Source organism: Podarcis melisellensis (genome assembly GCF_964234715.1).
Source record: "Podarcis melisellensis genome assembly, chromosome: Z".
Taxonomy (NCBI): Eukaryota; Metazoa; Chordata; class Lepidosauria; order Squamata; family Lacertidae; genus Podarcis; species Podarcis melisellensis.
Window position 1 is genome coordinate 42,595,797 of NC_138547.1, and position 71,573 is coordinate 42,667,369.

Consider the following 71,573-nt stretch of genomic DNA (forward strand, 5'->3'; position numbering starts at 1 on the left):
TATTCATTGTGGTTGTAGGCCTCAAATTTATGAACTTGAGAAACATATTTAAATAGCAGAGAGCAGTCTTGCTAAATACAGCTGCAATCACAATAACACAGAAGACAACTACAAACCAAAAGCCTGCTCATTGATCTCAGGAACTATCATGGAAAACTTCAAGAAGAAGAGAATGTATGGCTCCAACCCTATCTACCAATTGATCTGTTTAGACTCTTTCTTATGTATGTGCAAACCATAAATGGTTATATGCGACTACTTTCAACTCAGAGTAGTTGCACTGAAACGGATCTAACTTGGTGATGTCCATTAATTCCAATGGGCCCAATCTAGGTATTACTAACATTGTTTATAACCCCTGGTACAGTGATAGCTGGTGCCTACTAGGGCAGAAGGCAGAAGAGGCAACAGTTGGGAGAGCCAGAAACAATGATAGGCAGATCTAACCAATTCTGATTTTGCCCCATTACCCTCCCTGCTGAGTTCTACGGAAGACACTACGATTAAAGAGGGGAGAGCAGGTAGCCGGTGCCAGCACCTGAACTGGATGAGGAGCAGCGTCCCATTTGCCCTACTGGACCATCCTCTACTGCCATAGTCTTTTATGGTTCTCTGCATTTGCTGTTGATATTTACATATCATGAAATACTGTTTTAAAAAATTCAAAACCTTTCCCTTATTCCTTGACCGTTTTAATTTGGGAGCTTGGTTGAGAAAACAAGGACCTTCTCTGACCTCATAGGGAGGGGTCTTGAAATGAAGTGGATTCCCAAAAGATAAGAGCATTCCAGGAAATGTTCCATTCCACCAGGACATCATGGCCTTGCCCTTCACCATTGAGTATATGTCTTGGAGAAATGCCATAGCTCAGTGGCAGACCATCTGCCTTGCATGTGGAGGTTCCCAATCTTACTTCCTTGCCTCTCCAAGTAGAGCTGGGAGCAAAGCCTGCCCAAAACCCTGGAGAGCCACTGCCAGTCAGTGTAGGCAGTACTAAACTAGATGGTCTGATGCCCTAACACAGTATAAGGCAACTTCCTGTGTTCCTTTGTTCTCAAACCTGAAACCTCATATAGTTTTAAATCACACCAACCATTCTCATCTATCATCCAACCTTTCTGGATGGGAAAGCAGGACAAACACATCCTGCACACAAACACACCCCACCCCCGAACTCCTCACTCTTTCTCCCACCATCCCACTCCATTCATAGTCACACTATTTCTTGTCTCCACCCACCCGATCTTCATGCTGCAGCTACCTTGCCTTTGCCGGTTGTCTCTCCTCCTCTGCCGCTGTGGCTAGGCCTTGCCCATGGCCTTTTCTTCCTAGGTGCAGTGGTGTGTCCGCTTCTGGAAGTGTGCTTCCGGATGTGCTGCACCCACTTCTGGGTGTGCTACCGCAGAGGCCGTGGCAGCAGTGGTGGAGGCCATGGCGGAGGCAGAGGCAAGGCGGCAGAAACAGGACACTCCGGAATTCAAACAGAAGCATTTGCAGTTATGGTGAATCCATAATGTCCCGCTCAGTTCGGGACAGTTGAGTGGTATGTTCTCACTATGGCACTGTAAAGAGGTCAGAAAGATGAAGCTCACACTCGGTTAGCTGGTTAACTACATAACCAGCATTGACTGAGCACTCTCCAGAGATTCAAGAAATGTCTCTTGGAATTCAACAGGGTAGCTTTAAGGATATGTTTTAACTTTTCTGCTGTGTTAAACTGGACTCCATTATGCTCAACATTGGTGGGATGATGCCCCCTTATTTTTAGGGACTTTACATCATATTCACTTAGTAGTGCACATATTATAATGCAGCCTAGGGACCACTTTAGCAGACAGGCAGTATAGAAATTCTCCAATAAAACCAACCAATAAAATATGTCCTACCTAAGCCACAAATCCAGGTCTATACTTCCATAGTTTCTTAGAATTGTAGAGTTCAAAGGGACCCCTGAGGATCATCTATTCCAACCCCCTGCAGTGCAAGAATATGCAGCTGCCCCATACAAGGATCAAACCTGGAACCTTGGCATAATCATCACCATGCTCTAGCCAACTGAGCTATCCAAGGAATAATGCTATATAGTAGAGGCAATGAACATGGAGCCTCCCAGGCAGTGCCAGATTTATGTATAAGCTAAACAAGCTATAGCTTTGGGGCCCACTCTCTTGGGGTCCTCAAAAAAATTTAAAGGGGGGGGAGTGAATGTACATTTCCAAAATATAAGTTTTAAAAAAACAAATAAAAAAACCTACATACAGCAACAGTGTTTTGTGTTGTGTAGGCTCCTATTTGTTATGTGCAAATGGCTTTCGATATATATTAGGTCTATAAATTACCATATAGCATACATTCAACACAAAAAGCCGCAACAATTTGTTGTTGACAAAGGACAGCTGGACATATAAAGGGCCCCATTACCTTCAGTAGCTTAGGGCCTCATCAAACCTAAATCCGGCTCTGCTCCTAGGTGTTGTTCGTCTACGGCTCCAAAAATGCTGGACCCTCGGCCATCCTGGCTGGGATTGATGGGAGTTTGAGTCCAGAAACATGTGCCCTTGCAAATCTGAGTAAGCCTTGCCACCATACCCTCATCTAATACAGAGCCTTTATTACTGAGTGGTTTGAGTGGCTTTGCATCCTAGTATCTGCCTTCTTGGGAAGTGATAAACCATGCTAATTTTAAAAGAATGAAACAAAAACCAGTTCATGTTTCTAAGACGCTTCTTCATTTTAAATGGGATCATCACATGCATAGCAACTTCCAGAGGAAAATGAAAAGCAATGGGAAATTGTTTGCTTATACCACCATCTTGTGGCTGCTTGTTTAAAAGACTGTCTAAGGCATTCTTGTAAAAGGTCCTCATCTCTGATTAAAGTACAAAACACCATCAGAAACACATGCACCTGGGTGACCAGTGTGGGAACAAGATGCTGGAGGCCTCATCCACTAAGGCTCTTCTTACGTTCTTGCTCCTGGGACACCTCAATGTCTGCCGTTGATCATAGGAAGCTGCCTTCAACTGAGTCAGACTATGCCTCCCATCCAATCCAATACAATACTGCCTTCTCTGACTGGCAGTAATCTCTCTGGAATCTTTAGTAATCATCTTTTCCCATCTCCACTGAGATCCTTTTGAACTGGCTTGAACTTGGGACCCTTCGGCATGCAGAGTCCATGCTCCCACTTCCCACCCCATGCAACTACACGGCTTGACAACCAGCATTTGGGTAATTTGACTGTGGCCCTTGGCTGGGGCTGATGGGAGCTGTTTTAGGGGAGGACTGTTTAGAGGGAGCTGCCCTAAAATGGTGTGGGACCAGCTTATCCAAAGGACTGTCTTCTCTCATATGAACTTGCCCATTCACTGAGTCCATCATTACAGGCTTGGCTCCATATATCCTCTCCTATAGGTGGGAGGCTGGTAGTTACATTAAGGTTACCAGATTTTTTTCCATGAATCCAGGGACACTTTTCAACTTCAATGGATTTTGTCCAGGGACTGATTTGTAAATTCGGGGACTGTCCCTGGGAAACGGGGACGTCTGGTAACATTAAGTTACATGAGCAGGGCCTTTTCGACCATGACCCACTCTGGCCCGCAGAATTTGGTAAACTTTACTCCTGTTTCCTTTTAGTTTTCAAGACTCAAACTTATATGTCCTCTCGCACTTGTCCTCCTTGAGGGAGCCTGCCTAATTATTGTTTTGCTTTTTTCTTTACTTTTGGTGCTGGATTGTATTATAATCTTTTTTAATTCTTTGTGTTATATGTGTGTGTTGTGATTTTATATAAGCTGTCGTGAGCACTGAAAAAATGGAAAGGTTGAGGACATGAATACAAAACACACATACAAAAGTTGGTCAAATAGTGGTGAGTGGTTTATTTGCCCTTTTCCTTCTTGCTCGTTTGTTTCTCAACATCATCTTGGACGGATGATGAAGAATGGCTATCACTGCTTTCATCACTCTCATCATCACTGTCTTCTTCAAAATCATCTCCTTTGGGGCCTCTTCGTACTGCATTAAAACATGGGCTGAAATGCCACCAAAAAAAAACTTCAATGAGAATATTATGCATTTCCTGGCAGATTCCGGATACACTTAATGGTGGGAAGGGTAGTAAACCAGGGCTGCAGCTATGCTGACCTGTTCAATGTTATTTCCCCATATCAAAATGATATTAGATATGTCGTTCTAAAATGTCACTTGCTATTTAACATTTTTATCATGCCCCCCTCCCGCCCGGTCAAATGTAAGTAATACCCAGCCACACCATTTTCCAAAATGCTCTTTCTTTCCATGCTGCTGGTCACTGGTTGCTCTGCTACTCCCTCTGGGGGGACATGTGAGCAGTGTTTCACCAATGTAGCAGCATTAAACGATTAAAAATTAAGCTATAAAAAGGACAAGGTAATAACGCATTATTAACATAAAAAGTAGGAAGTCATGTGTCCATTTATGTTATCAAAACCATTCCTTAACTCTTCCTTAACATTAAAAACCATGAGTATAGATCTGCCCCTGGTCTGGTAGCAGGTAAGACTATTTTCCAGTTTCAGCACTTACTGGCGATAACTGGACAGGGCTCAGGCAGGCATCTTTCCCTTCCCTTCCTATCTGATCTTTTAACAGGGTGATATCAGGGATCAAACCTGGGACATTATGCATTCATGGTAGCAAGTGAAGGGAAGGATCCCTGTCTGAGACCTGAGCTACCGTAGGTCAGAGTAGATGCACTGAATTTAAGAACCAGTAATCTCACTCAAAAGGGACGTGGGTGGCGCTGTGGGTTAAACCACTGAGCCTAGGACTTGTCGATCAGAACGTCGGTGGCTCGAATCCCCGCAACAGGGTGAGCTCCCTTTGCTCGGTCCCAGTTCCTGCCCATCTAGCAGTTCGAAAGCACGTCAAAGTGCAAGTAGATAAATAGGTATCGCTCCAGCACGAAGGTAAACGGTGTTTCCGTGTGCTGCTCTGGTTCGCCAGAAGCGGCTTAGTCATGCTGGCCACATGACCCGGAAGCTGTACGCCGGCTCCCTCGGCCAGTAAAGTGAGATGTTATAGGAAAGTGTGAGAGAGGGGTTTTTCCTGCTTCCTTCCACCCTAGTCTATTTGCTCTGTCCATTTTTCTCCACCCCCAGCTCAGTTCCAGTAAACCAGGAGTGGGTAGCATGTGGACTTCCAGATGTTGTACATCAACCCCCCAATCAGCCCCTGTTAGCATGGCCAATGGTCAGGGATGCTGGAGTCCAACAGCCTCTCGAAGGCTACAAGTCCCCGAACGCTGCAGTAAGCCCTATCCCCCTAAATCTTCTCCTTTATATACGAACAAGGAAGGCACGCCAATCCGTCATGTCCAATTTAGCTTTCAAAAGCCAAATGCAGCAGCAACAGGTGAGAAATTCTTTACTTGTGCAATGCACCTGCAGATGAAAGACCCACATACAGCTTTGGTAATTTCCCAGTATATGTTACACTCTTGCAGATGTGTTGAAATAACTCACTGGAACCCTATGCCAAAAGAGGTGCCATCTTGAAACTAGAAAAGATAATTCTTCCTTACAGTTTTGCTTCTTTTGATGTATTCAAACATTTCAGTGAGGGTGTGCTAGAAATTAAAATGGTTCAACATCTAGTTAATTATGGCCGTTTTTGCTTGCTTTCTTCTTTTTTAAAAAGGCCTTTTTAAGCAACATCCAATAATATTCCTACCAATATTAACAGTCCATCCACTCCACACAGTCCTTCCTGGGCAAATCACTTCAGCATTGATATGAATCCCATCTCTCACACATTCATTTCCCAGGGCTTATCTTAGCAGACCATTCTTTGCTAATTCTAGTCTCTTGTTTGGAGATGTGCCAGTGGCTCTGCTTGGCTATCCGCAGTTTCAGCACTGGGTGCTGAGAGCAGAGGAAATTGTAAATGCAAAGATTCTATGCAGGAGGTCCATGTGTGGAAACTTTCAACAAATAACCATCTGGCGAGGGGAGAGGAATAATGCCTGAGTGTGTGTGGTTCCATATGCACAGGGAGGGCAATTTATTTTTCATGGTAAATAATTTGATAGCTGAGCAACTTTGTGCTATAAGTTTGTGTGGGAACATAGGGAAGCTACGTTACCCCAGATCAGATTGTCGGCCTGCCTAGTTCAGGATTGTCTGCCCTGGACAGTGGCCTCACCCATACCATATGTTTAAAGCACATTCAGCAATCATATAAAGCAGATGGTTGCCCCTGTATTTTGTTCAGGTTGCTAGGAATTGTAGCTCTGTGAGGAAATTCCACAGGGCAGGGCCTGCCACACTAAAGTGAAGGCCAATCTAATTCAGGGGCACGGGGAACCTCCAGAAATGCCCCATCAGGAGGTCACAGTGATCAAGGTGGATCTTCTAGATATGGGGTGGAAATGTCCTCTCATCTCGTGCTTCCTGGTCCTTTTAAAGGAGATGTCAGAGACTGGACTTTTGGATGTGCTCTGCCACTGAGTTAGAGTCCCTCCATCTTAGAGACATCAACTTGCAAGTGTGGTGGGGCAAGTGTGGTGCCACCAGGAGAAGGAGGAGGATGACCCAGCCACTAAGGCCACATTGCCATTGTGTTCCTGGCTCCTCCAAACTGACATGATCTTTTTTTTTTTAACATGGGGGGGGGTGTCCCTCACAAGCAAATGTTGAGGGGATCCAAAAGGGTTTGGCCCCTAGGAGTCGGCGCCTCTGCTCCCTCCACTCCACTGCATTTTACTGTGAGAGTGCTGAAGTGCCCCATAATGCAGCTGTGCTTTTACACAGGAGGAAGTATCTCTTACCTCCTCTCCAGAATAAAACAGCAACATGGAAGACACGCAAGAAGGATCAGTCCTCCTATCCCGGCACCAAGCATCCGCAGGATCTGTTGAGGGCCTGTTACAGTTCAATCAACATCAGCTTGGCTTGTAACTGTCCTACAACCTAGTAATGAGTCAGCTTTGCTTCATGGCCACATCTGCAATAAATAATCTCCAAAGCACGTGGATGTCTATAGTACACTAGGAGCTGTGCTCCTGTTTGCTCCACCACCACCCTTGCCATTTTCCCCACATTAACCCCCTGGAGCTTCCACTTCCCACCCCATGCAACTACTTAAGCTCAACCTGATTTCTGAAGCCACTTCCCTTTTCTACTCTGTAGCTCTGCTTTATACCCCTTTGTACATGCCTTCACTCCCATGCCTCCTTTCCCCTCCTTTTGTGCAACCCCTCTTGCACATAAACCACTCCATGGTAACGTCTTGCATCTCCTCCTCCTACAAACTGCTACACACTTTGTTCACCTTCTACCCAAGTTATGAAGCATATCCTGCAAGTGTCCTGGGACACACATATCCTTTTTTAAAATCACTACAGAATGGTGATGTTTTGGGTGCCATGATCTTTCCCAACTCCTTTCTTGTTGCAGTCAAGTCTCTGCAGCTAGAAAGCTAGCACAGGAGTAAGACAGAATCTCTACCTCTCTGTTTTGTTTTGTTTTTAATGTGGGTTAGATTTAAAACAAATATATGTTCCTTCACAGGCAGTCTGACATGGTAATGTCCACACTCCTGCCTCTGGACTTCTACCACTTCATTCCGCTGCCCCTGTATAGAGGATGTTAAGTTTTGTACTGCAGTTACATGTTTATTGGGAAAAGTTTATTTCTGGGATTCAACTCTGAGTTCAAACTGCTCTGATGTAAACCAACACTCCTGTGCTATCACAGAAACATAGGAGAACCATTGTGGTGTAACAGCTAAAGTGCTCTCATTCCTATCAGCCCCCGAATTCCTGGCCTGGGGTCAAAACTGATGCGAGTTAGAGCTATTGGAGGGCAGCAGGCCAGGGGAAGCTGTGATAAGGCATTCATTTTAAATTGAGTGTTAGATAGGGAAGTGTCTTGGGGGGAGTATTCCCTATAGGAGGGGAATGAACAATTACTTTACAGTTAATATCCCTTTAAAAAATTAGTTTTATTAGAGATTTTTTTGTGTTGCAACACAAGCAAACAAATAATTGGGTGAAAGTACATTCTATTGCACAGCATTCATGCAGGGTATCATGTCAGCATCATGTGGGTAGGTCTTTTTTTTATTAATATGTCCTTTTATGCCTGTATTTTTCATTATTACATTTTTTCAGAGGCGGTCAAGGTGGCATAGGAGCCAACTCCTAGGGGCCGTGGGTGCTCCAGCCCCCGCAATAAAATATTTCAGGGGCTGGTCCACTGGCAGAGGAAGAGTGCGGGGGGAGTGCACTGCCCCCGGCAGCGTGATCCCAGTAGGGAGCCATCGCAGCTGCCCACCCCCCTGCACTGGGTGCCCTGCCCCTGCAGGAGGTGTGCCCCACCCCCAGGATGCGCACCACGCCCCTTCGGGCAGTGTGCCACGCCCCCAGGACGCATGCCATGCCTCTGCAGATGGCGCGCCATGTCCCCAGGATGCGCGGCCCGCCCCTGCAGGTGACGCACCCCACCCCTGATGCATGCCAGCCTGCCCCTGCCTGCTCTCCACCCCCTGGTGCTGGAGCTTGAAGCTCTGCCCCATGGCTGGTCTCCTGCAAAGTTGATGGGCATTGCCATTCAAATGGTGTGTGTGCACCGTGTCATGTGATCGATTATGTAGGGTGGTGCTTACCTGGGCCTCCACAATATTTTATTCAAGTTGGCAGCCCTGCAAGGTGGCATAAACACCCAGTTGGCCCTCATAACTACCCTGTGAGGTATGTTAGGGTAGTAGGGTTAGGGTCAGGGTCAGGGTCAGGGTCAGGGTCAGGGTTTAGGGTTAGCGTTTAGGGTTTAGGGTTTAGGGTTTAGGGTTTAGGGTTTGGGTCAGGGTCAGGGTCAGGTTTAGGGTTAGGGTTTAGGGTTAGGGTCAGGGTTTAGGGTTTAGGGTTAGGGTTAGGGTTAGGGTTAGGGTTTAGGTTTAGGGTTTAGGGTTTAGGGTTAGGGTTAGTGTTTAGGGTTAGGGTTTAGGGCTAAGGGTTAGGGTCAGGGTCAGGGTTAGGGTCAGGGTCAGGGTTTAATGTTAGGGTTTAGGGTTAGGGTCAGGGTTTAGGGGTTAGGGTTAGGGTTAGGGTTAGGGTTAGGGTTTAGGGTTTAGGGTTTAGGGTTTAGGGTTTGGGTCAGAGTCAGGGTCAGGGTTTAGGGTTAGGGTTAGAGTTAGGGTTAGGGTTAGGGTCAGGGTCAGGGTCAGGGTTTAATGTTAGGGTTTAGGGTTAGGGTCAGGGTTTAGGGTTTAGGGTTAGGGTCAGGGTCAGGGTCAGGGTCAGGGTCAGGGTCAGGGTTTAGGTTTAGGTTTAGGGTTTAGGGTTAGGGTTAGGGTTAGTGTTTAGGGTTAGGGTTTAGGGCTAAGGGTCAGGGTCAGGGTTAGGGTTAGGGTTAGGGTCAGGGTTTAGGGTTAGGGTTTAGGTTTAGGTTTAGGGTTTAGGGTTAGGGTTTAGAGCTAAGGGTTAGGGTTAGGGTCAGGGTTTAGGTTTAGGGTTAGGGTTTAGGGTTTAGGGTTTAGGGTTTAGGGTTTAGGGTTTAGGGTTTAGGGTCAGGGTCAGGGTCAGGGTTAGGGTTAGAGCCTAGCAGCATTTTGAGGCCACCCAGTTGGGGAAGGTTGTCTTATCACAATATGAATTTGAACATTCTGGGGTACACTCCTGGCTGAATCTTTGTCATTGGACACACAAGTGACTACAGTGGCTCTGACTGCCTATGGCTGTTAAGGAATATCGGAAGCTGCCTTTGTACTGAATTGGTCCATCTAGCTCAGTATTGTCTGCACTGACTGGCAGAGGCACTCCAGGGAATCTTTCCCAGCCTTACATGGATATCAAACCAGGGACATCCTGCATGCAAAGCAGATGTCCTACACTGAGCTGTAGCCCTTCCTGGCAGCTCTGGATCGGGCTTGTTTAACTGCAGAAGTCCAGGCATCTGTAACCTCCAGAATGTATCACAGCATTGCATTATTTGTGGGGCATCCATTAAAGTTGAGCTGGAGAAGGCTGCTGCCAGGTTTTTGAAGGAGGTACCTCTTTCACAGGGCAAAACATCTGTGCTGAAGGAGTTGCAGAGGCTGCAAATATGATACCGGGCCAAGTTTAAGGTCTTTCTGTGGAACAACTTGAAGACCAGGGTATCTCTGGGAATGCTTTACATTCTGCACCTCTGCTGAGATATTTCAATGCTGTTAGCATTGCCATATGCTCCTGAGGTTCATCTTATGATCACTTTTTATTCCAGCAGGCCTTTTAACAGTCAGATCTGATTTTATAGTTTTAAACTGGTTTTATATATTTATTGCACTGTTGAGTTTGACGTATGCTACTTAGAGACAATTGTGCTTAAGTGGTATATAATTTGTCTGAGTAAAAATAAATTAAATAGAATAAAGCAAGAGCCTTCTCTTTGGAATGCAATTCCAATAAGCACCCACTGTTTAGACACCTGCTTAACATGCACCTGTTTACTCAGGCTTCCCTTGGGCGATCAAGCTATGTTGATTCATTAATCTGCTCTACTGATTTGCAACGAGTTTGGGACTTGCTTTATGAATGCAATTTTATTTCATACAAAGTATCAGAGTGGTTTGCAACAGTTATACGTAAAACCGTACAATAAAAACCACATTAAAATTCTGAAATCAGAAATCAGCTAGCTATTATGGAGACATGCAGCCTTAATTGCCTGCATAAGCCTATTGGAATAGGAAAGTTTTCAGCAGGCATTTAAAACTGGAAACCGAAGGTGCCTGCTGAATCTCTGTTGGCAGACTATTCCATAATGCTGGACCAATGACACTCAGGGCTTAGGTCTTGTTGTTGACAAATAAGCCTTGCCAACTTGGAGAAGCACCACCAACATGCCTGCAGATGATCTCAGTGATTGTCCTGGGATAGAAAGGTTCAGGTGTTCCCTAAGGTCCCTAAAATTTTCAGTGCTTTGTGAATTACCATATATACTTGAGTATAAGCCAACCCTAATATAAGCCGAGGCACCCAATTTTACCACAAAAAACTGGGAAAAGTTGAGTTTACCACACCACAAACCTGGTGGTGGCAGCAGCGGCCAAGGAAGAACAAGCAGCCCAAAAGGGCTGCTTTCAGGCTGCTTGTTCCTTCTCCGCCAACGCCAACAGCGCCAAAGGCGGAGGAGGAGGAAAGAGCAGCCTGAAAGGACCCTCACTTGAGTATAAGCTGAGGGGGGCATTTTCAGCATAAAAAATGTGCTGAAAAAGTCAGCTTATACTTGAGTATATACGGTAAAACTGTATATACTTGAATCTATTTTGGAAGTAGATGGACAGCCAGTGCAGATGCTTTAACAATGGGCTCACATGTTCTCCCATCAGCAGTCTGGCTGTCACATTCTGCACCGACTGTAGCTCCCTAATCAGGCCCAAAGGCAGCCCCACATAGTGTGCACTGCAGTAATCCAGCCTTGAGGTTACCAATTCCTGGACTACGATGGACAAGGCTATCCCTGTACAGGACAGAGCTGTCAACCTTCCCTTTTTTTGCGGGAAATTCCCTTATTCCAGCACTGTTTTCCACTGCTTCCCGCTGCTACCCTGGATTGTCAGATATCCCGTAGACTGTCCCCGGGACAGGTGAGGCTTCTGATCTCTTATTTTCGAGGTTGCTGATTCCTTATTTTCAAATCTGAAAGTTGACAGCTATGGTACAGGAATGGCTGTATTGTTGATTTTATGCAGTTCAGTGCCATAATATTTCCCCCCTATAATGTTGCTGGCATATAAACATTGCAAATAAGTAAAATAAAAATTCCTCCCTTTTAAGTTACAAAAGCAGTTTGTCATGTGGCATCAGAAGAAGAGAGGCTGCCTGTCTGAGAAAACAAACAAACTCAAAGACTCCAAACATGTGAAACTAGCTGCAGAGGGGTTTTTGTTGGCTCCCGATCTACATTTGTTGTAAATATAACTGTGATGGAAATCCTGCTGGATCAGCCCTAAGGTCCACCTAGCCTGGCAGCCTTCTTTCCAACAGGCCACCCAGAAGCCTCCATGAAGACCACATGAAAGCAACAGGCCTTGCCTCCCACTGTTCTCAAAACTGGCAGGGGAAAATAGCAAACATGTTCAGCGAAGTGAAGAATCAGAGGATTGAACAGGGCAATAAAATTGCCAATTACCCATTGCAGGAGGTAACCCAATAATTTGTGAGATGCTGGAGTCTAAGAGGCCTGTGAAGGGTATGTGTTTTGTCAACAGATTGTTAGAATGCACACAGCGTGTGCTTTGTGGACTATAAGCACGTGTTGTTTATTGACATATGCTGCACACCCTGAAGCATTCAAGTACCAAAACCACTCTACAAACAGACAAACTGGATGGAAAATAAACTCTACAGGAGAAGCACATTGAATTTTGAAGAACCATTTGAAGATGCACTCCAAGACACAATGGGAGCCATAATATCTGTGTGCACTGATGTAAAATGAAACAGATCACTACTCTGTGAAGTCAAAGGGTGCAGGACCTGTCGCCTTCTAGTTGTTGTTAGGGATGATGGAATGAAGGAATTGTAGCCCAGCAACAACTAAAGTGGTACAGCACAACACTTAACCTGGTCTAGTCCAACACTGTTTGCTCTGACTGGTATGACTTCTCAGACAGAAATATTTCCCAGATCGGCTGAGATTTTTACTTAGCTGGCAAGGAGAGAGATATAACCTGGGACCTACTGTGTGAAAATCCTGTGTTCCGAGCTATGGCCCCTCATGCTCATTTGAGAGCTTCCTGGTGCATTATGTAAGTCCTCAACACAGACCTGCAAGCAGTGGGGGCTGGTCCATTAAGTAGGGCAAGTGGGGAACCGCCCCATGAAGCTGAGCTGCTCTCAGCCATCCCTCACCTGCCTGCCTCCTTGATTACAACCAATCCAGGGGCTGGCAATGCATTGTCATCTTCCTCCCCACGATTTTCAGTGTTATCCCTTGAATGGAGGAAGGTGGGGTGGGGGAATCAGAGCGAGTTGGCTCTGCCTTTCATTGGCTCTGACTTCACCTACTGCTGGCTTCTGCCCCAACTAATCCCAAGGGTCACCAGCAGCCACTACTGCTTACAAACCTGACCCTGTATCTATACTACTCTGCTGTGCCACCTGGGAAAAGCAGCAACAAGGTCTTGGCAGAAGGTGGCAGTGTAGGCATAAGAAACTATGTGTGTCCAGCTTTGCAGAACAAGTGAAAGAGCCCTGGAGGCAGAATGACACTTACGGTCTTTGAGTGGAGTGTAGCAGTCCAACTGAACATGCTTTTTAGACGAGAAGCAGCACTTGTGTTCCAGACACAACGACTTGTTGCTCTTTTCCCCAGCTTGGCAAGGCACCACTGCCTGATTTGTTTTGGGTCGACACGCTTTGGGAAATGAAGCAGAAATGCAAGATTTCAGTTCCAAGCCCAGTATAAACATGTACACACTGAGGCACGAGGCAAAGTTATTCCAGACCGCTGCTTCCATTTAGGGTGGCCATGTGTTCCACTTTAAAGAGAACAGTCCTTTAAGTCTCTTCAGTCCAAGTCTGGTTTAAAGAGAGAAGACCCTAAGAAGAGAGAGCAAAAGGGTTCTTAGAGTCTCCCGTCAACAGTGAGTGACAACATCTGGGCAGGTGACTGAGCAGGCATGAAGTTCACCTGGTCACCATCTTCCCCAACTACAGGGTATCCAAGAGCATTCTATACAGAGCAGACCTATTGAAATGAGTGGACCTAAATTAGTCATGTCCATTCATTTCAGTGGGTCCAACATTAGAAGTACTATAGCTTGAATCCATGCAGGGCCATCTTTAGCAGATGTGACACTGTGGTGCAAATATCTGCCCAGCACCCCCAAATTACCATGGATAGTGTTGGGGTGGCCATAGCTGCTCACTGTCAGCCATCTGGGGGGAGGGAGCACAACTCTTCCCCATGCTGCTGCAGAAGAGCCATCCCCACAGAGGCTTGAGAGTGACGTTGCGCCCCTCCCAAGCCTCCTCGGGAGGAGAATGATACCCGCAGAGGCTTGGGAGGCTAGCTGTGGGCCTGCCAGCCATATGATTGGTGGGGCACAGCTTCCATCCTAAGCCTCTGCGGGGGTCGTTCTCCTCCCGAGGAGGCTTGGGGGAGAAGCTGCACATCCACCAGCCTTATGGTTGGCAGGGCGCAGATGGCGGGTGTGCAGGGAAAGGGGAGGTCACCAGCAAAGCCACGCAGCTCCTCCACTTGCTGGGGTGCCCCTGAGAGGCCAGTGCCCTGGTGTGACGCACCACTAAACCCTATGGGAAAGATGGCTCTGAATCCATGTTTGTTTCCAGTGGCGTAGCGTGGGTTGTCAGCACCCGGGGCAAGGCAAGTGATTTGCGCCCCCTAACCTGTGGATTTGCGCCCCCTAACCCGTGGATTTGCACCCCCTAACCCTAACCCCCAGATGTTGTGCCCGGTGCGGTCGCCCCCCCGCCCCCCCCACTACGCCACTGTTTGTATCTATATCAGGAGTGAAGAACCTTTCACACACACACACCAGATGTTGCTGGACTACAACTCTGAGCAGCCTTGACTATGCTGGCTGGAACTAATGGGATATGTAGTTTAGCAACGTCCAGAGGGCCAGAGGTTTCTCAGCCCTGATCTATGCATACAAATTAGCTCAGTGTCCTCTTTCTATGAGACATGTTTCCTTTCTCCGGGGGGGGGGGGGATATGCAAATGGCTGCTATTATGTTTTATTGGAAATTTGCTGAGAGTTCCTTCTCACTTATGCATCAACTCCATGCAAGGGAGAAAAGGAATAGTAGCAGAAAAAAAGCACAGAAAGGCTCACAGAGGGGTCAAGCATCAACGTGGTGGTTTTGAAAGTATGTTTTGGATTGAGCCCTTTGCTTTGGAGTATCTGAATAAGATTCAGGAGGGCCTTTTACCTTTGAAGGTTGGAACAAACTGGGCAATCTCCACACACTAATGAGCTGATTATTTCCAAGTGCCACTTTGAAGTCTGTTTCTCCTTTTGGTGGAAACAGCAACACTGCCGCCGAAAAGCAAAAGAGCCATGCAGCAAGATCTGTGCAAGGCCCTTCTTTCATTTATTTAAACAATTTATATACCACTTAACTACAATAGTCTCTAAGCGGCTTGCAAAGATACTTAATGGGGCTTTGCAATTGCTTCGTTTGTAAAAAGCAGCCCCTACAACGCACAGCAAACTGATTCTGAAATCCACTAGTGGGAGAAAAAGAGGGAACCGAAAGCAGGGTCGCCCTTCTTCTCCTTCAACTTCTTCAGCATCCAGCCACTGCAGCAAGTGCTGCTGACCTTTCGGGAGTCTGTGGGCACATTTGTAAGCAAAGAAAAATGGTCATGGGCACGACACACATGCAGCTGCTCTCCTACCCAGCCCCCAGCCGTTACTCACTTGAAATTGCCTCCTTGCCACAATTGAACTGAGGGTGGGTGAAAAGCATTCCATTGGCTAAAGAAGGATTGTTGCAAGATTCATTTTAGAGGGGGGATGGGGCCCTGCGGGGCCCAGGGAAGTCTGCGGTGGACACCTGCAAGCACATGTGCAGCATGCTGGGGATCCATGCACCACAGCTCAGCAGGAGGAAGACCAAGGCTTGCCTTGTGCTCCATTGGCCTGTTTGGCCCAACCCCTATGCTCTTGGAGTATGGCAAGAATGACCGCTCCCTGCTTAAAACGGGGGGCACCCTTTGCGTGGGCGCGCGCAGCCCCTGGATCTGGAGCGGCTCCATCAGCATCAGCTTGGCTTTGCCTTCCCTCAGGTGGGATACCTGGAGGTCTCCGACTACCTCAGTCAGTTGTCCAATCCCACCTGGGGGAAGCGTTGCCAAGGAGACCAGGCCAGGTAGGGGAGGGATTACCTGCCCACACAATACAGGGAGGATCTTACCTGGGAATCCTCACTTGGCTCCAGAGCCAAGAATGGGAGAGAAAGGAAAACCCTGCTTTATTGGCCTGCCCAGCACTGGATTTATGGATTGTATACAAGTCCTACTCAGTGTAAAACCATCAAACATAAAGAGACTAAGTCCTTTAATTTCAATGGTTATACTCTGAGCAGGACCACCATTGGATAACTATGTACATGTCCGTGAATATCCACAATGTATCTCTAAGTCCTTTTGGTTGTTCCACTACCCTCAGGTGGCGGCAGCCTAGGAAAGCTTATTCTCTGTGGCAGCCCTTAAGTTGTGGAATCCCCTCCCGCCAAAAGTGTGTCTGGATTCTTCACTTTGAATCTTTTAGTGAATGCTAAAGATGCCCCTTTTTACCCTGACATTTGACGCTTGAGATGTCTATTTTAAAAATGGTCCCCTCTTCTCTCTTTGCAAGTTGAAAACAAACTGTTTTTATGTTGTGTTTTCAATTTTTGTAACATTCTCTGGGATCTTAGGGCGAAGGGTGGGTAACAAATAACAACAGCAGCTACTGCTGCCTTGACTTTTTTCTTTTGCTGTCAATGCATTGTTGGGTTACTAGATACAGCACTATGCAAACATTTGATACCTACCATTAATTCTGCATTGGGAGCATCTCAGCCCATCCAAAGAACTGCTCAAACTAGTCCTGTGCATCAGGAGGGCTTTGAGGGCTTCTCAAATAAGATGACCCACATGGTCCCTTCCAACTCTACAATTCTATTATTCTAAGATGCTTACAAACCAGTATGGGTGATCCATGTGCAGCTGCAACATGACAGTAAATTGAGGGTTGATTCCTTTGGACAACCCCTTTTTATTTCCTTTTCCAAACATGAAACGTGGCACTCTGCATAGAATAACACCCCTCAATATAGCTCAACAAAGAGACCTTTCACTGAAGGACCACAGTAACAAACATTTCTAATCCTCTCAAGGACTTGAAGAGGGGGCAATGAAAAATGATGCTACAAAAGCACTTACTCACTGGGTTGAAAAAGGTCACCAGCTGTTCAGATACGATCTGTACTTTCGTCCTTGGCTCAGGGGGAGCAACTTCAGTTTCATTTAAATCATCCAAGGTCGGAAATGCAGAACCTGAAAAACACAGAACAAGTCAAACTCCTGCACGGCAACTCAAGGGGAAAACTCATTTAAGTACCATAATACAGTTTTCCCACTTAAACTCTCCCCCTCCCCGCCCCAATCAAAACACTTTCCCCCTCTCAGCCTCTGATCCCCTCTTCTTCAGATAACTGATGGACTGAGTACTATGCCTTCTGTCTTAGTGGTGGTTGGAGAATATCAGGTCAGTTCAAAATAAAATCTCACTCACCCATGCTTTGTAAGTATATGAAGGAGCCAATCTGGCGCATACAGTGGTACCTTGGTTGTCAAACTGAATCCGTTCTGGGAGTCCAGGTTCAACTCCCAGAACTGTTCGAAAACCAAGGTGTGGCTTCCGATTGGCTGCAGGAGCTTCCTGCACTCAAGCGGAAGCCACATCAAATGTTCAGCTTCCAAGAAACGTCTGCAAACCAGAACACTACTTCTGGGTTTGTGGCGTTCGGGAGCCGATTTGTTCGGGAGCCAAGCAGTTTGACAACCAAGGTACCACTGTATTGCCAAGTCCTGAATAGGTTAGCTGGGAACAATCAACCTGACCACCGATGGCTTCCCAGATACTCAGTGCTCCACAAAGGTAGCACTGGTTTTGGGAGGGTAATTGCTGCTATCCCATGAGGATCAGAGACCATCTGGTGCACTCCTAGAGATGTGTGGAAGCTGATGGATTCCTGAATGCTGCAAGAGATTTTCCGGAAGGCAATTCTGCCAAGGTCCTAGTCTCCCTGTGGAATGTTGAGGCATGGTGGGCCATAGACACAACTGCACCCAAATGTCCTCTCTGGTGCTGCGGAAGTTAGGCAACCACCCGATTTACTGAGGAGTTCCAGGCAGGTGGAGACAATTTCAGTACAAGGCGTATAAGTTTTGCTCTGAAGGAGACTGTACACATGGAAGAGCACATAATCGTGCCTGTGTGGTGGTTAACGTGGAGAAAACAGCCTACTTGGCAACCCATGTACCACTTAGAAAAGCTATTATACCCTCATTAACCCAGTCTTGGAGCCATCAGATGCCTACCGTGGAAAATAACAACAACAAAAAACAAAAAACAACCAATTATTATTATTATTTATTTATACGCCACCCTCCCCAGCCAAGACCAGCTCAGGGTGGCTAACAACCAATAATAAAAACGAGTTGAATGAATACAACTTAAAAACAAGATTAAAATACAACATTAAAACAAATAAAATGCAGCCTCATCACAGGAGGAGAAAGGAAAAAGAAAGAGGGGGAGGAAATCAAATCGATTCCAAGCCAAAGGCCAGGTGGAACAACTCTGTCTTACAGGCTCTGTGGAAAGAAATCAGATCCTGCAGGGCCCTGGTCTCATGAGGCAGAGCATTCCACCAGGCCAGAGCCAGTGTTGAAAAGGCCCTGGCTCCGGTTGAAGCTAATCTAACTTCCTTAGGGCCCGGGACCTCTAGGGTGTTGCTATTTATGGACCTTAAGGTCCTCCGTGGGGCATACTGGGAGAGGCGGTCCTGTAGGTACAAGGGTCCTAGGCCGTAAAAGAAAATCTGCAAGGACAAAATTATCTGCTTCATATGGACTTGAGTGCTGCTCTTGCTGGCTGTTGAGGGTAAAGTGGTGTGTCTTCAGTGATGTAGCCAGCCCTGGGGAAAAAACCACCCTGGGGCCTGGACCCAGGAGGTGGTGCTTCCGCTCTTGGTTGAAACTGGTTATCTTGATATACTCCAGTTCAGGTTCAGGGCCAGTTTGGGCATAGAATCAGCCTTGATCACTCTGATGGGTGACATTCGGGTGAAAGACAGAAGCACCATGAACCTGTTGACTCCCCTAGATGACTCAGTGGGTTGAGATACCACAGACCACAGTGTATGTCTGCTCTGAGTGAGTTCGTAGTTTGTTTTGTGGTGGCTTCACTACTACTTACAGGGTCTGTTCCATTGAAAAGTATTGACTGATGGTACCTTGGACCTCTAGGAGTTGTTGGGTACCACAATTTTGTTTCCAACACTATTTAATATCTACATAAAGCTGCTGTGGAGCTTTTCATTAGAAGCTTTCTGGCAAGATGTCACTCAGTTCCATTTCTCTGTAACATCTCAAAACATCTCAAATCTCACTAAACTGGTGCCTGGGTGCATTTGTGAGCTGGATGACAGCAAATAATCCTGACTATTTGCAAAATTGCATTGGACTAATGGAAGCTGAAATCCAACAACTGCCAGAATGAAACATGCTGGCTACTTTTGAGCTAGCTCAGGACTTGCAGCAGCTGTCTACAACTTCAGACAAGTGCTAGGGCTCTCAAATCATTTCTAAGCTTAGGAAAGTTGGGGATTGTTAACTGAAAATGACCCAGTAGGCCAACCTTTTAAGCCTAGTGGTCCTATTTAAGCACAAAGGCAATACGTTCCCTGGGCTATGGATTGAATTGATACCTACTGCATTCAAAGCATGTATACTTCAGCACTGAGTGGTGGCACTTTTCATTATTTTTTAAAAGATATTTATTGAAGTTTTACAAACAAAAGAAAGTTACAGAATAAGAAAAGAAAAAGAAAAAGTACAAAAATACAAAGAAAAATACAAAATGCATGAAAAATAAAAAAACAGTTAAAAACAGATCAATCTTTTCGTATCTTATATTTCATTTACTTGTTTCCTGACCTCCTCACATCTCCCTTTTTTGTATTCCAGTTCACATAGTTAATTCAGCAAATCCTTTCCCTCTTCGTTTTTATCTTAATTCTATGTCTTAACATATTAAAACTTCATATCTTCATCTGATTATCAATCCATTTTTACATATTCTTTTTAGCTTTGTTGCTAATGCCATTTCATTTCAATCCAACATCATTTTAACATTCATTAATTTTACAATATTTCTGTAGATAGTTTTTGAATTTCTTCCAATCTTCTTCCACCAACTCTTCTCCCTGGTCTCGGATTCTGCCAGTCATTTCCGCCAGTTCCATATAGTCCATCACTTTCATCTGCCATTCTTCCAAGGTGGGCAAATCTTGTGTCTTCCAATACTTTGCAATGAGTATTCTTGCTGCTGTTGTAGCGTACATAAAGAAAGTTCTATCCTTCTTTAACACCAATTGGCCGACCATGCCCAGGAGAAAGGCCTCTGGTTTCTTCAGGAAGGTATTTTTAAATACCTTTTTCAATTCATTGCAGATCATCTCCCAGAAGACCTTAATCTTTGGGCACGTCCACCAAAGGTGAAAAAATGTACCTTCGTTTTCTTTACACTTCCAACACTTATTGTCGGGCAAATGATATATTTTTGCAAGCTTGACTGGTGTCACAGACACCAGTGATGGCACTTTTCAAAGCAGTGATGGGAGTAGTAGGGAGAGGGAGAGGAAGAAATTGATTGGGGGATAAGAACTAATCCAGGCTACCAGTTTGCCCACATGCCATTTAGATCAACAGATACACACAACCAGAGTACAGATTGGATATGGTCAACTAGTGCCTAGCCATTCTGTTAACCCCCCCCCCCACACACAACACCTTGAATTTTAAAAGCTGGTGGCCTTATAAGTTTTCCCAAGCAATTCCTCTATTGTCAAACATTGCAAGCTACCTTATGTTTAAGAACTATTCTTTATAATACTCACTTGGGCCAACAGCATGATACAATACACACAAGCATTTTGCTAAAATCTGGGTCACAGAGATCATCATCAGTATTATTTCTGCAATGAAAAACAAATAATGTGAACTCCAGCAAGCCTTCACCTGCTTATTGAGGGAAGAAGACTCAAAAGTCTTGTCTTACTTGGATTACTTTTGCATGGGGCAACACAATCATTTTGCATGGGAACCCCAGATCAATTCCACATGTTAAAAAAAACACTTTGTAGAATCACACTTGATATCAGGGACTGGTTGGGTGCAGAGGATTGGTGGGAGGAACTAGCTGGGAAACCCCCAGGGGAAGAAGGCTGAGAGCTCAGGGATTGGTGATGGGATGATGGAGTGGTCAGAGGGAGAAGAGGGAGTAGACTGGGAAGAGGAGACGTCAGAAGCTGAAGAGGTAACAGGGTTTAGTGAGCTGGGAGAGTCTATGGCAGAGAGAAGTCCAGAATTAGAAACAGAAGTTGAAGTAGGAGAGGAGGGAGGCCAAGAAGCAGAGATGAGTCTGGCTGGTGAAGAGTCAACAGGTGTTTCCCCTTCCTGCTGCAACAAGCTCCCCTCCCTCCTTGTACCGTAGAACCAAGAGAGGCATGTAGAGTGTGGACAAGGTCAGCATCACACAGTTTCAGTCTTGGATTCCTTGGGGAAAATCCTGGAGAGATTGGGACTTAGGCAGCTGTGGGAAGGTGGGGACCTTCAGTCTCTGCAACTGCTTCATGGGGGGCAAGCCATACCAAAAAGGACTTGCTGTGCTCATTAGGCCTGGCACTCCTATGCAGACCCTGTTTTTGCTGATAAAGCATTAACTCCACTTGCTTCGTGTGCTTTACTGCTGACTCACTCCAGGCGCTTGCCAGCTCAGTCCAGCAAACCTCTCAACTCCATAAACTTCATTTCAGACCATGAAAGGGTCATTGGATGAAGGTTGGATGAGGGTGAGTTAGTGTGGCAGTTATGAGTTAAGACCAGGTTTGAGGAACCTGTGGCCCTCCAGTTGCTCTTGAACTCCCATCATTCATGACCATTTGCCATGGTGGCTTGGGGCTGGTGAGAACTTAAAATCGTAGAATTGGAAGGGACCACAAGGGTCATCTAGTCCAACCCTCTGCAATGCAACAACTGGAGCCCAACACCTGGAGGGCCCCAGGCTCCACATCCTTAGTTTAGACTTAGCTGGGGAAGATAACCAAGTTCACAGTGGGTGGCCTTGGCCCAATCTTCCTCTCTCAGGCATTGCACTTAATGGGGGGTTTTGAGAATGTATCGGGGTGCATCTAAGTACAGTGGTCTGAGCTCAATGGAATAAGATAGGCAACAAAGGTGATAATAAAAATCATGCTGCCACCTGATTGAAGAAACCTTAGCGGATTGAACTTTACTCAAGTAGCTAGATTGAATTTGCATAGATTCTCACCTAAGTAAAACAATCAGACTCTCCCCATCCCACATAATTTTGTCTTTAAATAAATAACACGTCACAGCAGATACCCAGAATTCATTACCTCATGTGTCAGGATGGTGAACACTACCTGCAGGTGTTAGGGAGGTAGGTCTGATAATGCTCACCACCTGTAGTTTCTGAAAGTTTCTTTTTTTTAAAAAAATGTTTAATCTGCTGCCCTAGTGGCCTCTCACTTCAAAGTTAGTAATATTTTAATCAAATTAAATTGATGCATCAAATCAGCTCTGGGTTTAACCAGCAAACCCTGATTGACTTTTAGCCAGAAATGGGACATTCCCAATGGTAGAAACCTTTAGTGCAGATCTTAACTTTCCAGAGAACAGTGCAAATCTTGCTTACTTTAAACCGGGGTGCAGGACCTTAATATTACTAAGCAAACTAAGGGCATCCTAATTCATACTAACTGCAGAGACATGGATGGAGAAGAAACAAATCATCTAACCGAATACAGGGTTATGATAAAACTGATAAATAAAACTCACAGTAAGGTTAAAGTAGATTCATTTAACCTTAGATACTGAGAGGTCTCCAGCCACCCTTTCTAGCTTTTAGAAAAGAATCAATTGTCCTATGGCTCAACTGAAGTTACATACATTTCTGTATTTTGAGGTCACTGCACACTTGTAAGCTTGCAGGCTCTTTAAGGAAATGGTTCAGTGTTGTAGCTATGGGGATTTCTATTATGACTTACACGCTTGGTAATGACTTCCAGAGAGGTGGCTATTTTAACCAGTTTGGATATTTTAAAGATCATGATCTGTTGTTGAATGAAATTATGCCACAAGTCTTTAAGGTCTCAAATGACTCTTAAAAGGTTACCAGATTTTTTTCAAAGAATCCGAAAAGAGAAAAAAAAGTTATTAAAAAAAGTTTTGTTTTTTGTTTTGTTTTTTAAAAAGAAGTAATATCTTCTCTTCGGTAGTTTCCTCTGTCACCTGGCCATCCACTGGCCCCCGGCCTGCTCTCTTGGAACACTAGCCGCCATATAGTAGGCTTGGGTCAGGCCTGGGCTCGGCCACATGTCCTCCCAGGGCTCTCCTCCTTAGCAGTGGCGTAGCCAGGTCAGGGCTCTCCCCTTTTTTCTCCTTCCTCTTCCTCTCTCTTCCTTCTTCTCTCCTCCTTCTCCCTGCGTCAGCTCCAGGGTTTCCATGGCCCCAGAGCACTGCTGGGGTCAGCCGGGTGGCTGGGTGCTCTCGCTCCTGGCTCAATTTGGGTTCGGGGGGGGGGGTTCAATGGTTCCCCCAGTTGACGTGCCAGGCATCTCCAGTTCCACCTCAGCAGTGGTGGAGCAGCAGCAGTTTCAGCAGCCCAGAACCAGCCTGGTAGTGCAGTTGGCTCTGGATGGCTTCAGGAGCTGCTCGGTGTAGTGGCACCCACCATTTTGCCTCACCGGAAGTCCCCATATGATGTGTCTTGTGTCATTGAACCAATCACACAACATTCATTCCCTACTAATAAATTTACGACACTTAAAATATACCGTATTGAAGGGGAAATGTGTGTGCATCCTATGGGGCGAATGCAGGCTTTCGCTGAAATCTGGAGAGCAAGAGGGGTCAGTGCGCACCGACCCCTCTCACTCTCCAGGCTTCAGGAAGCGTTCCACAAGCGAGCTCAACACGCCCCAGGCTTCGGGCTTCACGCAGCTCTCCGCTAGCCGTGGGAGAGCTGCACGAAGTCGCGCAGCTCTCCCATGGCTTGCGGATAGCAGCCTGTTCTGGGGGCTGGGGTTGGGGGAAGCTGGGGAGGAAACAATTTTTTTTCGTTATTCCCACCCCCCCAAAAAAAATTAGGTGCGCCCTATGGGGCGAAAAATATGGTAAATCTGGGGACATTAAATGAAATCTGGGGACATTCCGGGGACGGATTTTGTCCGGGGACAGATTTGTAAATCCAGGGACTCTGCCCGAGAAACGAAGACATCTGGTAACCATATCTTAGGCATTTGTCATGTACCACCGTGACTTTGGATCAAGAAAATGTAACATTACATAGCCAGGGATATGAGAGAAATGAAACAGAACAAGCTCCTAGTGATCGCTAGCTAGGAAGGGGCAAAAAGTGCCTAAGGTTGTGTTACTTTCACTGGGAAAAAGTGGAAGAACCTCTTACAGCCAAGAGTTTGAGAGCTTGAGAAGAACTCAAGGTGTTAAGTGGCTGAAGCCGCCACCCCCCCTCCCGCCATCCCAAGCTCAGAATCAGGAGTATTAACGTGGCACTTTTGCTTATGTGTAATTTGGGGATATGTCCTTGGGTTGTGTCTCAATTTACCGTTCTTCTGCATCTGATTATCTGATTTCTGTTCAAGATTAGGATACCAGCTGTGTGATAGGCCTCTTGAAACAGCTCAAGGCTATAGGCTTCTGGCACAACTAATCCAACCCTACGTCCTCAAGATAATGCGTACATGCGTTGGCGGGTGTAAGGCCAAGGCTGCATTTAGCAGCCAGCAAATTGTGGCCTTCGATTTCAGAAGTGAGGACCTTTCTCCAGTTTTGAGTCTCTTTACTAATTTGACTACAACCTCTTTATGATGTACCAGGGTCTCTTAACTACATGCATATAGTGTGAATAATTGTCGGGTTGACTTGAGGCAATAAACAATTTACTTTGAACTGTGTGAGCAAAAGGATTTTTCCACTGTCAACTCTAAAACATCTGAAAACAGAAAAGGGCAAAGATTCTAAAGCTCTGCTGTGTTACTCAGCTAGTGACACTGGTATAGGTGTGATCTTTGCGCAGATAAAAGACAGACACTTTGAGTTTCAGAAGCACTATTGGCCACAAGACTTCATTCCTTTCTTGTTTTGCAGCCTCTCATTTTGGGACAGGCCACACCACTTAAAGCAATTATGAAGATAATTTAAAGGATAAAAAGTGGTTTCTTTTCATCACAACATAAGGAATGGTAGGGAAAGAGACAAGATGAAAAACTTCATCCTGAGGATTAAGCAGGGCTATTGACTGTTTGGCTCCAAAGCGCCCTCTCCGATAGCATGGAGCCCGGACAGCCCCGTGGTTTTCCACTGATCTGAGGGCAATGAAACAATCGTTGAGACGGCTAGAGTGCCGGTGGCAGACACCGTATTTTTCGCTCCATAGGATGCACCTGACCAAAAGACGCACCAAGTTTTTAGAGAAGGAAAACAAGGAGAGAGAAAATCTGACTCAAATGTTGTACTCCTGTCCACTTTGCTGCTTTAAAGCGAGCCACGGTATATAATGAAGAGAATGGGAAAAGGACAGACATTCCATTATAATGTAGCTGTTTTCATTATCACTGGGAAGTCAGTATTGGCAGCAGTCATGAAAACTAAAATTTGAGCATTTTACTGTTATTAATCAAGAATATTAATAGTCAGGGAGAGAAACCAGGGCTGGGCAAATGAGAAGTGCTTGGAGCATGGAGGAACAGCAAAGAGATCAAATGATTGCGCTCCAGTTCCTAAATCTCTGAAGTTTTCTCAAAACAGGCATGGTTGTTTTGAAAGGAAGATTCAAAATGGAGTGACTGAGCAAAGAACAGAGGAGGAAAAGAGGGCAAATAAATAGCTTCCATTCAATAACAAGAGAACACAATGTTTTTGGTTTGGTATAGGTGGACTGTACTTGTAAGAATTTGTATAATGAATTATAGATTTGGAGTGAAATATTAGTGCCTCTTTTCAGCAATAAAGATTAGCTGCTAGGAATATGGTCCACACACAAATACACAGGATGTCTGGTTATAGTTGTGCAGTTTAAACTGTTACTGAGCCAGATGCGGTTTTAGCTGAGCTCACTATTACTGGTTTGTGGAGATGCTTTGAATGTATTTATGACTATTTCTGCAAAACTGCTACTTGAAGAAATCCCCAAACCTAATGTTTTTAAACTTCAAATGGAGCTCAGAATCCAGTTAGGCAATCCTTTGCAGTTGAATTAGGAGGCAGTAAGAGACGGCAATTTGCTGCTCCACACCCCAACCGAGCATCCCAGGAGCACACAGTCTTCCCTCTGCTTGCAGAGCACCGTGGCTCCTCCCCCCACCCCCAAAGAGCACCCCAGGAGCACAAGGCAACAGCGATTTGGCTCCAGGGACCACACATTCGCTCCATAAGACGCACAGACATTTTCCCTTTCTTTTTAGGAGGGAAAAAGTGCGTCCTATGGAGCGAAAAATACGGTAACTCATTCTGAATCTGACCGGACACAGGTTAGAGCTCAATGTTGAGCCTACCAAGTGGCAATTGTGACGGTGAAGATGACTTTCTTCACCGCCTCTATTGCATCTGCAGAAAACAGCAGCAAGAGACTCTTTCGGATGGTGCACAATTTAGCAGAACCACCTGCTCCATCGGGGCCCAGTAAGGGCCACATGATCTCCTGCAATGATTTTGCAAAGTTTTTTTTGCAGATAAAGTCGCTCAGATTCAGAAAGAGGTAGACTCCACCATGAGAGCAGGGCCGAGGTGGGAGAGTGCTAGAGTCCTGTCTAGTCAAGTTGAATGGGATCAATTCCAATCTGTTATTTCTGAGGATGTGGACAGGCTGCTTGGACGCATGAAACCAACCACCTGTCTCCTTGATCCTTGCCCATCCTGGCTTATAAAAGCTAGCCAGAAAGGGCTAGGCGATGGGCTTTGCAGGGTGGTGAATGCTTCTCTCTTTGAGGGAGCGTTCTCAAGCGGCTTTTGATACCATTGACCATAACATCCTTCTGGGCCATTTGGGGGGCTGGGAGCTGGGGGCACTGTCATACAGTGGTTCCACTTCTTCCTCCTGGGCCATGTTCAGAAAGTGGTGGTAGAGGATGAGTGTTCAGACCCCTGGGCTCTCACTTGTGGAGTGCCTCAGGGTTATCACATGCTTTTCAACATTTACATGCAGCCGCTGGGAGAGATAATCAGGGGGGTTTGGGGTGGGTGTTCATCAATATGCGGATGATACCTTTCAAATCAGAACCAGTGAAGGTGGTGAAGGTCCTGTGTGGGTGTCTGAAGGCGGTTGGAGGATGAATGGCAGCTAACGGATTGAGGTTGAATCCTGACAAGACAGAAGTACTGTTTTGTAGGGACAGGAGGTGGGCAGGTGTGGAGGTCTCACTGGTCCTGAATGGGGTAACTGTGCCCCTGAAGGACCAGGGGCGCAGCCTGGGAGTCATTTTGGACTCACAGCTGTCCATGGAGGTACAGGTCAATTCTGTGTCCAGGGCAGCTGTTTACCAGCTCCATCTGGTACGCAGGCTGAGACCCTATCTGCCCGCAGATAGGGTACATACTCTAGTTATCTCACTTGGATTACTGCAATGCGCTCTATGTGGGGCTACCTTTGAAGGTGACCCAGAAACTACAACTAATCCAGAATGCGGCAGCTAGACTGGTGACTGGGAACGGCCACCGAGACCACGTAACACTGGTCTTGAAAGATCTACATTGGCTCCCAGTATATTTCCGAGCACAGTTAAAAGTGTTGGTGGTGACCTTTAAAGCCCTAAACGGCCTCGGTCCAGTATACCTGAAGGAGCGTCTCCACCTCCATCGTTCAGCCTGTACACTGAGGTCCAGCGCCAAGGGCCTTCTGGCAGTTCCCTTGCTGCGAGAAGCCAAGTTACAGGGAACCAGGCAGAGGGCCTTCTCAGTAGTGGAACCCGCCCTGTGCAACACCCTCCCACCAGATGTCAATGAGAACCACCACCAGACTTTTCTGAAGGCAGCCCTGTTTAGGGAAGCTTTTAATGATGGGCGGGGTATAAATAATAAATTATTATTATTATTATTAACTGGAATTCTTGTGAATAGACACAAAACAAAGGAAATAGAAACAAATTACAGGATCCTTGGTGCAACTTATGTTGTTGGGCCTTTTGCATACTTTTAACCCATTCAGCAATTTTGTTATATGAATAAAAAACAGGTCTACACATAACTGTTTATTGATTGGCTTTCTGCAGTCACAGCATGGCAACTGTGCAGGCCAACTACAGAAAGGTCTACAACTAGCAAATATAAAATGCTCTCCTACTTCTCCCGTCAGCTGTTTTATCTCCTACTCCTGACAAGTTTAGAGGCCAAAAAGATACAACTGTTGCTTCATCAGAATGTGCTTATTAACAAAAGCGACCCAACTCTGAGCAGCCTTCTACCCACCAAAGCCTTATGACAAATTGGTTTTCAAGTTCATTTGAAGTCACCTTCCATGTTGTGGTGGATGCAGTTTTGAATAATTTTCAAGAAGTTTCAAATATGGCATGGATGGGGGCCTGTTGTCTCAATTTATCTCATTAAATCTTTTTTTTTTAAGGAACCTAAAGACTTACCAGCTTCTAAGTCATGATTTTGTGGGAAAGCAATTTTGCATCAAGAATATTAACCCTTTTGTAATGAAACTTTTTGCCAGTTCACATAAACATGCTCTGCATATAATAAATTGTTGCTGTTGTAGTGGTGCTGGTAATATAAGAGGTCACAATGTGCCAGGACAGGAACCCTTGGCCTGCTTTCCAGTTGTCCTCTAATTTTTTATTTTTATTTTTTTGCAAAACGCATACCCTGCTAGAAAAGGTAGAGTGCCTAGACTTCATATAAATACAAAGTTTGTTTTTTTAAAGTGACCATGGACTTAAAATGGTCTCTCCTTCATAGCTGCAGAGTGAATTGTGCTTCCCCAGCTCTTTCTAGTTTACATTCTGGTTTTTACAAAACCATCTGAGATTCCCATTTTTGGGAAGTGGAACATGCAACAGCCCTCTCCAAATGGGCCTATAAATGATGGAGGTAATACTTAGCACTCTTCAATTGGTCAAGATAATGAAGACAAGGTTAGGGAGAAAGCAAGTTTGGAGCTTGTTATAGCCTATATCATCTACAGTGATGATTATTTAGACAAAAAACTTTATAATAAATCACCCCTTTCAGAGAAACAGGAGTATTATTGAAATGCAGAAGCATCCATACTGAATTCAGGTGAACTGTCAAAAAGCTTAGGTTGATACCTTGTTGTGTTCTAGATGAAAATTCACAAGGAGCCTGAGCATTTTGTATCTTAGTCTCTCTCCCATGCCCAAGACAAGTGTTTTTAGGAATAAGGTCCTCTCTATTTTACAACAAATGAGCTAGTGTGGGGAATATTTGGCCTCCCAGATGTTGCTGAACTACAACTCCCATAAGCCCCAGCCAGAAATGGGCAATAGTCAAGCCACATTTGAAAAAGCTAGTGTCATGGGTCAATAGAAATAACTTACCCCTAAAAATGCCTGAGTTATTTATTTGTCAAGGCCAATGCCAAAGACAGGCCCCTCCCTACTTAACTTCCAAGAAGACTTTGTAATACCAGCAGGCATTTCAAATTAAGGTTGATTTTATAGGTTGCAGTATATATAGTTTAAATAAAATAAATAATTTGGTCCAAGGCATGAAACTGAATCATTTTGTGGAAGACATTTACTAGTATCAGAAACAACCTTGTTTATGGAAACAAGTCAACATTTTCTCTTCATCCTTGATACAATAGTGTGAGTGAACAAATTTGGTTTTGTGTTTCAAGTTCTTGGGGAGGGCTATCTTATATTGTACTTGAATTTTGTGGTCATTCACAGATACCTTTCACTCTTTAAAAAAACTTTATTTTTCAAAATAATTGTAATTCATTAAACTGTATGTGAAGTTACCAATAAGGAAGTGAACCCAAACATCAGACATTTGCTGCACTTTCAACCTTTTGTAACACGCATGATTTTCAAAATGAGTTTTACATTTTGATTTTACAATTTTTTAAATTGTACGAATACTTATAAACAGTGGATTTTTTGACTTGGAAAGGGATACACATCTAAAGCACAAAAATACTGCAAAAATGTCATTTGAAAATGTGATTAACCTATTACAGTTTTAGTAAGTCAAATCTAGTTAGCACCTTACTGAAGTCAGCCTTGAGTGTAAAATTAGTGCATATAATTGCTAAATATGTACTGTTCAACCAGTAATGGCACATTACCAGCCAAATCCTTGAAACTGAAAATGTTTCAGCTTTCACACATCTGGAGTAAACAATGTTTCCAATTTAACACAGAAATAAAATAGGTTCTTGCTTCTTTTTAAGTTGATTTTTTGAAAGCAATCATTTATAAAGATTGCATCAACATCCATTAGCAGAGGAAGATCCAACTTTATTGAAACTGCTTGCATACAAAATATATTGCACTATAACCAAACAAATGTCAACATAAAATCCAATCTGTTGTAGCTAATATGTACAGAGAATATTGCCCAAGAGCAGTTACATTACAAGGTCATTCTACCTTGGTTAATTATCTACAGTATTTTAAACCAAACAGCTTACAGATGATGTGTGCAAGGTACCAATTTCAGTTTTTTCAAATACTATACATTCCCCCAAAATAAATAACTAGAAATCAACATTTAAAGTTTGGCAATATTTAAGACTTTTTAATATTTGTTAAGTTGTGTGCAGTTTGTTGCCATTTTTATATGCTTGCTTGTATGCAAGGGGGTGGATGGGCGGAGAAAAAGCAGCAGAGAAACAAAAATGCACAACATGCAGATACAAGGGCCAGGTTTGTACAATTCTGTACATAATCACCCAAACTCCTACAGGAGTAATTTAAGAAAAACAGAATAGCTTAAAGTGGAAGTCCTGTTACACTTTTTTTTTCCAAGTACAATTTCATTCATGATCAGAAATAAAAAGCATCCCCCACCCCTATTATGGGCAACTAAACTTAATGCCAACTTCAGTAACATGTTTTGAATCTACTTGTACACGAGACCTTGTAAGACTGTTCTGTTTCCAAGGCTGTTGAACTACACTATCCCTGAATTTTTCTAAGTTTCACATATAGAAATCAACTTCCTTTCTCATCTGAGACAGATTCCAAATTTCAAACAAAAATGTAGGGGAACTAAAAAGAAAGCTATTCTTTAAAACTGGTCCTCTGGCCAACAGCAGGCACAAACTACTAGCTTATGAACAAGTTACAATTTGTTCCCTCAGTAACCATGAATTGTTTTAGTTTATCACAAATGGAAATAGGTTTAAAAAAACAAACAAAAACAAAACAAAAAACTTCTCTTGTCCTGTCTGAAAAGGAAACAAAAACAAAACACACCATCTCAGTAACACAATCTGCCATTATTTCAGTGCAAAATAAATTTTCTATTCTTAAAATTGCCTAACTGGATGTTTATGCAAGGAAAAAAATATGGAAAGCATGCATTCTTCTAATAAAGTACTAATTGTTGGAGAAGTTTTGCTACATATATTGTACATTTAGTGTTTCCAACTCAGCTTCCCTGATTTCTGCATCCAAATATAGTATTCCTACCTGCCAAGATATAAAAAAGGCACAGATCATACAACTTTTTGCTAATGAAAATGACAATTTAGTTACATTACACATATATCGAGAGGTTCACTAAAATACTGAAAAAGTGAACCAAAATGTGAACTGACACAGGACATAAAACAGAACCTTTTAATGTTTAAGGTGAGTAACTCCTAAAAGATTAAAAACAGAAGCCCAATCTGATTACTGCAAACACTATTTATTCTAAAAATTGAAATTTAGCAGTGATTTTGACCAATTCATTGAAATGGTACAACTGAACAGAAATACCTATGCACAGTTTCATTATTTTATAAACAAACAAATGGATTATTTCATCGTTTGAAGTGCAATATGTACTTAAAACCAATTTTTTCCAGAAGTTCAAGGTATTTTTAATGCAAGTAAAACATCTTATTTTGAAAAAACTGCATACTGATGTTTAAAAAAGGCGAAAAGAACTTTTTATATTCATTTCATGCCCTGCGCCATCTTGCCTACTATTTGTCTTTGGCCTAATAAGTTTATCTAATGTGGAATAAGTTTTACTGAAACAGTTTAGGAAATATAACTTCTCAAACTATGCAGTTTAGGGTACTCCATTCACCAATGGTTGCTGACCATCCCCGCTGTCCGACTTCTCTTTCTTCTGGTTACGATCTTTACCCGTGCGCAACCGACTACCTTCATTGGAGGTATTCTGTGATGTTTTAGTGTGGACACTCCTTTCATTATTGCAGTCAATTCTGATCTGAAACAAATTAGAGTTATATAAAGCATACCCCTTTGGTAATTTAAAAAGGAACATTTATCAAGACTCATTGGAGAGCACTTTTTCTAAGAAGTTCTCCCCCTTCTTCAAATAAAATATATTCTAGAAGTGTGCCGTTAAAAGGAACCAAATTTATTTTTAATACTGTTCAGGCATTTAGGCTTGTACAAAGGTCAGAACCTTCTGCAACGCTTGACTGTATGTATCATAGCTATTAGTAATTTTGCAGGACTGGTTTCCTAGGCAAACCCAACAAAACCTGGAATTTACCTTCCAAATAAGATGGAAGTTGATCTCCTACAGGTAAGCATTTAGTAGTTAAAGCTAAACAGTGGTTTATTTTTGTATATTTTTAGAAACAGGATTTCTAATTTCTAAAAATGCATTTCAGAGCTTTTATTAAGTCAACTGTCCAAAAGTATTACTCTACTTGATCCTTTGGGAACGATGGAGATTAAAAACCTAAATAAAATTATTTTGGGTGGTACCAAATGGTGTCTGTTCACTGATGGACGGTAACCACCAGCGGAATTGGGGGAGGCGACAACAATTTTAGGTAATTCCCACCCCTCCTACACCAGCTCAAAGTGTTCATTTTACCCAGTCAGATTTAGGGGCACACAAAGGAATGAAGGAGGACTTGCTAAAAATTAGCCCTCCCCCTTGGGCTAATGAACATCTTCAGTCATTGGTAGTAATATACCATTACTGAGGCAACTTCCAATGACCAAATGTAAAGTTGCAGAATTGCCAGGGGGGTGGGGGGGGGGACTCTTATGCAGACAGGGATAGGTCTGCATGGATGCATCACTCCATGACTATCAAGAGCAACTCCATTTATGCAGATGCTGATGAGTGCATAGGTAATAAATAAATAAACAAATAAACAAATGATTTTTTTACCTGAAGTGACCCATCTGCTGTTCTCCCTTTAGTATCTCTTGAATTACGTTGACGGTTATCTGTTCGCAACTGTTCATCATTTCCTGCACATCAAAAATGGATTTTAGAAAAGTCTTCCCTGTTATTGTTGTTCTTTGGATCTTATCGTATTTTCTGAGTATAAGACAATATTTTATTTTAAAAAATTAGTCAAAAATTGGGGGTTGTTTTATACACAGATGGTTAATGCACAGGGGTTTGTGTTCAGTGCAGGCTTAGTGCTGGGCTGAGCAAGCTTGTGATTGCTGAAGAAAAGCTCAACAACTTTGTCCAACCTGATCGCTGCTGTTTAAATATATGGTACTAAATATACCAGTGCTTTGATTAAAAAAAAGAGTCGTCTTGATACATGAGGGGGGGTGTCGTATGCATGGAAAAATACGGTACTTTTTAAATAGTAAACTGCACTGAGTATACTGGTAGGAAAGTGATATATAAATGTAAAAAAGGAATGCTTTACATTTCTGGTGGAAATTAGATGTTCACACATTAAGATAGATAAAAATCATAAAACATTTTAGTTAAATGAGTCACAAAAAACCTCTAATCAGCAGCTTAGGGTAGGACCTATAGCAAACCTGCCTTGATAAGCCCCAAGCTGTGCAACTTTAGGGACATATATTGTGTAGGAACAAAACAGCTTGTTAATTGGGCAGATTTGGTGTCCTTCTTGTGAGTGGACAACAGTATTTAATGATATGTATTTCTCCTCTGTATTCTCTCACTCCTTGCTTTCTGGAAATTCCAGTTGCTATTTTGCCTCTACCATTCCTCAGTTCGCATAGAATATAGTTTGGCCCGATTCAGTTTTAAACGGGTTTTTGTTTTTTTTTTGTTACTGCTACAATGTTGTTCAGCAAAACTACTAGCTTCATTTCTTCATTTCAGACACACACCAGCTGTACAGGACGTGATCAAGAGCTCTAATAGCTCATCTGCCATGTAGTATCATAATCATTTACTCACCTTTGAAACCTCCCCGACCCCTTCCTCCTTGACCACGTGCACCTCCACCACGTCTTCGCCCATCTCCTCTACGAAGGTAGCTGTCACGCTCTTCTTCTGCTGGGGCTAATGACCAGTCAATAAGCTCATCTCTGTGATCAGACTCTGTTTCAGAAGCATTTGATGCTTCAGAATTAGCTCCTATCAAAGTTTAAAAAAACCAAGACATACCACAGTCTATTTTCATAATATTTTAGAAAAATCCAACCAACTGAATGACCCACCGGTTAAAACTAGCCTCTTTCTAAAATATTAGTTTCATATAGTTTCTGTAATATTTCTCAGCAAGGGCAATGTAAAAGTAAGGTTCTAGTCTATATTAATTTAAGCAGCTTATCTGTTTCAGAAAGGGATCTCAGCTCAATTCACTAGTGCTAAGAATGAAGAGGAATTTATTATATGAGCTGCTGTTTAAAATTTGCTTTGACATAGCTGCAATAAGAGTCCTGATTACATGTAGCATGTGTGAAGAAATTGTACAGAACGGCTTGTTAAGGCTACTGCAAGTAGTGACAAGCTAGAGTGAATCTTTTTTAAATCATTGTTATATGCTTGGACCCATAGCGGGATTCCATAGAATATCTGGGATTGCACTTTTGTTTGAAATATCTGATTTGCCGCAGGAATAAATTGATTACCTTTCTGATAATGAAAACGGGCAACTGCTGATGAGATGCACTTTGCCTGTTTTATGGCATTTGTGCGATGGGTTGCCCACCCTAAATTGCTCTGGAATAAGATTCCCAGATACCTATAGATTTTCACTTGTTGGATTTCTTGCCCTCTTATTTTCCATTTCTCTAATTTCCAACCATTCGAGAAGACCAAAATTTTTGTCTTCTCATAGTTTATAGACTCTATATGTATATATATATATGTACTTAGCAAACTGCTGCCTTTTTTATATATATTTCAAGGCTTTTATATGTTATTTTCTCTTTTAAGGTTTTATTTCCATAATGCCTAATAAAGGTTTGATAAAGTAAGTAAGTAGTGACAAGAACAATGTGTAGACTGACTTATATTCACAACAGTTTGAGACACTGACCAATACAGTTCACATGACAATGTCAAAATTTCAGTAAAAATAAAAGCTTTTCATGGTGTTTTTGTAATTTGTTATACAGCACCCAGAAACAAATGAGAACCTCACTATCCAATTATGGATAATGGAAGAGGTAATTTTTCCTTCTGGATAAGAAATTAGGATCTTTGAACTCAATACATTACTTTCAACTTAAGGTACATTAATACGTTAATAAAGCTAAATTTATAGATGTTCAATCTGTATAGTATTTCAGAATGGACATTAAGACATAACCAAATGAACCTGACAATGAACATAGTAGGTGTCACAACTATTATGTAGAAGTCACATTTATTTCCATATCTGCAACTCATTCACATTTTTAGACATACTCAACCACATAACAAATAAAGGCACATAACAAATCGGAGGGTACAAGTCTGAACAATCCAAGTTACCTACCTGAAGCATAGCCTGGTCCACGTCTCCCATGCCCTCTGTTTCTGTAGGGTCGGCTACCTCTTCCAAGGCCTGGGCCATCATCAGTCATGTATCCTTTTTCTTTATCTGTGCGGTTTGGTGGTGGTCTGGAAGTGGCCCCAATCTGTCGAAGCTGTTCATCTATTTGCAATCTCTCTAGACGCAGTTGATCCACTTCCTATAAATAGAGAAATAAGTTACAGGAAGTTACTGCCATTTTAACCAATCTTATTAAGTGTCTTGGTCAGAGGTTTGGCTTCTTCCACAACTGGCTTAAGAAATATATGATAATGTCAGGATTTAAACCAGTTACTCAGCATTGTTAAGAATTCTGTTTCCTATATAGCTATTTAACATCAGAATTTGAATCAGCTTAGAAACTCAGAAAAATATCACAAACCATTGTCCTAAGCCAGGCAGGGGTGGCCAACTCTCAAGAGACAGAGATCTACTTTCAGAATTAAAAACTGGCAGTGATATACCCCTGTTTTTCTGGGGTTCAGCTCAAAGTTGTGGAGCTTTTTTGGGGGAGTAAAGCCCCGGGTTTTTTTGGGGGGGGGGGTCAGCTCGAATCTGTTGAGCTTTTATTAGGGGTTAAAAAAAGCTTTTTGGGGGGGAAAGGCTAGGGAGAAAGGGGTAAAGTCACTCACAAAAAGATCACTATGGATCAAAACAGCAGCAGAGAAAGCTCAATCTTCCCTCCCAGAGATCATACAGCTATGGAGGGGGGGCGAGGGGGGCAGAAGTCAGTTTGGGGGCACTAAGGAAAGGGAGCCAGAGATCGACTGCAATCTATCAAAACCTCACAGGGATCTACCAGTAGATCACGATCAACCTGTTGGACATTGCTGTTCTAAGCTAACTTTTCCACTCCCCACGAAGTATGTTCATTTTCCTTACCTTTAAATAGTTGAGGTGATAATCCAAAAGAACTGTGGCATTCGTAATGCTGTCCTTGGTTCCCACAAAGACAAAAGGAACCATTCCCTAGAAAGAAATTGGTGAATCAGAGATCTTCAGGTGCAAAGCCATAGCAATTGCAATTTCTTTAGGAAAAGAATGAACATTCCTAGCTCTATCGATACTCATAACTTTCCAGATGGCATTTAAAATCTATGTGAATTTTGTTAAGCAACATAAAATACTACAACCAAATAATAAAGTATTAGCTTCCAGGTGGTTTACATAAAGACTGTGGGTTCTTTCCAACTAAGTTCTACTCAGAGTAGATTCACTGAAATGAATGGACCTAGGTTAGTCATGTCCATTAATTTCAATGGGTCTTCTCTGAGTAGAACTTTGGATACAATTCTATAAAATTATATTTATTCATAATAAAGATAACTCACAACTTACATGAGGGTTACATTCTGGAGATGGTGCATATATACAAAAAACCATGCTTTGGAACTGCCCCTGGGGGAAGCAACCTTATCTTCTGGAGCTGTTGCATTGAATAGGCCTACCCTCCAACCCGCAAGCGAGGAAGAGCTTAAAAGCTCTTTCTGAGCGGGGGAACTGCACAAAAAAACCACTCTGCCTTTCGTGTATTTAATCTATGTTATTTCTACTGTGCAAAGTTGAAATCTCACATGCAAGCAGTTGTGAGCTACCTGTATATCTCAATTAAAGCCAAGCAGTGTACAAAAGAAAAGGAAAAAACAAGTCAGTTGATGAAGGTGTAAGCCAACAAAGGTTTAAAGAATTCTTTGGCAGTCAGTACTATCTCTTCCTCATGAATTACTTGAGGAAGGGGATTCCAGAAAGTGAGTGCTATCACTGAAAAGGCCCACTTTTGCATTGTCCTAAAGTGACAACATGCTGGTCCTGAACTGACCAGTGGTGTTTTCTCAGAAGATCTTACAAATTAGCTTGATCTGTACTGTGGGAGGTGGTCTGCTAGATATCCTCATCCCAGGATAAAATGAACAAAACATTGAATTTGGCTCACAAGTAAGTAGGCAGCAGATGCTGATCTCAATGCTGAGTGTGCCATGAATGCATCTGAAGTTGCAACTTCTGAACCAGGCATAGGAGTAGCCCCATGTGCAGAGCACTGAAAGTGTCTAATCATGAGTTTATCATTGCGTGGACCATCATGGCAAGAGTATCCCTGTCCAGGAACCGTCAAAGTTAGCACACCAACTGAAATTGGTAATAAACGCTCCAAGACAATGAGGCCAGCTGGGTTTCTAGAGGTAGCAATTGGTTGAGCAGCAGAGTCAAACTATGCACCAGCTCCTTTAGAGAGAGTAAAACTCCATCCAGAGCAGGTATACAACTCAATTGCTCGGCCTGGAAACTGCCCATCCACAGTGTCTACACGTTGTAAGAATTTAGTAGCTGTTTGGGTATCTTCAGCATACTGGTGACACCTTGCCCCAAACCTCCAAATGAATGCACCCAACAGCTTCATATATGTATTAAATAGCAATGGGAATGATGAAAGGGACCCAGGCAGAGTCGTCCAGCACAAGGTGGGAGAGAACCTGTACAGGAATGAAACAATCCAAAAACAGTGTTCCCAACTCTTAGATGCAAACCAGATGAGATGAGCATGGGCAGAGAGCACATAGCAAGCTGCATACATCTTGTGTACATCTTCAGGCATGAGTAACTGCAACAGATTCCATAAAAATGGACAGGATGATATGCTGAACACTTCAGAAACTTTATCAATGGCAACACTTAGCTTCACATGGAGGCAGGCAATAATTTCCTCAGATTGCCTTGCAGAATTTCAACAGTGGGCTTCTGAGGTTGACAAGACACCCATAGCAGCCCCAATCAATTTCTCTGACCAAACACCAGGTACAACTCTCATCACCCAGGAAAGAAGAGAGGGGGTTTCATGTTCTGGCGATTCCCTCACTGCAAGATGTGAGGTTACAGGGAACCAGGCAGAGGGCCTTCTCAGTAGTGGTGCCCTCCATGTGGAACATCCTCCCATCAGATGTCAAGGAAATAAACAACTATTTTACTTTTAGAAGACATCTGAAGGCAACCCTGTTTAGTGGAGTTTTTAATATTTTATGTTTTATCAGGTTTTTAATATTCTGATGTGTGCTGCCCCAGAGTGGCTGGGGAAACCCAGCCAAATGGCTGGGGTATAAATAATAATTATATTAATATTATGAACATAATTACCCTTGTGGACAATGACTCCCCTTCAGACCATCTAATTTGGATTGGTGATGCATTGAGTACCTAGGTGGGCAAAGCTGGGTCAGATAGATTTTAACCAGCTGATTCATTCAGGTCCTGGTAATATGTGGCAGGTCTGTTCCCTTATCCAGAATCAGATCTGAGATTTTGTTAAGTACTGGCCTGGTGTTCATCAACAGGACCAGCTGATCAGAGGGCACAATAGTCCTAGGGGAGTGGTTATCCCACTTAAATGACACATTACATTTTGTAAAGTTAGGGAGCAAAGTCCATAAGTATTTGCAGCCTTCCCAAGAGGAAAAAGACAGTTCAGTGACACCTCTAATTCCCCTATGCCTCCAAGGGTATAGGCATGAAAATAATAATAATAATAATAATAATAATAATAATAATAATAATAATAATAATAATAATAATTTACTATTTATACCCCGCCCATCTCACTGAGTTTCCCCAGCCACTCTGGGTGGCTCCCAATCGAGTGTTAAAAATAGAGAATGGGCAAGAGATTGGGAGCAGATTGCAAGTAGAAATCTGGGTCCCCCACCTCTCCAACAGTATCCTCTCCCCAGCAAACCATGCCTTCCCCTTCCATTGTTACATGTTAAATGTACATTTATCTGTTAAAAGATGATCCTTCAGTTATCACTTACGTTAAGTGTTAAAGCAAATTGCAAAAGAAGAGGAAAAAAACGAGGGGAGGGGAGGTTCAATGTTACTTACCTGCCAAGTTTTGAGTTCAGGTTTTTGCTTTCTCCCTGCCACAGTTGATGACACAACTAACGCCTGCAGTGTAAGGAATGCAAGTATTAGTGATGTCATTAAATACATAGGAGTTAACACAGAACCTTCAACTCAAAACTTGACAGGATATAAACACTGCAACCCACCTTTTAAAGAAACATTTGAAAACTGCAAATAGGTATATGCCTAATTTACAGTATACATTGGTAGAACCTTAAGTGTGCAAGTATCTCTCTGCAGTAGTTACTTTCTGCTTTTTGAGACATGGTCACCATACAAGCACTTTATAGTTCCAGAGAAATTATGCAATGGGCCAATGCAACAGATTTGTGTTTTAAATATTAATACATGTGTTTGATAAAAAAACCAAAGGCAAATGACAAATATGCTACTGGAACTAACTGTACAATTTAAAAAAATTACAATTGTACAAAACTGTACAATTGTACAAAACTGTACAAAAAATTACAATACAATTTTTTTGGCTAAATACCACCACCAAACTTTGGACTCAATCTATTAAAGTTCTGAGCCCATAAGATACAGCAGGATATAAAGACAATCACCAAAACCTAAGCTGTGAGATATACTTAAATTCTGAAATGGAAATACAACTCTCGATGTTCCCATACATGAATCTGTTGCTCTTTCAGAACCTAAAAAAAGGAAGTCTGTATTATGACCCTTTAAGATGCCTGGGTTGTAAGCCAGTCTCTTTCACAGTTCTCCATTTCATACCCGCCCCCCAGTCAACCAATTTTTTATGTCCATTGGGCAATCCTTATTATACCTTTGAAAACCTTGGGATTCACACAAGTCTAATGATACTGACTTGTATGTGCATGGTGACATTTTACTACACAAGAATTTATACATGGGAAATGGTTTGTTATTCATGTACAGGACAGGGTGGATAAAAATAAATGATTTTTTAATTTTTTTAAAAAATGTATTTTTTGTATTTAAATCGGATTTCTTTGATTTAAATCAGATTTTTAAATATAAAATGCTTCTGGAGTAAAGATCTTTCTAAGTATAGTCTTCTATTTAAATTACATTATAGTCCAAAGGCTATGCATCAGGAAATGAGGATTTGTTTTAAGTTTTTCATTTGTGCTAAAACTAAGTTGTTGTTTTTTAAACAAAAACATTTAACCACACCAGTTAACAAACATGGATACATATGCTACAATGTTATTGCTTTAGTTAAATAAATTGCTTAAATTGTTATTAAGGAAATGATAATTTTTCTCCTGCCAATAAAGTACAGCAGAAAAGTTATCCAAATATAAACAGTTTACTTATTAAACCTCACAATAATTTCATAATTATCTGCTTATGTATTTCTAATAGTATAACCAAATCAGTAATTTTTGATATAACTGTAAAAACTACTCTGAAAATTTATTATTCCAAAAATGAAACCTTCCCCTGGTTGTAAATATTAAGATTATACCAGCAAGAATTAGTCTTTCTGTATAAAAAAATTAAAAATGATTTAAATCAATTTGATTAAATCAATTTGATTTAAATCAAATCCACCCTGGTACGAATTATCCAAACATAATAAAGGAAAACCTTCAGTTTTCAACAATATCAAGCTAATGTTATCAGATAAGCTACTCCGGGGACTTGCATCCTGGTTTAAATTTCACCTCTGCCATGGACCTGCTGTGTATTCATGGGGAAAGTTCCCCTCTCTCCTAATTCAAGGTCTTAATTTCTAAAATGGAAATAGCGACCAGGCTAAAAATAAGGATAACTAATGGCACTTTTAGGGATGCGGGTGGCGCTGTGGGTAAAACCTCAGCACCTAGGACTTGCCAATCGTCAGGTCGGCGGTTCGAATCCCCGTGGCGGGGTGCGCTCCCATTGCTCAGTCCCAGCGCCTGCCAACCTAGCAGTTTGAAAGCATCCCCGGGTGCAAGTAGATAAATAGGGACCGCTTACTAGTGGAAAGGTAAACGGTAAACGGCATTTCCGTGTGCTGCGCTGGCTCGCCAGATGCAGCTTGTCACGCTGGCCACGTGATCCGGAAGTGTCTTCGGACATCGCTGGCCCCCAGGCCTCTTAAGCGAGTTGGGCGCGCAACCCCAGAGTCAGACACGACTGGCCCGTACGGGCAGGGGTACCTTTACCTTTAATGGCACTTTTAAGTACAGTCATACCTCGGGTTGAAGTAGCTTCAGGTTAAGCATTTTGGGTTGCGCTCTGTGGCGACCCGGAAGTAGCGGAGCGCGTTACTTCCGGGTTTCGCCGTGTGTGCATGCGCAGACACTCAAAATGATGTCACGTGCATGCGTGGAAGTGGCGAATTGCGACCCGTGCATGCACAGCTTGCATTTGCTTCAGGATGTGAACAGGGCTCTGGAACGGATCCCGTTCACATTCAGAGGTACCACTGCACAATGAAATATTATTCTTAAAACAGAGGTTTATTTAAACAGATCAATCATAATTAGGCAGGGTTGTTAACTTAGAACCTATATGCATAAATTTTATAATAGAAATGGACAGTGCTTAGGAAATTGCATCTGTCCCCCCACCCTCGCTAAATATGAAACAGCATATAAACCAAGTCAACTTTTCAACTTTATTTCACTTCACATACCTCTTCCTGTGGAATATTTTTATCATTCTCAGCCTCAATTCTCACTCTTACAACACCTGATTTATCCACGATCTCTTGAATGAGTTTTCCATTTTTTCCTATAACTTTTCCTATTATAAAAACATACACAATAGGGAGAATTTAGGGTTTTGATCAGACAAATAGAAATATTAGCACAAAAGATATTTCAGCAACTATCTGAAAGTTTCAACCATGTGTTGCTACAGTAAGTTTGCATACCAACCACTCCCTTCCATGGGGCTTGTAAGTGAATTTGGTTGAGTGACCATAGAAGCTTCCCTGTGAGATTGAGAACCATGCACACACACATGCTCCATCTCCATTGATTATCGTATTTACGCTTTTCTCCTAGCCTATGGCTTAAAAATTGGACTAATTCAACAAAAAAACCCCACATTATCACAAAACAGCAATGTACATTCATCTTAATCCAAATCAGGTGCTCTAGATGTTATAGATCATGATTAGCATAATGAAAAATTTAAAAAACCACAATTTTATAAACAGTAACTTCAATCGCATATCCCCATTTTTAATCAGTTTATCTCCTTAAAATGCAAGTATGCTACCTGGTTACTGTAACTAATTTTCATACAACCCTATAACTTGCAGTTATTTGATCCTCATGCACTGCAGGATTATACCTACTTAAACGCAAGAGGCAGATTTCTGTTTGACTCTAAACTTATAAGAATATAAAAATAGGATAATTAAGACTACATCTCTCCATAACAGTTGGCAGAGGGTCTTGGATTTTTGGTTGTGTTTTATTAGATATAGTCATTATTGTAAACTGCTTTGTTATTTCTATTATATATTTTTTTATAAACAAAATAAACTTATAACATTTATAAATAAACTAATTAATTATGAAACTGAAATCAAATTGAAATATGTTAACACTTATTTCAATTAAACAAAGTGGTTCTTCCAGCTTTTGGGGTGCAGAATGTTAAGTAAGCAAGTGCTGATTCAGTGGACAAAATAATGTCTCTCAATGAGGAAAAGTAAATATTATGCTTTTTAGTTAGCAAGTCAAGTATTCATAATTTGAGAACTGAAATGCTCAGATAGTGGAAAGGTACAAAAGAGGAGCAAAAAGTTATCCATATGGGCTTCCTAGATATTTGTAATATGCAGGATGGCATCTCCTGGCTCTAGTGCATGTGATCAATTGCTAGATGCTGGATCCAGTAAGAGACACAATTAATAGATGAAATATATCACTTGTTCGATTACTTAAAATGCCTATTCCAAAAGCCTGGTAAATGCCCTCAGTGTTAATACAGAAAAGCATCTTTTAACTTAAAGCTGTCTAATGCATGGTTTTGAGAAGCTATGTGTGGACTTTTTATGGTGTGTATTGTTAGGATGTTAAACCACAACACATGTATCACAACTGAAGCTTAAAGAATAGCATAGCCATGTTTCAAATAGTCTTCTGATCTTTCCAAGGAAAAGAGCACTGACTTAGCTTTTGAACCAACAGTGAACTTTTCATGAACTTTTTCTTTTTCTGAAAATCCACAATTAATTGGTAGTTGATGTAATCATGAGCTCATATATGTTCACATTCACTTGCTTTGATATCGACTAATTGGCTAGCTTTGATGTTATCCTTATCTGTGGGGTTTGGTTGCTAGGCTCTGAGAACAGAAATGGGAAGCTATCTGTGAGATTTGGGTATTTGCCATCTATGCCCTCATTCGGTCAGGTGAAGTGATGGGAAATCAGGTCAAAGTGGTGTATGTTGCTTTGTATCTAGAGTGTGTGAATGTTTGCTTGGATATGAACAAGCCATCTCCTTGCTGCGGTTTCTGTAAAGTCTAGGAAACCTGACAAGCTCATAAGCATGCACTTTTCTTTAATAAAGCACTAGAACTTTGGCATTTTTGAAAACGTTATGGCATTTTTGACATCCTTCTTTGGTATAGCAGCACTCAACTACTCCTTGCTTTGAGCCTTAGATTTCGAACAGCTTCAAAATCATAGTTCAAATCAACATACCTACTAAGTTTCTGGGGACTTGGATGACATCTTCAGCAAATTCAAGGTAACTTCTTGCCCTCTTTACTGCATCTTGGTCCTATAGGAAATACAAATAAAATGGATGTTAAAGGGCTGCAGTGTCTTAGAATCAGAGCTGTGTTTATATGTGTAAGTGAGAGTGAGAGAGAAAGAGAGAAACAGATGCAACTCACCTCTCCATAAATATGGAATGTACAAGTGTCTTCATCAAGATCTATAGCTGTCACACCTGGTACTTTCCTGGCTTGTTGAATATTAGCACCATGAGTGCCAATGGCCAGACCCATTAGATCTTCACGTACAATGAATTGTTCATGAAATCGTGAAGCAAGCTGCCTTGAACTCTGTGAAAAGATGCATTCTTGGTTAGAAATGAAAATTTAGAGGAGTGCAAAATCAGCAAAGTTCCTCATGCTCTCTTTGAGATGCCTTAAAAAGTACCAAATACAATCAGTTAAGCTAGCAAAGCAATTACGTGTGGAAAATCTGTTAGCATTTTAAAGTACCGTAGATTCCAGCATATAAGATGACTTGTTAACCCCAGAAAAGAGGTTTAAAAGTTGGGGGTCGTTTTATACGCCGGGTACGGCTGCCGTGGGCGGCGGGCTCCACTCCGGTGTGGAGCGGAGCGCCCCGCCCACTGCTGCTGCGACGGCAGCTTCCAAAACAGCAGTGGGCTCCTTGCCAGGAGGAAGCCGCTCAGCAAAGCCGGCTTAGCATTGCTGGGTGGCTTCCTTTCGGCACGGAGCCCGCCACCCACTGCCGCTGCCCAGCGAAGCTGCCGAAGCGTATAAGACGACCCCCTCAAATTGGTGCCTAATACACTGGAATCTACGGTATTCACCATTCCAAAAGTTCAGCTAGGTTCAAATTATATGGTCTCAATAGTTACTGGTAGTTTCAGTGCAGGTTTTTTTCAAATACAAAGAGATTCAGTACCTCTAATTGTTTGCTTGCTTCTTCGTTTCTCATAATCAACGATAACTTGGTGCGAAGACTTCGGAAGTGCATATCAATGAGCATATTTGCGCGTTTTGTTGTTACCTCATCAATAGACTAAAGAATTTGGGGACAGGAGGAAAAGAGATCTTTGATCAGTATCACATCCAATGTAAAACAGTTTGAATACATCAAAAGCAGAAACACATACCAAAATTATAAGCTGATGGGCTTCAGAATCATATGTGACTGAGAATGCCCCAACTGCCTTCTTGAAGTCCTTGTGTGCGGATTCCTTAGCACACCTAAAACACAAAGTACTTAAAAAATTCAGAATGTTCATTTAATGGAACCATCATATCTTAAAGCAATCACAGGATTGCATGAAGAACAGTATAACCTGGTATGCTCTGCACCATAGTGTGAGGTAAGAGAAGAGCTGCCCAAGAGCTCCACTGTGTTTCTCAGCTGACCTGCCCTTATCACAACAATGCCAATATAACAATGAAATGCCACAGTCTAGGAAAAAGACCTGAGTCATGTATGATATTTAAGTGACTAAAAGTGAAATAATTCACAAGCCTCCAACGGTAGTTAAATTTATACTTACACATTTTCATTTGGTTTCAACTAGTTAGGTTATCTGCCCCATACATGTACAGGCAATTAAATAGTGACAGGTGAGATTTGGGATCCTAATCATTCATATTCATGTATTTATTGCAATAAATACAATATTTTAATTAAATGTTATGTTGCTGTACACAATGCCTTTCAGGGCTTTCAGAACTATCTAAACTGCAATGTATTTGTAAACATCTTTGTAAAAGTCAAGCATTTGTTGTTATTGGAGTAGAACAAAAACTATAATGAGATGGTATTACAAACTTTAAAAAATGAATTAAAACTCTTTATAAAAGATCTTTATACTCACATTTGCCTTAAATCTTCTGGTACATCAAGTCTGATTTTATGAAACGTATCCTTTGTTGCAGGTTTGTTGGGATTCACAGATCGTAGACGCTCAATTGTGACAATTTCATTGTAGGTAGCATCACAGGCTGCATATTCTATTACATAAAACTAATTCAAAAGAACAAAATTGTCTAAGAGAATGTTTAACTGAGAAGTGATGTGTGCTACAATTGTACTTCAAAGGGGTCTCACTACATCTGGGAGAAACTACATTTTTTTGCTTTAACATATATTTAAGGTAAAAGGTAAAAGACCCCTGGATGGTTAAGTCCTGTCAAATTTGACTTCGGGGTACAGTGCTCATCTCCACTTTCAGGCTGAGAGTCTGCGTTTTTCCACAGACAGCTTTCCTGGGTCGCGTGGCCAGCATGACTAAACTGCTTCTGGAGCAACGCAACACCGTGATGAGTGCCAGAGCGCACAGAAACACCATTTACCTTCCTGCCGCAGTGGTACCCATTTATCTACTCACAATGGTATGCTTTCAAACTGCAAGGTTGGCAGGAGCTGGGAAAAAGCAATGGGAGCTCACTCTGTCACACAGATTTGAATTGTCAACCTTATGATCGGCAAGTCGAAGAGGCTTGGTGGTTTAGACCACAGCGCCATCTGCGTCCCTTCGACACATATTTAAACTTGGGTTCTAGGAGGAAATTTCCAATAAATTGGAAGTACTTGAAAAGAGACCCACAAGAACTTGAAATCCAAAAGCTACACTTAACATGTCAATGCCAGAATATTAAATTATATATATTCCTACCTCACCCTTTATCATTCTCACTTTAGCCAGCCACCAGCAACATGGTTCCTTTTCATTAGCCCTGGAATAAACCTAAACAAAATCACAGTGTAGAATATCATATTATTATGCAGTAGACACAGTCACAGAATATGACTCCTAATCTCAGGGTCATGGGTTCAAGTCTCACATTGAGCAAATGATTCCTGCATTGCAGCGGTTGAACTAGATGACCCTCTTGGACCCTTCCAACTCTACAATCCTATGATCTAGTGGAAAAACAGGACACCACACTAATAATGCTCCCCATTATACTGGAAATTAGTAGTTGAAAAGAGATTATTATTCATATCCCCCTACATACCACTGAGTTGCAGCACCATAACCATTCTGCTGTATTAAATGTACATGATCTAGCCATATTCAAAGCCATCCTGCACCTCATCTGGGCGTGATCTGGAAGCTAGTTTTTTCAAGGCGAGTGTGGTGGGGAAAGAATCTGTAATGGATATTTTCTACTCTCTTTCAATAGCAAGTTTTCTATTTCTAAAAAATAATGTTTCAAAAAAAAACTGAATGCATTAAGAGTCAGTTTGGGCAGTTTCACAGTTATACTTTGGTTCTTCATACATGTTCAATGAATGCATGGAAGTGGAACAGGATTGTAGCATCAGGCTTTGCCTCAGCCAGTGTGAGAAAGTTGAGAATGGCTCTGAGCAGGTTCTGTACAACTATATGCATATACAGTTTGTACCAGGCAATCCAGTTGTGCATGGTGTAAACAGCTGTATGCGTGCAAATTATGGGACAGCACCAGTGGGCACAATCTTACCCTCAACAAATTCATTAAACATATGGGGAATATATGTAATTGCTGAAAGTCTGTAACTAAGTACCCAGAAGTAAGCCTGTTGTTACTCAGCTGGACTAACTCCTAAGGAGACATGTAGAGGATTGTGCAGTTAGGAATTTCCAAGTAAAGCTTTTAAACAAACACTGCAGTTCAAATGATTTTGGGTTATTGGAAAAGGTCTGAAATATTTGTAGATCAAGTAAAACAGTGGATGCTTTTAGTTTAATAAAACCCAGGCAAATAAGCACACTATCAGTCAGAACTATATCAATTGGGGTCAATGAAAATTTTTCAATCCTCAATTTTTTCTGGAAAACCCGCAACATTGCTTCAAATCCTATGCATGCAAGCTGCTTGACGATTAGAGACAAGGGCTAGAGACTGAGTAACAGGTTGCTGTATGTTCCAAGTTGAGATGCAAAAGAATCTCTCCTGGACATGAACTAATTGCCCAACATAGGGTTTGTGCTGAAGTGCAAGTCAGCAGCAGCCTGGCATCAGGCTGGGTCAAGACAGATCTCTATGAGAAGCTCTCGATGCATGTAGCATGTGGGATTGAGGCTACAATTAAGGAGAGACATGCAACAGTAAATTATCTCTGATGGGTATAGAAAAGATAGTTCATAGTCCTGTTTCCACTGAATTAGTGAAGTTGTGGAAAATAATCAGATTTATTCTGTTAATATTTCTTTTTCTACTTACAGTCTTATTTCTAGATTACTTCAAACTGGCAAGCTATCTTTCTTTTAAAAAAGTGATTTAAAAATTAAATCCAGAATGATGAAAGTATGGCACTTTGGGGTTCTTTTGTAGACCTAGCCAGCAGAATTGCATTTTTTGCTAAAAATGATCTCCTTGACACTTCTGGAGTTTGCATGTAATATTATTCATCCTGCTTACACCATCAGCTCTCAACTAGTAATAATGTAAGATTCTCAATGTGAAAATCTAAGTGTAAACAGAAAAATGTTCTATTTTGACTGCATGCACACCTGTACCTTTGTGTCCACACACTAACATCTACTGTTTTCCTGGATTTCTTATGCCTGTACGGTTTGTTTTGGTTTAGATCTTTTGTGTGATTGTTTCTTTCAAATGGATTTTTAATGGGTGTGAATTGCTTCTGATGCACACTGCTTGAAAAAGTAGCCTAAATAAGTTTTAACACAGACTGCAATTATGTTCCTCTAAAAAACCTACAACTTTATCTATGTTCTCCCCTGACCTAAAAACTTCAATTAAAACAGTTATTACCTCAACTTCATCACTCTCACTTATATCTTTATTGTAACCCACAGGTGGAGGAAACCTGACATCATGGAAAGGAATCTGTCTCTCTGGCTGCCAACTGAAATACAAAATAAAAGCAAAGGCTGAAGCAGGTGAAGCAGAAAGTACACAACATCAATAAAGAACAGTGGCCAGTGATTACTTACCTGGACCCTAACCCTGTGAGCTGGAATAATCTGAACAAATTCAAAATTATTAGGAGTCTGCAATGAGCTGATTATATAAGCTAACTAACTTGGAAAGAGTGTTAAATGAGGGAAAGAGATGGATTTTTATCTTTGTAATTCTGAAATATTAAAAAATAGCCTTTTAAAAATGTAACCAAAAGCTGTTTTACTCATTGCCGCAGATAAATTTCTTTTGACTTATTTGACAAAATTTAAGGCAAACCAGCACGATGGAAGGCCTGTGGACTAACTGACAGCTTGTAGTCCCCCACCAAGAATGTAAAACACTAATTTTCTAATCTTTGTTTAATGCACTCAGTAATATCAAAAATAGATTAATGGTTGCATCATTTTGACTGCACAGCTTCTCCTTCATCTAAATTTTGAGATTAGTGAAAATATCATGCTATGGGTTGCCGAGAAAAAAATTGAAGTACTGTAATAAGGTTGTTGAAAAGTTGTTACAGTGGTGGAACAAAAAACATGTCTGAAAAAAGTTTAATGAGGGATCCTACATGGTGCAGATTGGCAGGCAAAGATATCAGAAAGTTTATTTCTCATCAGTCTCTGATAAGAGCTGGAAAAACCTTTGAAACAGAGGCAGAGGAAGAACTTCTAGACCAGTGTTTCCCAACCGGTGTTCCGCGGCACACTAGTGTGCCGCGAGATGTTGCCTGGTGTGCCGCGAGCGAGTCCAAAAAAGGTTGGGAAACACTGGTTTCTCTTTCAAAAAGGAAACGTGGGTAAAAGCGGCGACGCCGCCTCCCACTCACTTTCCTGCTCTGGCTTCCCTAACAGTTTTCCGAGTTGCGTCACTGGATCCAGCCCCCTTTTCCACATGTGACACGGGGCTGGAGGGAGGGAAAGAGGGCTTTACGTCGCGCACAAAGGCAGCCTCCTAGAAGCGCTCTGGGCCGGCGCCGTTTCACCGAAGGCGCCGGAGGACCCCCACCCTCAGCTCCTTCAGAAAGGAAGCCCCGCCCCTCGGCTCCCTACGCCGCCAGGCAGCTCAGCTGACTGACGAGGACGTTCTGCGGCGGCGGCCGCCGCACAACCACCGCAGTTGCTGGCAGCGTCCGCAGCGCAATAAGTAACAGCGCCTGGTGCTGCCAACTCTTTCTCTCTCTCCCGCCCCGCCCCCAAGCTCTCACGCGCCCCGCGTCAACATCGCCGCGCGCAGCTTCCCAAGCTTGAGGCCAGCCGCTGCATGCACGCGCCGGCTCGTAATCGGCTCCGGTTGTTGCCTTTCTCCGCCGAGGTCGGTGGACCCCGAGCCTAGGCTTCCTTCCCGCACCCCGCTTTCCGAAGACCGCACACCAGTTGGGCCAGTACATATTCCCCTCCCGTGACTGGAGCGGAATAGCCCTTTCTCTTCTTCCCCAACCCTTGTCGTTGGAGGAGTCCCTCAGTCCCTCGCTTTGCTGCCTCCTCCCCCCCCCACCCCCAAAGCTTGGAGGTTCCCCGGTAAGGGGGAGGGAAAAAAATTGAAAGTTACACTTTTGTGTGTCCCTCCCGGCGTGACGCTGCGCGCTGACGTCACGGGGCTGTAATGGTGGTGTGCCTCGAGATTTTTTTCATCAAACAAGTGTGCCTTTGCCCAAAAAAGGTTGGGAAACACTGTTCTAGACACATGCTTTTCTATTTGCGTTATGCTTAATGTTATAGAATGTTTTGAAGGCTCGTGCACAAATGTGTATATTGAAGGTGCACAACTCAATTATTATTATTAATTTGAGTTGTGCACCTCCAATTTAAAATGCCCCAAACTGTATAAATGCTCTCTCCAATCCTCACTTTCATTGCATAGGAGTAATAGTCATAGCACAACAGCTTCTTGATCTAACTCCAAAGGAGGAGGAATCAACCTTAGAACAGTATATTGACAGTTGAAGCACTATTTTAAGTCAACACAAAATCACAAACCCTAACAAAAGACATCAAAAAGGGGGGGGGGAAAGACAGGTTTCATAATATTTATATTTTCCATTATTAATCACAGTAACTTAATCCGTAGTCAAAAAAAAAAGTCCTGATTTAGGTGCTCATAAGACTTTCAGGTTTGCATTGTTACACAAAACAAAGTGTTAGACTGTTAAACAGTTAACCTCTCATTTTGAGATATCGCAGAGAAGCATTGCAGCATATCACCAAAAGTGATGTGAGTTGGCAGCAAAAGATGAGTGCCATGAGTGAAATGCATCACATGAACATTTCACTGATTTCAATAAAGCACACTTGGGTCAGGGTTTATCACTTTGTCATACAAGAGGTCAAGACAGAACATTTTCACAGGTCTCATTTGTAAGTCACAGTAAATCAGAATTAACGGTTTACCCTGACTGCTTCTTTCTGGTATATTTGTCCCCTACATGCAAGTGCATGGAGAAAGGAAAACACAATCCCTGGCTTAACATTAAGGTCTGAACCATGGATTGTGACTTGTTTCCTACATAGCCTGGCAGGGAAGAGACAATCAGCCAAGAAAGGAATGTTCATGAAAAACCATAAACTATGGCTTCCTGAGTTCAGGTATGCAACTTCGTATCTTGGAGCAAGAAAGAAATGCAGAAGGTTAGCATTTGAAGGTAGCTTTCAAAGGAGCAACTGAACCTGCAATTGATATTATTTTCTTAAGATTAAGACTACTTAATCATAAAACTATCTAAGCTGTGTAAACAATAATATTTATACATGTAATTCGTTCACCAAAGACAACTGGATTAGTGTGTTAATCATTCAAGAAAACAAATTTTAGTGTTCAATAATGTTAAATACTGAAATGGATTAATCTTTATCAGACATGCTGTTTGTTTTAATTCATCTCCTTATATAAAACTTCTCAACAATTCTTCAGGTTATAAACTATTCTACAGCATTAGGGAAACGTCTCCCCCACATGGAAAAAATATCCCAGTGCCAACCTACATAGTCATCTCTATGCACAGAACTCTTCAGCTATGGGTGTAAAGGGGAGGAGTTATTTAAGTGTACAGCAACTCATTTTTTGCCATGTGTTTAATGGTGAGGATATACTTGTGAGAAATAATAGCATGCATTCGCCCCGAACATTTGACCAAGTGCCTTCGAGTTCCAAAGAAAATGCCAGCAATGGCAGGCAACTGCTTCTGGAAGTAGTTGCAAGCAGTGTTAGAAATTGAGATATAAAAGCTAGGAGCTAAATGACACCTTAAACCTAGGTTATGGGTGCAAGAAGAGAATGTCTAGGCGTGCTTTTTAATAACAAGAATACAAAGCTGAAAATGAATGAATTGCAGCTGAAACATTATTTTCATTTTTCACATGGTCTAGTCCTTCCCCTGCCCACCTACCCCTAATATACTTAAGAAGGTTTCTTCTCCAGTCTTCAGAGAGTAGCTGGAAGTGAGGAGGCAGAAAAAGGTCCTCCTTTCCTTCCACTCTGCAGTTTTAATTGGAAATATTTGGCCCAGAGCTCAGAAACTGCTCATGCTAATGAAATTCCCTGTCGAACAATGCACCTAGAACAATGGGAGTTTCGAAAACTGGTTGCAAGGCTGCAAGAGAAATATCAAAATAATAACTTATTTAAGTTTATCCACTACCTCAATGCCACTACATTTCTGGATTATATAAAATTCATAAGTGCATCTCCTAAAACTATTCAAGTCAGTACCAGGACCATACGTACTTATTTTCAAATGCAACCGTTATTGAATCTTCATGCACATCCTTCACAAAAGCCTGCAAAAGAGAAGTGAGAATTTACAGGTATTACTATTACGATATCATTTAAATACAAATTATTCTTAATGGCATAATATGGAAACTCTGAATCCTTATTCTAAATGCAACAAACTGGCACAATATAGCAGTTGGTTGGCTATGCTAAGAATTTATGCACGTTACATGCATGGAAGAGAAAAATGACAATTGCAAAAGAGTACCAAAATATATGTATGGCATGCATAATGTTATTACTAATATGTTACAGCAAAAAGTTTGTTTAAAGTTAGTATTTAAAGTTGCAGAATTACTATCCAGTCACCCCAGAACATCTTTACTCAAATGTTTAGAAAGTATGGTATCACACACACAGTGAATAGGTAGTTGCCACTATTTGAGCACTAGCATTGCAAGATTAGGCTCAGAGGGGACAAATGTAACTTCTGAATTTTAATCTGGAATCTTTTCACAAGTCCACCAATTCAGAAAAAGCAACCCTCCACAGCGGTCCTGAAATAGAAAACTTTTAAGAACCACTGCATGCTTCCATAGTATTATAGGCAGATGCTTTTATTTAGTTCTATTTAAGTAACTTGCTGATTGTAGCTGGATTCAAATTAATTTAACTGTACATATTGCAGCTGGAGAGCAGCATTAATAAACCTGTACATTTAGAAAGTAAAAATACACCTATTTCAACGGAATGAAAGAAATAGTATCAGAAACCCCCACTAATAACAACCAGTGGTCTTGTTTGGACACAACTATCTTGATACATTGAAATTAACTGTCTTGGTTTGGAAATAACAAGTAGGTAACTTTTGCAGAAACAAATTCCCAAGTTCATTCTTGCTTCTTTTGCATCATCTAGACAGAAAATTCCACCTGAACTACTGGTTAGGTCTGGCCCGTTTGATCGGTTTTATAGTCTTAAACCATGTGGACATTTAAGAGGCTAAGTATTAACTCTTTTGGTCAAAGGCGCTGCAAAAAGAACAGAGAGAAGAAATAATGCCCAAATATCTACTAGTGTTAAGCATTAAGATCTACCTTCTAGTGTTTATATAAAAAGTGAAAGTTAACAGTGATAAACTATTTTAAGCACAAATGTCTTCTAAGAATCTAGGCAGATCCTAGCTGCTCAAGTTAGGATTTTTAGTTCAATTTCTGTACCAACCGCAATGCCTAGAGGACTACAGTATGCCCTAGGTATTGTTCTTAGGAAAACTAAGGTTCAGAAGTTGATACCACTGAATCCTTTGGAAATTACAGATACTTGAATTAAATCTACAATAAATGATACTTCATGTTCCGAATGTTGCCATTAAGCCAATTTCTCCACTATCAAATGGAATATGTCTAATACTCTAATATGCTAGCAGATGAATCACAATAATTTTGATTTTGATTTCAATAGGGCTGAGACAGGGCAGAGGATGCCTGAATAATTTGGTTGAGAATATTTTGTGAAAGGAAAAATAAAAAGAACCTTCAGCAAACTGATACAAATGTATTAACAGTTTGAAGTTAACTATTAATTTGTTGCAGAAGCCAACCTAAGACCAATGCAAGTTTGAACCACAGGTGCAAGAATTAGTCGAAATATACAAAAAAGCTTAAACCAAGAACAAACTTAGTTGGTTTCTAAGGTGCTACTGGACAATTTTTTAATATATTTCAACTGTGTCAGACCAACATGGCTACCCACCTGAAGCAAGGAATAGTGTTAGTTAAAAAGGCGCTCATGAGGATTCAATTTTAAAGAACTTTTACAAATTTTTGGTGCACTTGGAGCAACGAAGGCTGGGCATCTCATGTATGGCCACACTCTTTCAACTTCACCTACTAGAATCCCCTCATCCAAGTTAAATGTCTCCTGCAACTCTTCCTCAAAACCTACACTTTCCCCCACTGTTTCTATATTTAACTGGGTCCCCAAATACACCTTTAAGGCTTCTGGGATGCATGCCTCAATCACCCAGGGAAAGAAACCACGGCATCACTAGCCTCCTACCCTCTCAACTCTCTTCATCAAAACTAGGTATCCCTAACTCAGCTGGGTTAACTACTGCCCAACTCAGACACCTACCCTTTACCAAAACGACCCCATGAGCATACGCATAGAATATAGAGACACCCAAAATGAACTGCATATACCACCAATATTGGCCATTTGGAAGCAGGTGGGATGTTTTTCATGCATTTCTTTTTTCCATATTAGTTATCCTATCTGTCAGGCAGGTGGGTGTGTCGTCTGTCTGTCTGCAGTTTTGGGTTGCCGTGCGCTGAATAAAGCAACTAAAAAGTACAATTGACAACAAAAACCAGGGACAAAGTGCGCGCACACACCCTCCCCGCCGCCTGCGAGGCGGTAAAAGATTCCAGTTGCTGGAAGCCCCAAGGAGGGAGCCCCGTTCTCTTGCTCGGGGTCTTTGCCGCTTCCCATTTGGGGCGCCTCTGCCCGGCTCGCAGCTGCGGGAGAAGGAGCGGTTGAGTCCGATGCACGTTTTTAAAATCATGCTTTAAATTCGTACGCCCACCTTCCCTTTGCAGACCGCGGGGCGGATCGCAGCGCAAAAAGGCGGTGTACAAACTTAAGGAATAGTAATGCAAGATGGAAACACAAAAGGCGTAATAATAATAATAATAATAATAATAATAAAAACACAGACACAAAGCAAACCATTAACCCCCCCCCACAAGGCAACAGGACACCAGTCTGCCCAAAGCCTGAGGGAAGAGGAACGCGCAAGGTGGACGCGCCCCAACTCACCCTAACCAACTCGTACCCCCGCCGCCAAACTGAGAGGGGCCAGGGATCCCCCCCCCTCAAAAAAAGGCCCGCAGCCCTTCAGCCACAGGGGGCTGTTGCGGGGCGAGGGCGCAGGTGACCAGGTCGCCGGAGGTCCCTACCTGCAACCCCGGAGCCCCTTTCGCGAGGCGGGCGCCTGCCCCCCCCCATTAAACCTCTGCTTCCCCGCCAGGCCGTCCCTCCGCCGCCCGTTACCTTGTAGAAGGCCCCGTTGGAGCCGCGCACCTCCACCACCAGCTCCTCCATGTCTGCTGCCGGGCAGGAGGCTGGGCTGGCGGCGCTGGAAGGCCCTCCTCGGCTGAGGCAGCCGGCGGCGCCGCGGCCGCCTGCTCCTCCTTTCTTGTGGCCTCCGGGCTCCGTGTCCCTGGCGGGCGCGTGGAGCAAGAGGCGGCGGCGGCTTAGGCCGGCGAGCGGCGGCTGCTGCTGCTGCTCCTCCTTCGCCTCCTCCTCGACGCGGCTCGCCACCACCACCGTCGTCGTCGCCGCCGCCGTTGTCGTGGTGCTGGGGGCTGGGGCTGCCGAGAGTCGCCGCCGCCGCTGCTGCCCGGAAATGAAAGCGAAACGGTCGCTGAGGGGAAGACGCCTCCGAGGAGACTGAAGCCGGAGCTGCTGCTGCTGCTGAGGCGACTGAGGAGAATGAGGCGGGGAGCGGGGGAGGGGCGCCGCCACGGGCCGCCCGCTTCGAATGTAAACATTAAAAACCTGGCGCCGTCACGTGACGCGGCGGGGCCCCAAGTAGGCGGCGGCGGGAGAGGCAGCAGTAGTTAGTGCGTGCGGCGGAGGCGGAGGGGGGGTAGGGGGCGGCGGCAGCAGCAGGGGAGAGGGGGTTTAAAAGGCCTCGCGACTGCGCCTGCGCGGAGGCAGAGCTCGCGCGCGCTCGCGCTCGCGAGTACGGGGCTAACCTCGCGCGCCCTCTCGCGAGAACCTCCTCCGAACGCCGAGAGGCTGAGCGCCCTCACGCGCCGGCCAACGGCAGCGGGGCGGGTGGGCGGGTGGAGCGCGATCTCGCGCAACAAAGCGAGAAGAACATGGCGGGTCAAGAGAGGCTGAGACCAAGCGCGGGCGCGCGCGCGTCTCGTGCGCGCGGAACGGCTGCTTAGCGACACCGACGCCTCCTCCGCCAATCCCGCCTTTTCATAATACACTCTATAAAGAGTGACGGCAGCGCCGCCCAATGAAATGTTAGGGAGAGAAAGCTGCCCCCTCAAATCGTGGAAGTCGGCGCCGAACGGGAGGGCTCTCCTAGGTTTCAAAAAGCGCGTGGGACCGTTAATGGCGGGCTGAGGGAGGAAATGTGAGGCGAGGGTTTTCGTTGTTGGAGTCTTTCTTTTAACAATGGGATAATAGAAGGAAGGGAATGCATTTTGTTTTCTGAGGAAGAAAAGTACCAGAACATATAATTGAAATAAACACGCAGTCAAAACCATATATGAGGCTTTGGTTTTTGTACTGTGTGTGTGTGGTTTCCAAGTGTGACATTCACAAATACACAAAAAGAGCCTGTAGCCCATCTAGGCCCCCACCCTGTCCCCACAGGGACCTTCCAGTCATGCTTGTGGAGAGCCCACAAAGCAGGACCCAGGCGCAAGAGCCCTGGCTTCCCAGCACCGGTTGCCATTGTGGCTAGTAGCCGTTGGCAGTCTTATGCCAATGTTAACCCTCCGTGAATTTGACGGATCCTCTTTGAAAGCCATCCTAGTTGGTGGCCATCACCGCCACAGCTTAACTGTGTGCTGTGGGAAGAAGGACTTCCATTGGGCCTCTCCTGAGTCTTCCAATGTGTCATAAGAGAAGCCATGATCAGAGAGGGGAGTTAATAAATGAACCTCTCAGTGTTACGTATTTCTATGCTAACAAAATAATGTATCTTTTTTGCTTCTTGCACATCTATATGGATGTATCGCTGTAATGCCACTAAAGAATGTAGCTGAGGAATGCAACTGTTGACTTATCAAATGTATCACCTTTTTATATCTTTCTAAAAAGTGTTCCCCCCCCCCCTAGAAAATGTAACTAGAATAGAAAAATGTAACTGGAAGAATGTAGCCAAAAGATTTTATATTCTGTCTGACTCTGCATTGCCGAATACTGTCAATATTCTGCCGTTCACAAACTGTCAAAATACCTTCAAGGACCACAGCGCCACCTACTGGGTCTACAAATGACATCGTGAATACACACAAAACGCAACATAAAATCAGTTTAATTAATAAAAGTATGCAGAGCGGAACTTCACACCAGCACTAATAATCATGCAGAAACAGGATTTCACACCAACACTGATAACCGTTTCCCAAATATCCAGCCATTTAATCTGCATACTGATCACCCCAAAACTCCGGAATTCCTTCTTGAAAATGAAGCAAAAACAGAACTGTTAGTCAAGATCCCCTGAAGAGGAAAAACCACTCAACACCTTTTGTTCCCAACCTCAAAGTGGACAACATCTCCATTAACAACATCCAAGATCTTACAACATCCCACTTACCTTATGTTAATCCTCTTTTTGCGCCATTTATGTCATTTTCTGTATCACTGATCTGTATGGAAATGAAATGGTATTTAAGTAAAGGCAATTTCTTTGTTCAGGGTTCTCACTCCGTCCTTCTGTTACGTGAGTGGGAACCCTGTTGCAACAGTCTTTTGTTCTTTGAAAATAAAGATCAGACTTTGCTTTTTCACCAATCCTGGTGTGGTCTCTGTCATTTCCCGACCGGTATGGAGCCTCCACAACCGTGCTCCTTCCGAGGGTCCAGTCCTCCTTACAAGGCTAGGACCCCCTTGGGGAAGCAATAATATTTATTTCATTTTTGGCAAGCCAGCCAGGAGAATCAGTTTTACCGGGATTTTGAGGTGTCAAGGACTAAGAACCCAAGTGCACACAGCCTCTTGCAAGGGGGGCTTATCTTTCCCTGGCAGACTTTGAATCCCAGCTCTAACTGGGATCCTCAGCGGGACCAACCAGGAAAAAGTAGTGGTGATTGAGCCAGCTGTTTTTTGGGGGGGGGGTTCTTTCTGGTTTTTCTCTCCTCAGCATTGCTGTCTTCAAAATCGGAAGCTCCCTGAGGGAAGAGGGACAGCACACTTGCAAAGTGAGTATAAGTAGGAAACACGGGTAGTGGGTTCTCTAAACCACAGCAACCAAAAATTTTTAACTCTTCCTTTCTTTCCTTCAGAATCTAAACTCCCCCCCCCCTTTCCATCACCTAATTTTCACCACAGACCCGAATCCATCTGAGTTGCCCAGAGGAGGGTCTTGTGTGCCTCTTCCCCTTTAATTCTATTTGCTGACCTAGTCTCTCGGAGGGTGTCCAGAAAAGGTCGTGCACTTCTGAACCAAACTATAATTCCAAAATTATAACTCCCAAGCGCAGGCGCACCTCTGCCATGGTGATTTTTGTTAGAGATGACCTATGAGCCAGAGAATGCAAGGGCGTCTGATTCCTTTCCTTTCCATTGTTCCTGAGTCCCGATCTGGCACTGCACTGCGCAAGTGTCCAGTAGGGAACTCTGAGTTTAGATTGTAAGAGGCAGGAGGTTGCTGTGGGCTCCCCGGCTGATTTAATGATGGGGGGGTTGAGATCGCTGACGGCACTGTTAGCTTAGTAGCCAGGAACGCCAACAACTGTGCCAGCTAGTAAGTCAAGGCCAGACGAACAGTGGTGTGTCACAGTACTAATCCTCGGAGTTGTCCAGATTGAGTCTACTGTGGGTTATTGTGTTTCCTGGAAAAGTGGGGATAAAACCCCAACTGCAGTATAAAAGTAAAAGCCAGCGCTATGTATGGTGTACTAACAAAACCGCTGTTACAAATGACAAATAAAGATGAACCAGAACCCCTTAGATGGAATAAAGAGTGCCTTACAAACTTTGAGACCATAAAACGTGAACTGAGATCAGTGCCCGCTCTGGGACTCCCTGACTATCTCCTCCCCTTTTCCCTGTTTGTCCATGAACAGAGAGGGGTAGCTTCAGGTGTTCTAACCCAAACCTTCTAGGGATGGGAGAGACCAGTTGCTACTATAGTATCCAGCTAGACAGCGTTGCAAAAAGGACAGTAGGCTGAGGGCAATAGCGGCAGCAGCTGAATTGATGGAGAGAGCTCTAGAAATCGTACAGAACCAAGAACTCATCCTAAATGTCCCTCATGCAGTAGCCACCTTGCTAAATTTACACGGCTGCCAACATTTCAGCAATGTTAGACTCAGGCAATATGAAGCTGCCCTGCTGACCCCCTCAAATGTCCATATCAAAAGGGTTAATACCCTCAATCCCGCTACCCTTCTTCCACTTCCTGAAGACGGCAGCCCCCATCATGACTGTACCCAAGCTGTCAGATTGGCTGAAAAACCCCAGGAGGACTGACACTACCTTCCTTTAAAGGATCCTGATCTCACCATATTCACAGATAAGCGTATGCAAAACAGGATTTTCTGTAGTCACCCACAAGCATGTGTTGGAAACAGCACCCATAAGTCCCAGGTACAGTGCACAAGCGGCTGAATTAATCGCCCTAATAAGAGGATGTGAACTGAGTGAGGGGAAACACATTAATATATATACAGACTCCAAATACTGTTTTGGTTTGGTCCATGCCACTGGGATATTATGGAAACAAAGGGGATTTCTGACAGCCCCAAATCTCTCATGTCCCTCTTGTGAAACGACTCATGGATGCAATACACCTCCCTAAAGCCATTTCCATGATTCATTGCAAGACTCACACTAATGGAACTGATTTTATTTCTGTTGGAAACCGCCTTGCCAACTCAACAAGCCGCAGTCTCCCTGCAGCCCAGAATGAATTTCAAGCTATTGTAGCCCATTCAGACATTGATTTCACATGGATGTATAACACTGCCCAAGCTGAAGAAATTAAAAAATGGCAGGACCTAGGGGGGCACAAAAATGGCCAGGTTAGGACCCTTCCTGACGACCGCCTCATAATGCCAAAAGCATGGGTTCCCAAACATTTATGTGTTCTACACCAATGCACACATTGGGGGGCAAATAGGCTGGCTGATAGCCTTCTCAGACACTGGTATGCCCCAGGCGCTCACCAATATGCCAAGGCTGTTTCAAAGAACTGTACTATTTGACCAGGTACAACCCAAAAAGGGAACCCTGAAAACCCCCTGGCTCCAGACCATGGGCTTTCTTTCCCTTTGAGAGCCTACAGTTGGACTTTGCAGAACTGCCTAAATGTTTGGGTTGCAAACATATACTTGTCATCACAGATCAGCTGACTTTTTGGCCGGAGGCGTACCCTTATAAGCATGCAACTGCACAAACTGTGGCACACATCCTAATGCAAGAAATTATCTCAAGGTATGGGTGCCTAGACACTTGGATAGCGATCGTGGTTCTCATTTTACTGCAGAAATAATACAGGCTGTGGCAAGGGCATTCGGTATCAAATGGCAACTGCACACGCCATATCATTCCCCGTCCTCAGGACAAACTGAACTATGAATGGACTCATAAAAAATCAGTTGGGGAAAATGTGTGCAGCAACGGGACTCAAGTGTATTAATGCCCTTCCCCTTGTGTTACACAACATCAGGAGTCAGCCAAGGGGCTCATTGAAACTTTCCCCTTATGAACTTTTGTTTGGGTGCCCATCCCCTACTCACACTACCCAACTCCCAATTTCTGAACTAGACGTGGGAGAGAATGAGCTAACTACTTATGTCACACAGATGCAGAGGCACCTTAAAGAACTGCACCAGTATGCTGGGGCAGGTCAAAATGTTCCTCCGGATGTAGCTGCCCATGCTTTTCAACCTGGAAATTGGGTCCTTGTCAAGTCCTTCAGGAAGGACACCCTTGAACCATCATGGGAGGGTCCCTTTCAGGTTCTTCTTACGATACCCACTGCAATTAAGGTGTCAGAAAGGAATGCGTGGATCCATTACACTTTCTGCAAGACGTCCAATCCTCCGACTTCCCTTGACACAAACCCCAACCCACCATCGGATACGACTGCAACTGACAATGAAACCTCCCTAATGATGACAGCAGGGGGTAATCGTAGTCCCCTAGCAACTGGAGAGGGACCTGGGAAGAGTCCTGAAGAAAAGTGGCTCTCAAGGATACTTATCGATCCTACCCAGAAGACCCCGACCACCCTCCTATCAGAATGCAGTTCTGGAAGGAGAAATACCCCCACTCTGACTCAAGATAATCTCTCTCCCTCGTGTCGCCCCCTCCCTTTTGTGTTGTCTGTCTTTTTCAGGTAAATCGCTATGCATTCCTTGAGAGCTGCCTGCCTGGCATCCCTGCATCTAATCTCTATCCTCATTCCAGTTGCCACCCATATTCCACCAGGGCTCCAGTGTGGGGACACTCCTATCAAACACTTCTACCCTGACCAGGATATTGCTGACACCAAGAACCTCAGGGCCCTTGGAGATTTCCACTTCTGTCTGCCAGGCACCAGGGCTCTACTCCCCCATGCTTGCCGACCACAACTGAAGAACACCCAAGCCTGGGAACTAACTGTCAGAACCACCTCTTATGCCATCTTGGGATGAGCCTTCTACACCCTCGAGGACTCATGGAACCGCCTGATCTGTCATAACGGAACTTATGTCCAAACCCAATAGGGAAAAGCTATCAGACAATATGAACCATCTGAGATTGGAAAGGGACTCTGGGAAAGCTACACAGATTCAATGTACCATGAACACTGGACTTATGGATTTTATTGCAGTAACGTGACAACTACCTCCATTATTCAAGGTATTTGTGTCCGGAGATTCTGTTGTGTATGGGATTTGTGCACAAATCCTGACTGGGTGGGTAAGGCATACCTCGAGGGCTGGTTACATCCCGTGGGTGGAGGGAAGGTTTTGGAATGGGATCCAGTGGGGCCGCAGCAGTGTGGAGGTATAGCAAATGATTTAAAACTCCTCAAATCTCAGGATCCTCTCCACCCCATAGAAACAGCCCCGAGACATGTCAAACTCCCAGAGATAACCCCTCCGCCTCAGTCCTTCAGACTATCAGCATGGCAAGGAAATGCATAAGTACAACTTCTACAGAAGGTTGTGCAAACCACCAACCTTTCCCAGTGCTGGATTTGTGCCCACACTCTGTCACATATTGAAGAAGCGGTGCCTTTCATAAGCACGCCCTTCACATTAGATCAATACAGATCCACTTACCTTTTACAGCGCAAACTTGCTTTCCTGAAACCCAGTGCCCAATACATCTACCTGAGTGGTCGGACTATTGGACCTGTGTGCAAGGAGTTCTTGGGAACTGGAGACCTCATAGGATCCAGCACCTGTACTGTCACCATTCACACCGACCCCGAGGGACTCACCACACTGGTTTGCGACTCACCACACTGGTTTGCAACCACTTTCACACCCGCTCATTCCCTCACCTCCACCTTGACTGCAGTACTGACTTCCTTCACACAACAGCCACCCTTGCCAGATCTCATAATTGCCTTCTGCACAGGACGCATAGAAAAACCCCTGGGAGGCTTGTTTTGGGTCTGTGGGCAGAGAGGCTATATGTGGATTAGAATTCACATGCAGGGGTCCATTCCTCGGTCACATTCATTCAGGGTTTTGAGTAACCCTATCACCACCAGATGGCCGCTTGGGAAACACCCACAACATAGCCATGACCTAAACCAAATGGGGAGACGTGGCTTCAAGCCCTCCTCCCAGCTTACGGAGCTTTCTCAAATCATTTAGACCTCCTCAGACTCACCGATGTCCTTTTACAATTTATGAAGGGCTCGGAAGCTACCACCCATTCCGTCCTTACTGAGCTCACAAAGGTGCGTCAGATGACGATTCAAAATCATCTTTCTCTAGACTATTTATTATTGTCTCAAGGAGGCGTATGCAAATTAATAGGGACCATGTGTTGTTCCTTCATATCAGATCAGACCCTCAATATTAACGGACACCTCAATTCCATAGACACCCTAGCTGATTCCCTTCGAAAGATCCCTCAAGAAGGTCTTTCTCACTGGGATCCTTGGTCATGGCTGCCTCAAACCTCTTGGCTACACAAATTAGCAAGAGGCATTCTATCTATATTCACCTTACTAATCATCTTCTTTATCTTCTTGTGCTGCTGTACACAATGTTTTCCAACCCTTATGACAGTCCTCCGCACACCCACTCATAGAATCATAGAATCATAGAATAGAATCATAGAGTTGGAAGAGACCACAAGGGCCATCGAGTCCAACCCCCCGCCAAGCAGGAAACACCATCAGAGCACTCCTGACATATGGTTGTCAAGCCTCTGCTTAAAGACCTCCAAAGAAGGAGACTCCCCCACACTCCTTGGCAGCAAATTCCACTGTCCAACAGCTGTTACTGTCAGGAAGTTCTTCCTAATGTTTAGGTGGAATCTTCTTTCTTGTAGTTTGGATCCATTGCTCCGTGTCCGCTTCTCTGGAGCAGCAGAAAACAACCTTTCTCCCTCCTCTATGTGACATCCTTTTATATATTTGAACATGGCTATCATATCACCCCTTAACCTCCTCTTCTCCAGGCTAAACATGCCCAGCTCCCTTAGCCGTTCCTCATAAGGCATCGTTTCCAGGCCTTTGACCATTTTGGTTGCCCTCCTCTGGACACGTTCCAGTTTGTCAGTGTCCTTCTTGAACTGTGGTGCCCAGAACTGGACACAGTACTCCAGGTGAGGTCTGACCAGAGCAGAATACAGTGGCACTATTACTTCCCTTGATGTAGATGCTATACTCCTATTGATGCAGCCCAGAATTGCAGAATTGACTTATCAAATGTATCGCCTTTTTGTATCTTTCTAAAAAGTGTTTTCTTACACTAGAAGATGTAACTAGAATAGAAAAATGTAAGTGGAAGAATGTAGTCAAAAGATTTTGGGCTAAAGACATAGGGCATAATATACCAATAGAGGACTGGGGGAGATTATGGAAAGAGGGAGTAAACTTTACTGCCTTCAGTGCATTAATGGAAAATATAATGAAAATGATGTTCAGATGGTATATAACACCGGTGAAACTAGCCAAAATATACAAAACAAATAATAAATGTTGGAAATGTAAAGAAAAGGAGGGCACGCTTTACCATATGTGGTGGGAATGTAAAAAAGTGAAAGACTTCTGGGAAATGGGTATAATGAGATTTTTAAAATGTTGAAATATACATTTCCAAAAAACCCCAGAAGCTCTTTACTTGGTATGGTAGGTACAGAAATTCATAAGAATGATAAAAAATTGTTTTTATATGTGACCACTGCAGCAAGAATACTATTCACCCAACGATGGAAGCAGGAGGAAATGCCAACAAAGGAAGAGTGGCAAACAAATTTGATGGACTATGCCGAGCTGGTGGGACTAACACGGAAAATTCAGAACCAGCAGGACGCAGGACCAGATTTTCCTGAAGGACTGGAAGAGATTTATGTTGTATCTGAAAGACAATTGTAATTATCTGACATTGCTTGTAGGGTTACAGAAAGTTTTGTAAGGAGGACTTTACAAATTATTGTGAAAATAATTAAAAATAGTAGAAGTAAGATTTGATTTATAGCAATAAGTATAGTAACAAAATGCAAAATCAGAAAGGAATTTAGAAAACTACTAGAAGGGGTTGAAGGAAGTCTTAGGCCGTGATAGCCAAAGATTTGTTATGTTGTTTTTGAGTTGTTATGTTGGAAAATATGTGCAAAAACTAATAAAAATTATATTTTAAAAAACACATAGAATAAGAGAGCAAGAAGAACATATGTTTAAAGAAGATTGGAAAATGTTTATTGAATATATGGGGGGAATTGTGTACACTTGAAAACGCTGGCAGCATTAAGATAAATTCAACAGTGTAAATAAGTTTTGCCGGATGTAATAATGGAATACTGAATGGTTTAGTTTATGTAAAATATGCAGGGATTTATGGTATGCAAAATGAACCATGGAAAGAGAAGAAGGGAAGTCATTGATACTTTAAGGATGTTTAAATGAGTATTCAAAATTGTAAAACAAAACATTTAATAAAGCGTGTTCTCTTAAAGAGAGAGCACGTGTTGCGGATGGGGCCGGACAAAACCCCAGTTAGTGACTAGGCCATTGATGGCAATGGCTTGGAGCAGATTGGATGAAGCTGTTACTGGGGTAAATTGGATGTAGCCAATTTAGGGGTGGGATCAATGCCCTTATATATGTAAGGTCCACAGCTTTCTCTTTCTCTTTCGCTGTGGACATCGGATCTGCACCGAGTGAATTCAGCGAGAGTTGGTTGTATAATCTTTGGCTTCTCTTTCACCCCCTTTTGCTCTTTTCCTTCCCCCTTTTCTAATTTTAGCATTGCTTTTCTGTTATTTTACTTCTTTGGTTCTTCTTGTTTTTCCTTTCTTTTGGGTTTGTTTTTGTTTTGTTTCCCCTTAGCTTCATTGTTCCCTTTAGGGGGGGGGCGAGGCTCCTGGCCCCGGGTGGCTTACGGCCCGGTTCTCGGCCGAGCCGGAGGGCCCGGGCCGGGTGGGCAACACCCCCTTTTTCTCCTCCGGGTGCCCCCGTTATTGCTGCACCCCCCCCATTGGTAGTCGGCTTTTGCGGGCCTCTGTTTAGGCCTAGTCCCCGCGCGTGGGCCTGCGGGCGCCGCGGATCCGCCGAGGCCTAGTTGGCCCGGCTGAGGACTGTCCTCCGCTTGCTCGCACCCCCCCAGTTTTGTCGGATCTTTGGGGCACCGGGGGAGGCCTTGATCCCCGGGCGGGCGTCGCGCGCGGGGCCGCCGCGGCCGGTGGGCCGCGCCGCGCCGGGCAGCGACTGCCCGTTGCGTGTGGGCCTGCGGGCGCCGCAGTTCCGCCGCGGCCTGGTCGGCCCGGTCGGCGCCTGTCCGCCCCCGCCTCATCGGCCCCCATTTCCCAAGGGCTGTCGGAGCCACTTGGGAGGCCCGGAACCCGGCGCCTGGAGCGTGGCCGCCGCGACTGGCGGGCCGCGTTGCGCTGGGCGTTTCGGCCCGGTCTCCGGGGGCTTCAGTGCGCTGCGGCGCGGCCGCGGCCTAGTCGGCCCGGATTGGGGGAGCCGTCCTCCGCTCGCCTGCCCCCTCCCCCCCTCACAGGGTTATTGGGCCTTCCCGGACTCTGGTAGAGGCCCCGATCCGCGGGCACGAGCGCGGTGGGCCGCCCCGCGCCGGGAGTCGCTGGCCTGGTGGGTGGGCCTGCGGCCTCGCCTGCTGCGGCCTAGTCGGCCCAGCTGGGGTTGTGCTTTCCTCCCCCATATTTTCGGGGCCTTTGGGAGTATTTGAAGCTTGGAGGGCCTCACCTCGCCTCAGGGTGGATTCCCCTGGCTGCCCTCTTCAGTTTCCAGGTTTTGCGGGAGCGCCATTTGCCTCTTCTTGGAGTTGGGACATTTCAGTGGTCAGGCCCTGTAATAGCAGGGCCTGCCAGGAGAGTGGCGGCCTCTAGTGGCTGCAAGGTACATTGCAGGGAATTTTTTCTTTAATAGGTGGCGGCCCCTAGTGGATGTTGGTATATTGCGTGGGCCGAATTGCCTCCTGTTTCGTGGTGTCTTCTATTATTGCCGGGCCTCTTTAAGTGCTGTTACGCCATCGAGGAGTGGTGCCGGTTGGGTTGTCAGCTGCTGCTGGGTATCCAATTAATTTTAACGTTAATTTACAATAATCTCTTTTATTAATTTTATTTTAATTTTGTGCATTTAATTTCTATTTTATCTGGTTTAAGTTTACCTTTCTTTTACACCAGCAGTAGGAATGGCCCCGAAGAAGGCAACAAGGAAGTCGGGTCCCGCCCCCTCTGCAAAGCGGCCTATAAAAGGCCCGTCTCAGGCCCTACGTTCTCCTGAACCTGGCCGATCGTTGACACGCCTCCAATCCATGGCCTCTAGTTTGGCTGGCGACCCAGCTGCCCTGGCAAGGATGGAGGCGGAGTTGGATGGTGTGATGCGTCGCTGCACAACCCCGTCGACCTCTTCTGCTGCGCCGGCTCCCCCTGTGGGCGCTTCATTCTTACCGTCATCATCCAGTGGAGAGGAGAGTGGGCCTTTGTCAGCTGGTGGCTACTTACCTGACGTGCAACAGGCTCGGTCCCCGGTTCGATCTGCGCCCCAGGTTGCCGCGCCACGGGGTCGGCCTCCGTCCAGGGTCGGGGCCAGGAGGAGGGTTTCAGCCCGGGGTCACGTTGCGCGGGATTCATCTGCGCAGCCCCCAGTTGTGGGGAGTTCGAGCCCTGGTCATTCACAGGTTGTGTCTTTCCAGTCACTTCCAGCCACTCCGCAGCAGGGCGATGTATCCGAGTCGTCGGTAGAGGACAGCCTCCCTCTCCCTCCGAGGACCTCGTCGGGCGGGCATCGCCGCCGCAAGAAAAGCTCCAGAAGGCGTGCTAAGAGGAGACGTAGAGGCACCTCGTCCTCATCATCAGGTACTTCTTCCCAGAGTTCCAGTAGTGATGAGGAAGCGCCCCTTAAGCTATACTGGGGTTTCGGCGAAACCTCGGGGCTTCCAAAATGGGTTTGGGAACGGAGGGCCAATTCTCATAGGGCTAGGTACGGGGCGGTGCAAGACTGCCTCGAAGGGGTACTGGTGCCCGGCGTCAAAGTCTCCACCATCTCGGCCAGGGATATTATTCCTGGGGCTCACCTGTCGGCTAAATTGCGTTCTAGGATATTGGATGGCCGCTACGTTGATATATTCAGCCTAGCCCCTCCATTGGAAGGCCAGGAGCCCCTGGATAGGGGTCCGCCTGTTACAAGAAAGCGGACGGTCATAGCGAAGGCAGATAGGACTTTTGAGCGATGGCTGGACAGTTTCCAGGTTTTTGCTGGAGTCATGGCTGTGGCTTATCCTAGGAGATCCTTGCATCTATGGGTGTACCTATCCATAGTCCGTTCCGCCTTCACAATGGCTGGAGAAACTGCTGCGCTAGCTTACGACCAGAATTTTAGGCGTAGGGCGGCCAAGATCCCCACGGCCCGGTGGGATCGGAAGGACTTGGATGTCTGGACCACTTATGTGGCCCCTCGTATTGATAAGAAGGTCCCCGATACCCAGAAATTCAAGGTGGCCCCGACAAAGTTGGGCCGTAAACCGTCCTGTTGGGATTTCAATAAGGGCACTTGTACACGGCAATCCTGTAAATACGTGCACACGTGTGACAAGTGTTCCGGGAACCATTCCGCATCGGTGTGCATGGGAGGCCGCCGCCCCTTTCGGAAAGGAGGGGGCTCGCAGCAGCCCCCGAAAGCCGCTTCCCAAGCCCCTGTCGCGGGAGCAGGAAAATAGTATCCTTTCCTCCTTGGCCTATACCCCGGTTCGGTTGCAGCCGCTACTATCGTTGTTGAAGTTATACCCTGATGCCAAATCGGCGTCCTACTTGCGTGATGGTTTTTCTTTGGGTTTTAGAATCCCGGTGGTCTCTACCCCGGTCGCCAAGAAACCGGCAAACCAAAAATCAATAAGGGAGATGCCAGAGGTGGCGCGTAAGAAAATTGGAAAAGAATTAGCTTTACGCCGCATGGCCGGTCCTTTCGCGACCCCCCCTTTTCCTAATTTGCACATTTCACCTCTGGGTATAGTTCCCAAAAAAGCTCCGGGGGAGTTTCGCCTAATTCATAATCTTTCGCATCCTAGAGGCACATCAGTAAATGATGCGATTCCCCCGGAGCTTTGTTCTGTGAGGTACGCTTCTCTTGATCATGCGATCAAGATGATTTGGAAGTTTGGACCGGGCGCCTTATTGGCAAAATGCGACATTGAATCAGCATTTCGGCTACTGCCTATTCATCCGGATGACTTTTGGCTGCTGGGATTTCAGTTCGAAGGTGGATTCTACTTCGACAAGGCTATGCCCATGGGCTGCTCAGTTGCCTGTGCGGCTTTTGAGTGTTTTAGCTCATTCCTGGAGTGGGCTTTGCGTGAAAAGACCGGCCTGAGTGGTGTCACGCATTATCTCGATGATTTTTTGGTCACCTCGGCGGGCAATTCTGGGGACTGCGTAGTGTTATTACAGGCCTTCGCTTCCTTAACGGAAGATCTGGGCGTCCCTTTAGCAGAGGATAAGACCGAGGGTCCTTCTACGCAGCTGACTTATCTGGGTATCTTGTTAGATACCGTAGCTCAAACCTCCAGCCTGCCACCCGAGAAAATAATCAATTTGAGAAAGGTTATTGAGGATATGATTCCCTTAAAGAAGGTCTCTTTGCGGCAACTTCAGTCGTTGCTGGGCCATTTGAATTTCGCTTGCAGGGTGGTCTCCCCTGGGCGACCATTCTGCTCCCGCTTGGCCAGGTTGACCTCGGGTTTACAGGCCCCTCATCACAGGGTGCGCCTTCCTGCTCAGGTACGGGCTGACCTTGTTATTTGGTTGGAATTCTTGGAGGAATTCAATGGGGTGTCATTGTGGCAGGACACTTTGAACCTCCACAATGACTTCCAGGTGCATTCTGATGCTGCGGGGTCCTTAGGGTTCGGCTTGTACTGGAACAGTAGGTGGTGTGCCGAACGCTGGCCCCTTGCTTGGCGGGGGCAGGCTATAACTCGGGACCTAACTTTTCTTGAGTTTTTTCCCATTGTAGTGGCTGTGCACTTATGGGTCGAGCATTTCAAGGATCATCGTGTTTGTTTCTGGACCGATAACCAGGCGGTGGTGAATGTGCTGGCCAAGCAGTCTTCACGATCCCCTAGGGTATCCGCCCTTCTCCGGGCCTTCATTTTGCATTGCTTGCGTTTTAACATTGTGTTTTCTGCCCGTTTTGTCCCGGGAATTTCTAACGAAATTGCTGATGCTCTGTCCCGTTTTCAGATGGAGCGTTTCAGGTCCCTGGTGCCAGTGGCTCGAGACCGTCCGGAAATTTTCCCGGATCATCTCTGGAACATTGGCAGAACTTAGTCTTACAGGGAGTAGCTGCATCTGTTGCACCTTCTACCTTGAGGTCCTATGAGAAGGCCTGGGCGGATTTTTTATCATTTAATGGGCAGTCTGCGGGGGAAGTTTCCACCTTCCATTCCACCTCTCAGGTACTCCGGTATCTGGCACATCTGTTCCAGATGCGTCGGGCAGCTAGGACCCTGCGTCTGCACTCCACAGCAATTTCCTTTTTTAATAAGTCATATTTTAACAAAGATCCGTGTGGGAAGTTTGTAGTGCGGAGGGCCCTGGAGGGATGGGGGCGACTCACCCCTTCCAGGCCCATATCCAGACGGCCTATTACATTTGAATTACTGGCGCAGATGCGGGCTAAGCTGCGGAGCATCTGTTGGTCGAAGTTTGAGGCTCGGCTATTTGCAGCAGCCTTTTCCTTAGCCTTCTTTGGGGCCCTCAGAGTCGGGGAGGTGGTCCTTGAGCCCAAACGGGATGGGGGTTCAAGGGGTTTGCTATTGCAGGATGTTAGCGTGTCTTCAATGGATTTGCAGGTTAACGTCCGGAATTCGAAGACGGATCAACTAGGCAGGGGTGCGGTTATTACGCTCCCTGCGACGGGGGAAAGTGGCCCTTGCCCAGTAAAAGATCTTACGAAGTACTTAGCATTGCGTCCTGGTGGTGAAGGGCCCCTGTTCATTCACGAAAATGGCTGCCCGCTGGGGAGACAACAGTTCACTGGCGTGTTGCGTAAAGCCGTGGCGGCGTGCGGCCTTCCGGCTTCAGAGTTTGCCCCTCATTCATTTAGGATTGGTGCGGCTACAACTGCTGCCCACTGGGGTTTGTCAGCAAAGAGGATAAAGGACCTGGGTCGGTGGAGGTCGGATGCATTCAGAGTTTACGTGCGGAAATGATGCGTTGTTGTACTTACATATGTGTGTTTTAACCCTAGGTTGGGCTGCTATCCGGATCTGGATAGTAGGGCACAGCATTGTGCACTGGGCTGCGGA

The 71,573-nt window shown here is 44.2% G+C and overlaps 2 protein-coding genes across 4 annotated transcripts; both read right to left on the reverse strand.

Moving 5' to 3' along the window:
* Positions 1–3,864: 3,864 nt before the first annotated feature.
* FMR1NB (FMR1 neighbor) lies at positions 3,865–22,769 on the reverse strand. The gene is made up of 7 exons (XM_081897690.1): positions 22,740–22,769; positions 22,214–22,262; positions 20,666–20,743; positions 16,923–17,036; positions 13,242–13,382; positions 6,812–6,905; positions 3,865–4,037 (listed from the first exon to the last, which is right to left on the reverse strand). The coding sequence occupies exons 3-7, from the start codon at positions 20,730–20,732 to the stop codon at positions 3,884–3,886; spliced, it is 570 nt and encodes a 189-aa protein (XP_081753816.1). The 5' UTR covers positions 20,733–20,743; positions 22,214–22,262; positions 22,740–22,769; the 3' UTR covers positions 3,865–3,883.
* A 7,502-nt stretch (positions 22,770–30,271) lies between these two features.
* FMR1 (fragile X messenger ribonucleoprotein 1) lies at positions 30,272–56,541 on the reverse strand. Of its 3 annotated transcripts, none has more exons than XM_081896689.1 (16): positions 55,936–56,539; positions 52,894–52,946; positions 49,024–49,117; positions 46,938–47,009; positions 46,137–46,285; positions 45,414–45,507; positions 45,203–45,319; positions 44,437–44,607; positions 44,243–44,321; positions 42,215–42,324; positions 39,583–39,645; positions 36,595–36,681; positions 35,677–35,872; positions 34,149–34,328; positions 33,144–33,226; positions 30,272–32,219 (listed from the first exon to the last, which is right to left on the reverse strand). In XM_081896689.1, the coding sequence occupies exons 1-16, from the start codon at positions 55,984–55,986 to the stop codon at positions 32,058–32,060; spliced, it is 1,761 nt and encodes a 586-aa protein (XP_081752815.1). In that variant the 5' UTR covers positions 55,987–56,539; the 3' UTR covers positions 30,272–32,057. The 3 variants fall into 3 exon arrangements, with proteins under 3 accessions (XP_081752815.1, XP_081752816.1, XP_081752817.1); XM_081896691.1 differs by having other exon boundaries at positions 32,177–32,214; positions 55,936–56,541; XM_081896690.1 differs by lacking the exon at positions 39,583–39,645 and having other exon boundaries at positions 55,936–56,540.
* Positions 56,542–71,573: the final 15,032 nt, after the last annotated feature.

Excerpts from the sequence above, each read along its gene's own strand:
- FMR1NB (XM_081897690.1), bottom strand. The coding sequence starts at position 20,732 with ATGATGATCTCTGTGACCCAGATTTTAGCAAAATGCTTGTGTGTATTG. Across the intron at positions 17,037-20,665 it reads GTATCATGCTGTTGGCCCAA|GTTCTGCATTTCCGACCTTG; the intron begins GTGAGTATTATA and ends TGTGTTTTTCAG. Across the intron at positions 13,383-16,922 it reads GACCTTTTTCAACCCAGTGA|CGTGTCGACCCAAAACAAAT; the intron begins GTAAGTGCTTTT and ends CATTTCCCAAAG.
- FMR1 (XM_081896689.1), bottom strand. The coding sequence starts at position 55,986 with ATGGAGGAGCTGGTGGTGGAGGTGCGCGGCTCCAACGGGGCCTTCTAC. Across the intron at positions 46,286-46,937 it reads TGAGAATGATAAAGGGTGAG|TTTTATGTAATAGAATATGC; the intron begins GTAGGAATATAT and ends CTTTTGAATTAG. Across the intron at positions 42,325-44,242 it reads AGTCCCCAGAAACTTAGTAG|GAAAAGTTATAGGAAAAAAT; the intron begins GTATGTTGATTT and ends TTTTTATAATAG.